General features: G+C 40.4%; 1 protein-coding gene and 1 long non-coding RNA gene across 2 annotated transcripts; both read right to left on the reverse strand.

Moving 5' to 3' along the window:
- Positions 1–28,315: 28,315 nt before the first annotated feature.
- On the reverse strand, positions 28,316–28,661 carry LOC124182855. The gene is made up of 2 exons (XR_006870874.1): positions 28,475–28,661; positions 28,316–28,402 (listed from the first exon to the last, which is right to left on the reverse strand). It is a non-coding gene; the product is annotated as an uncharacterized LOC124182855 (long non-coding RNA).
- Positions 28,662–38,329: 9,668 nt separating this feature from the next.
- Positions 38,330–39,700, reverse strand: LOC124183570. The gene has a single exon (XM_046572210.1). The coding sequence runs from the start codon at positions 39,698–39,700 to the stop codon at positions 38,330–38,332; it is 1,371 nt and encodes a 456-aa protein (XP_046428166.1).
- Between the last annotated feature and the right edge of the window lie 32,389 nt (positions 39,701–72,089).

Here is a 72,089-nt window from a genome sequence, read left to right on the forward strand (position 1 = left end):
TTTCCCTTTCCATCTCCAATCTATGTTTTTCCTTCTACCGCCTCCTTTCCTAAATCTCATAGTCTTTGATTTCCCTACATTTACCGTCAGCCTTTTCCTATCCATATACCTTTCTAACTTCCTAATCATTACCTCCATTTCCTCTTCACTTTCCGCTAGTAACACTATATCATCCGCATAGGCTAAAGTGCATACCCTGCCGCCGGCTAACTCCACCCCCCCAACCCTTCTCCCTCTCCCCATTTCCTCTTCTAAGTCCGCCAGCAGCAGGTTGAACACAAGCGGACTGAGCGGACATCCCTGCCTTACCCCCCTCGCTGTCCAAAACGCCTCTCCTAGCTTTCCCCCGCTCCTTACTCGACTCTTTGTTTCCTTGTAAATTTCCTCTATCCTTACTCTTAGCCCTTCCCTCACCCCTCTCCTTTCCATAGTCTCCCACAGCACCTTCCTGTTCACTGAATCAAAAGCAGCTTTCAGGTCCACAAAAAACGCCACCATCTTTCCCTTATCCTTTCCCACCTGCCTATTGATTAAATAATTAAGTACGTATATATTGTCAATGGTGCCCATGCCTTTTCTAAAACCCGTTTGATTTTGTGGTATCAAGCCTTTTTCTTCTACCTCTCTTTCTAACCTATCCGCTAATGCCATCGCATACACCTTATATAGAGTTGGCATCAAAGTCACCCCCCTATACTCTTCTACCCTTTTCCCCTCCCCCTTCTTAACTATCGGCGCTATCAATCCCTCCCTCCAATCCTCTGGCCAGCCCTCCCCCACCCAAACTCTGTTACATGTTTTCCATATTCACTGCTCCATTTCTTCCCCCCCATACCTCCATACCTCGCTAACTATTCCATCCCCCCCTGGTGCCTTTCCATCCCTCAGCTTTCCTATCACCTTTCTAATCTCTTCCCTCTGCAGCTCCCCTTCCCCGTCCCCCTTCCTATTTACCGACTCCCCGCCTTCTATTACCTTGCTTTCTACCCCGCCTAATAATCCCATGAAATACTCCCTCCACTCCTGATCTCCTATTTCTTCATTCACCCTCTTCCACTTCTTTCTTTCCCTATTAACTATTTTCCATACCTTGCTTTCTGTCTTTGCTTCCGCTGCTTCTTTTATGAATCCCTAATTTTCTTTCTTTTTTCTCTCCTCGCATAGCCTATTATATTCCCTTCTTCCCTTTCTATACGCGTCCCCTTCTCCCTCCCCCTTTCTCCATTTCCTTAGACTCTGCATAACTTCCGCTTTTTTTCGCCTACATTCCTCATCCCACCATCCCTTTTTCGCTTCCCTGCCCCTCCCTCCTACATCTAAGGCTCGTCTAAACTCCCTTATTCTTTTCTCTATCTCTTTCCCTACATCCACTTCTCCTATCCCCTCCCATTTGACTTCTGTTCTAAACCTCATTCTACCCTCCTCCGTCCAGTCTCCTCTACTAGTTCCCCCTACTCTTTTTCCCTTCCTTGTCCTAGCCACTGCCCCCCTCAACCACACTATTACCGGGTGATGATCCGAGTCAACCCTATCCCCAATCTCTATCCTTTTGACCCTGTCCCTCACCTCGATGTTTCCTATAGCGTAGTCTATCACTGTCACCCCTGCCCCTCCTACATACGTAAATTCCCCCTCCTCATCCCCCTCTATGTTCCCGTTCATTATTGCCCATCCTCTCTCCTCTAAAAATTGCACCAGCTGCCTACCTTCCGAGTTTATTTTCCTGTCCTTTGATTTCCTACTCCTACTCTCCTCCTCTCCTTCTCCCCAGCATCCTCCCCCCTCCTGCCCTGTCCTGGCATTAAAATCACCCCCCACTAACACTTTTACCCCTCCCTCTATCTCTTCTGCCAGCTCCTTCAATTCCCCTATCTTCTCTTTTAAGTCCCCATTTATGTATATTCCTACTACTACCCATTTTTCCCCCCCTACACTTATTTTCCTTGTTATCATGCCCTCTTTTACCTCTTCCCTCCCTCCCTCCCCACTTACTATCTCCCTTCTTACCCCTGACAGCATTCCGCCTATTGCTCTTCCCTTCCTATTTTTTCGCACCGCATACTGCACTTCCCATTTATACCCTACTGGCAACTTATTTCTAATCCTTTCCCACCCCTTCTTTTCTATCCATGTCTCCATTAGAAATATTACATCCCACTCCCCTAGCCCCCTCCAGAAATCTTCATCCTTTCTCGCGAGCCCCGCCACATTCCAAAAAGCTACTTTCCACCCCTCCCTTACTGTCTCTCCTACTCCCCTCTCTCTCCTCCTTATCTCCCTCCCCACCTGCCTCTGTCCCCCCCCCCCCACTACCCATTCCCCCGACTGCCTTTCACTACGTACCCTTCCCTGTGCTTCTATACTTCCCTCTTGTCTTTCCTCGCTTGCTGACCTTTCCCTATCGCTTTCCCCTACTTTTCCCCTCCCCTCCCTTTGCCCCCCTTCCCTCGCTCTCCCTGTACCATCTCTAAGCACCTCTCCTATCTCATCCCACTTTCACATTTTTCCTTCTATCCAGATCTTTGCATACCCTATTCTTACTCTGTTTCCCCTTCTCTCCTCAATAGCTGCTATCTCCCTCAACTTCCATTTCATTTTTCTCTCTGCCCAGGTGAGATCCTCGTCTATTCTCTCCTCCCTCCCTTTGAGTAGGCTTTTTCTTCCCATTACCTGCTTCTTTTGCTCCCTATTTCCTAGTCTTGCTATCCATATCCCCTTTTCTCCCCCCTTTTTCGCGCCTACCTCCCACATATCCTTTACCTCGACCTCTACCCCTATCAGCTACAAAATCTTTTTCAACTCTTCCTTTTCTCTTCCCTTCTCAAGTCTCGCTCCTCTCACTACTATATTTCCCCTTCTTTCTTCCCTTTCTTTCCTCTCTATGGCCCACTCCATCTCTTTTAATCTATCTATTGCTACCTGCGCCACTTCCGCATTCCCCTGTACCTGCCTTTCTCCCCCTCCTTCTGCACTCTTCTTTTCTAATTCTAACAGCCTCTCCTTTACCCTTTCCATCCCCCCCCCCCCCCTCTCCGCTCTTCTACCTCTTCTAGTCTTTTACCTAGATCCCTTATCATTTCCTTCATCTCCCCCCTCTCTACTTCCCACTGCTCTTCCCTTCTAGTCATTTCGCCTTTAATCTTTTCCATTTCTTCCCTGATCCCCCTTCCCTGCCCTTTGACCTCCTCTAGACCTATCTTTAGCTCTTCCCTAATCAACCTTAGCATATCTTGTATACCCCCTCCCTCTGCCTTCCCTTCCTCCCCTGTCTTACCCTCCGGCGACCGGTGCACTTTCCTGCTTTTCCCAAATACTCTTTCTCTTTCCTGCAACCCGTCTACCTCCTCCTCCCCTTTTTCCCCTTCGTCCTCCCGCTTTCTCTTCCATAAGTCTAGCACCGTCGCCGATCCCCGGCTATGCCTCCTATCCCTCCCTAACGCTGCTACTACCCCCGGCCTACCTTTCTTTTTCCCCTCCTCTTCGCTGTTCGCCCCTTCTTTTTGGCCACCCGCGTTACTCATACTCTTTCTCTCCTTCACCGCTCCCTACCTTATCTATCCGCCGCCTACCTGTCTACTCTATCCCCCTTCTTACTCCCTAGGTGTCACTGCCTCTTCCTATCTTATCCGAATCGTTGCCGTCCGCCAGCTCTTTCTGCCTAACCTCAAAACTCTCCCCCTTCTTTCTTTTTCACCCGCCCTTCCCTTCTATCCCTGCCTCCCTATTCCCTTCCCCCGACCTCCCGTCTATGTCTTTCCCGCTCCTTCTCTGCCCTATTTCCTTTTCTTCTCACCTTTGCTATCCTGCTAAATTCTCGCCTTTTCTCTCGCACTCTTTCGCACACCTGTCACTCACATTCAAACGGAAACGGAAGTCCGCGTTTAACAATATATTTATGCCCATTACCACTGAACGTAAAATGAGTTATACTGCACTGTTCCAAATCTTCAAGATTAAATCGCTTCCAATCAGAAGTATCGAGGAAAGCATTTTCATAAATCCGATATGCATGGAAGTGCTCGTCATAAAATGCATACATAGTTATATCTTTCGTAATGACAGACAAATTATTCTGATAATCTTCAAATAAAGTATGCACCAAGAAACATTGAGGACCTGTTTCTGATGCTAACATTAATATACTATTTTTTTCTATTGTACGGGACTTATATTTAATAAAAGTTAATTCAATAACCTGGTTTTCAATATGTTTTGGCAAGCAACTTGCGAAAGATTGAAATTCAGGTAAATCATTAATTAATAGTTTGGTAAACGCACTACGTTCATAACTGAATTGACTTGTGTGTGCATTTAGCAGAAATCTATAGCTGAGATGTAGTTGGTGTTTGATTGCTATAGTTTTTATAATATTTTTTCGATTAACAGCTGCACGTGCGGCAATTTTTGATTCCTTATTTTTACTCTCACTTTTCATTGTATTTAAATTCCAGAGGGGAACCATAAGCAACATTATTCTGGCATAATGTATGAGAAAGTGATGTTTAGGTTTTAGAGATCCAGGAAACAATAAAACTAACAGCTTCAGGTATTCGCATATTAAATTATCTAAATAATCACACAAGTCGGAATGAATTACTGGTGATGTTACTATGTCGATTATACCTTTTAACATTATGCATAATTTCCAGTGTGGGTCATTTTCCGGTATCAAATGTCCAATTAATACTCCGATGTTTCTGATAAAGCAGAGTGATTCCGCAGCAGACATTTTGGCATATTTATCTGTTATTTGAGACTTCTTTAAAGTTCCTGGTTTGTTTCGGACTTCGTCTCCATAAAATAAACTCTCAATCCTATCATTAATCGTTTCAAGAGTAAAAAAGTTAGCAGTAACTATAAAATAATTTAACATTAAACCCAAGTCATATTCACAGACACCCTCCAGAATATCATGCATAACGTCAACTGTTAAAAGATCAATGGTTTTTGATGATTCAATACTATTGAGCACTGATTGTCTAGCGATTCCGGTTACAGAAGGTGTATTTTTGATCAGATCTGCTTCGTAGCTTTCTTGTGTACGCAAATTACACCTTGACTCACTGAATGTGCTATTAATTTCTTCACGGTCAATTGTACAAAATCTACACGGGTGATGTGATGAAAAACTGCCAATGAATCCCAGTAGCAAATGAATGGCAAGATTATCTCCGATGACTCCGGCTAATGACAAATATAATTGTTTTGGACCTGATGAAGTATTAATAGTAACCCCAGTAGACTCAAGACATTTTATTTCTTCTATTGCATGATGCAGTGCAGTCTCTAAAGGAACATATTTTAAATCTTCAGCTTTATACTAAGCTAATAAAAAAATATTTTCAACTTTGGACTGCAAATGCGGTGGCAGACATGGAATGATGATGTAGACTGTTCTGAGTTTTCCCAAACCTTTGTGACTACCTAACGCTTTGTTTGTTTCATAGTCATCTTGATACAAAAAAACCGGAAGAACTAATTTATTAGCAAAAGTAGATAATTTTTTTTTCCATATAGTACATTGTGTAACATTCGTTATTAATTTAGTTTGTTTTTGTAATTTACTTAAGTAAGCGAGCGTATCTTCAAAGATATTGGGCAAATGGAAAAATTTGGTAAAAACATCTCTTAACGGCACAACTTGTACATATAAATTTTGGGTGCCTATCACAGTACTGTCATTTTCAAATTTAAATATAAATTTTTCTCCAATTATTATTTCAGAAGGTGGTATGTAGGTATGACGATTTTTAAAATATTCAAAACATTGATTTTCAGTGCTTATTGATTGAAATGGATTTCGTAACGTGTTTAGCATTGTGGTATAGGCAGAAATATTACTTGATGATTCGCCTAAATGTTGTAATCTATTGAGAAGCTGATTGAATAATAATTTTGTAGGTGGTTGTTGGAGAATATGAGTTATATCTTTCGTTATTTCACTGACCTGATTTCTAGGTAAATCCGATAGATCGTATAGTTTAGCTACAAAAAGTGCCGCAGACTCTTGCATTTGTTCGGCAAATTTTTTCGGATCCATTTTTTATAACTTAGTCGGTCAATTTAATATTTAATTTTTCTTCTATAAAACTCAATGCTTTTTGGAGAAGAACTGATGACTTATCCTGAGATACTATTCGGTAAACAACTTTATTAATAAACAACCACACAAACCAAGAAGTTATTGGGAATGAACACGTAGTAGTTGTGTAAACTTGGAAAGCTAGATGTAATGCAGCAACAGCCGAGTCACAAGAATATTCAACTTTGTTAACAACAACGTAAGAATTAGTTGGCGAAGAAAAAGGTCCAACAAAAACCATGAACGGATAAACGGGTTCTTTGCTGGCAATTATAAAATCTCTTCTCCTATCAATTTCCGTATCCAAATCATCAGCGCTCTGTGAAAAAAAAATTTTATTAAACATTTTTATAGCGATGAACAGCGTACTTTTTTCTAAGTTTATGTCTCAAAATTATAAAATTTACCTCTACATTTAAAACAAATGATTCTGTGATGCCCTTTTTTTTTCATCAATGGGTTGATCGTCGTCTACTTTACGACGCTTCGTAGAACTTGGTGTCGTAGACTTTATTGCGTCGAGTAACAATGCAAGAATAATTGCATCTCTGTCGGCTGCAATTAAAAAATGTAATATTACTTTTATTGTTATATGATGAGTTTTTTTTTAAGTATCAAGCCGAAACAAACCATTAGTTAATTCAAAAAGTTGTTCTATGGTACTGCTATGCTTAAAGTTGTCTATTCTCTTAGACAAGATAAAGTCTTCTAATGTAGTTTGAACTACTTTCCATGAATCACTGAAAGGCTTTAAATTTTTGTAGACTCTATTGAAGTCGTCATTAATCTGGAGAACAAAATTATATTTTAATACCTATAACAGCAATTATTACTAGGTATTTTTATGTATTAATTATTTTATCTTACCAAGCTTAAAGCATTATTACAATTTAAACAAGGGAAAAGACTAAATTCGATGAGTTTGTCTTTTTTATCCGATCGTAATTGCTGTCTACAGGTATATGCTTCTGTCCAAGCTACTTTGATTGCGTCCCAATCGCTGAAATCTTTTCTACTAAGCACTTTAAGATGAGCCTCGGAACTTCGAGTGGCTGTTTAAAAAATATTGTTCATATAAATCAAGAAAATTAATAATAATAATAATAATATATATTGTGACGTGGATTTTTCCCGCTCCTCGGTCACTCGGAGCAAATAACCGAGAACTTACCGCGTGCACAATAATTTGGCGTCCGTGAGGTATCCTGGACCTGAAACAATATCGCGAAATTTGTTGGGCGCCTGGCGTGGTCAACACGCCTCGAAATCGGTAATACGATATACCGTGACCATATGCTCGGTAGCTCAGTACCGCGGAGAGGGGAGGGGTAATTTTTGGGTAGAGAGAATTGCATCGCAAATAAGCCAACGCGTAATGTGGCCAAATCACTATAAAATTCCAATGATATATTTCTCGTCAGCGATATTACAAAAAGAAAATAAAAATAAAAAATAATAATAATACGACTACGCAAGTCGTCCTTAGCGATTCCAAATACAACTTTAAATCTAATCTAGAAGAAATAAGAAAAAAAGAAACAAACCAAATAAGAAAAAAAAAGAAAGGTGAATAAATCTAGGAGACCTCTACGGCCTACGTGCGCTAGTCGCCGTCTTAATAATACCCTAATTCGTAAAAACCAAAAACAAAATCGGACTCGATGCGCTGTTCGCGAACGGCCTTTACAAAATGGCGCTGATCGCCAACTTAATATTAACTGATAATGCAAAAAAAAAAAACTAAACTGAGGCGAGGCTCGTCGCGACACCCGCGATCCTCCTCTAAGAACGCATATTTTTATCAGCGCGCACCCGAACTTCACTTTCTCTGCGACGGCGGGACGCAGTCGCGAATTCGAATGATCCCCGTGAGACGGTCGCGACCTACACGAGAATGGAGGGTTTACCGGACGAAGTAAAATGACCCCGTGTAACGGACTTCGGTTACACTCAAACTCGAGGCAATGATGTCTCGGCTCAACCCGTGACTCGACTCGATTTCGTGGATTCCCCGAAATTAACGCTACTCCCTCGCGCGCAACTCAGGCTACGGTCACCAAGCGAAAGAATCGGCAAACGAATTTCGAGTATTTTTCGACACGCAAATTCCAAAACGGCTATCCTTTATCTGATAAGCCTTTACTCAATTACTCTCGAAATTCGATCGCGAGAATATCAGCAGCGCTTACCGCTCCACATCCAATGTACGAATGCACCCACACCCTCGTGACGGGTCCCTGACATCGTCCTCGCAACGAAACAGTTCCTTTCACTAACGCCCAATAAACTCTAACTCGACCTCGAAATCACTCAACTACTTTACGCAATTGCCAGAACTAGAGTGATCTCGCATGGTCGCAACGCCGATCTCGTCGCGCTAATTTTTCGTGACGTCATTCGATTTTGGATATTGCGCAACTTGCCGCGCACCTGTCGTCCCTACGCGGCGCAGAACTCAAGGCTAGATCGCGATGTCGTCTCCCGCGCAGCTCTACGTAGTCCTGGGGTTGGGCGGGGTGGTGCTCTCTCGTCGCTAGCTGGTACCTCGCGGTTGACTTGGTTGGTCGTAAGCGGGGTGAGCGGGGAGGCTGCGGCGCGCCGGCCGCCAGCGGGAATCGCGTCCGCCTTGGATTCCCGCGCTGCAGGGATCTGCGTTGCCTCCCCCTCCGCAGCCTCGGTGTCCTTCCTGCGAGATCTCCGTGGTTTCGCCTTGCCTCGAAAGATGTTCAGCGTCGGAGTCGGTCGCTGTAGGGTAGCCGGTGCACTAAAAAAAAAATAAGAAAAAAACAAAAGCCTGTAATATCTTGGTCGCAATGCGCTATTTCGTCCCTGTCGAAGCTCGGGTGCGTGACTCCAGTTCTGGTGCTTTCTAGGATCATTTCGCGACTCGATTTTCTAAACCCTGATTCCGGGATCTCGCCCAGGGTTCAGGGAGTTTCTTATAACGGGCAGGCCTAACCGAACTGCCACGTTACAATATATATATAATACGGATGAACTTACTTTTTAATCCTGCCACCGCTAGTGAATTCTTTCGATGTGAAGTAATTAATAATCCTGAATCAGCTAGTTATTTCCGTACATGACTGAGTTGATTCTGTAGTTTGCCCGCTGGATTTATTTTATCATTTTCGTCACTTAGTCCTGGTGAATAATAAATTCCGGCTCTACCACCGAAACGGCCGCTCAGTTCTTTTGCTAGATCTTTCAGTAAGGTTGTAGAAAATCTAAAAAATGTTATTTTAAGAACAATCAAAAAGTTTTACTTCGCTAAGTATGAAACGTGCATGGAAAAATAATAATAATTGGAACACATGAATACCGAAAGAATGTACAAAAAGAATGCAGTGTAGGTTTATGAAAAGTAGAGCTTTTTTATTATGATAACTATTATGAGTATGAGGAAAGATTGTATTAAAAAATTCAATTTTAAAATACTGATAATCATAGGGTAGAAGTATTCTGTTAGACGCACTCAAATTCAAGTTAATGTAGAGAAATTCATTGTATTCATTTCAATTAATCAAATTGTTTATACCGTAATTTGGGCAGAAAGTGGCTAAAACGGATATATTGACTACAAACAATACTTCTGCCCTATAAATTACGAATATTAAATGTTAATGATAAAAGCTTTACAATGGTATTAGTAATTTCTTACTCCAGTCTCGACAAAGGTGTTTCTGGGGTAACGTTCTTGTTTCTTATTAGTTTTTGAATTTCTCGATGAATTACTATTTCCGCTAGGTTATTAGCTAAACTATCTGATAAATTCTTGTGAATATAATGATAACTTAAAATTAATTGTCCTGTCAATGTGGCTCTTAACAATGTTACTAAATCAGTATTTTCAGAGACGAAGGTGACCGAATTTGAATCGACTAGACTACTACATTTTTTGCAAACAATATTGAAGGAACTTGGAGAAATTATGTTTTCAAAATTTTCTATTGATATCTCAGTTCCTTGTGGTTCCTTATGGGAGCTCTCCGACATGTTGGGATGAAATGTAGAACTACAGATATTTGTCATTCACACCTACAAAATATGAAATTTCAAGCAGTGAAAATAAAGTAATTATAAAATTAAAACTCGGTGAAAGAAAATTCATGAAAATTACATCGTGCCTGATAACTGCGTTTAAAACAATGGAATTTTTTTAAAACAGAGAAGCAGATAACAAGTAATCAAATTCATCAATAATTTTTTTAAGTAAAAAACAACCCTGAATAATTTTCATAATTTTTGAGGCTAAGATTCTGTACTTTTAATAACTTACCTTTTAGTTTTATACTTTTAAAATTATTATTGAAAATAATATTCTGTCAGAAATAAACATTCAAGTGACAAATATCTCTTTGTAGCAATATTAATTTGCTGACGGAGTCAAGGAAAATGATATGCACTTCACTTTATTTGTAACTATATGACGTGTTTCGCAAGATGAATGGTCTAAGCGCATAAAATAATGAGATGGGTCTCAGACCAATCTGAGATAGTTGTGTGTACAATCGCTTACGGTCTCCACGCAAATGTAAGATGGATACAGAGTAAATGGTAACGTAGGAATAGGTACTATCTACCGATAGGTTTTAGTACAATGCGAAGTGGGCGCTGCTGCCGTGTGACATGGTCCTAGAGACATGCGCATTAGGGTGCTTCATTTTTAGGAGATATTTTTTTTTTGTTTGTGCTACCTGAAAATCTGATACTTTATACAAAATAAAAAATTATGCCGCCGGGTAAAAGGCTTAAAGTGCAATAGCGGCTTAGCTCATTTAAAAATTCAATTTCCTATTTAAATAACACGGAAAAATTTTTTTTTTCGGTTTCAACTTGATTTTTCGACGTGAAAAAATTTTTTTTGGAAAAAACGCGTGTATAGCTTTTGTAGGGCATTAAATTTGCTACAAAAAGTTCCTCTGCGTAAATCCCCCCGACCAACAGCTTTTGAGTTATAGAGCTGCGAAGATAAATGCTTATTATATTTCACATCAAATCATTTCTAAATCTAGATTTATTATTTTCACATCAAATAATAATTTACTATAGACAATAAAACGATTTTCTCGAGTTATTATATGATTCAGGTTTCTAATTTAAAAAATTATTTTTGAATAAAATAGAAAAAAATAAATATCAATTAATAACTAAATATTTTTATTTTTATATTAAATAACAATAACAATTTATCATAGACATTAAAAAACTACTAATTTTTGTATTTCAGAAACCACTAAAATTGAGTGTCCAAATATAAATTTCAATTAATAAATAATGATAATATCTAGAAATGTAACTTTTCATGTTATTTATGAGTTTCTGTTAACATTAATGTTTTTTTATTAGCATTAGGAAATTGCTTCCTATGCGTTGCCACAACTTGTAATAAGTATTGTTTCTGTTCTTCATCGTTAGTTAAACTCCGATTAAAAGCTTCTATCAATTGTACTGCTCTTTCAGCAGCATCGTTCACGACGTGTAAACTTCGCAGAACTTTTAAACACTTATTATAATCTTTATTAGATTTCCACTCATTTGGATGTAATTTCAAAAATTCAGTCGGGAGTTTAAGTCTATCAAATAAAACTATTGACTGCTTTGATGCAAAATCGTCCAAATTTTTTGTCATGAAAGAACTAATTTTTACATTTTTAACATCGACGCGCTTGAAATTTTTATTTTTACAATTTTTTTGATCAATTGATTCTATAATTTTAATTTTCATTTCTGAGTTCACTTCATCATCGAAAAGTGATAAACAAATAAGTTCTTCAGACAAATACCAGAGATGAGTACCGAATTTTTTCGAAGCTGCTACAGAAATCTTCTTATTAATTGTGTCATATTGCAATAAATTTTTTAAAAATTCTAAATCTTGTCGTGGAGCTTGAATTGGAAGTGGTGCACCGTACCATGCTTTTATATACAATAATGCTATAAAAATACAAATGTGACGAAGTCCTTCACTTTCTTGACTGCTTAGTGAAAATTGTTCTCTGAAGAGATACATTTTTAACGAATAAATGGCTTTCGAAAGCCATCGCGCATGGTGTGTCGGTCCAGGAGCTTTGAAAGTGCTATTTCCCATAAAACGGTTTCCCAGAAACACTGATGCCAATTCGAGAAGCTCACGATAGTCATCACGTGGTTGAACTTCCTACAAGAAAATAAATTTTTTTTATAGTTTTGTATTTATATAATTATAAAAAAGTGATTTTTCAAGTACCTGCAATTGATGAGAAATAAAGTGTAGGATAGAATCTTTTTTGTCATTTATAACTGAGGCCACCAAAGGATCATCCAAGCCTGTTTTATAGTTATTCTTGTTTATCTCTGGCCATTTCTGTTGAAACTCATTGAATTTCGGTACTTTGGGACCTGAAGTTACTGGCCAGTATATTTCAAAAACACAACGTAGAACCAGTTCATATACATGATGCCTGCAGGCCAAATTCAACAAACTTTTCCCAATTTTCTTTTCAATAAGACTACAAACACCACTTTTGACACCTATCAGAATTAGAACGTTTTACATAAATGTGCCAAAGCAAAAAATTGTCTCAAAAATAGTATACCAGTATTGACACTAGTAGTGTCAAAACATAACGCTCCAACTTTGTCAGCTAAATTCCACTCCTGCACCAATTGAAATATCACCTCAGTCTGATTGAAACCAGTTGACTTATTCAATTTCGGCACTCCTAACAACTGATCACAATTTAGACCCGTAATAATAACTGGTAATCTTTCAACTTTTGAAGAGCCAGTCATTTCAGGCAGAAGCTTTCCGTCCCAATGAAGAGTTATCGCATCCGATGCTTTGAAATTCTCCTTTAAATTTTCTCCAAACTTTTTGCTATTTTTAATTCTCTGCCTACGAACTGTACTTGGACACATATTTACAGTTTCGAGAGGAACACCGCAACTTTTCACAGTAGCTGCCATGATAATCGTTGCATCTCTATTCGATACATTCGTTCGATCCAGCGCAAATGTTACTTCAGGTGTCAAAATATTTCGTTTTTGAGGTGCTGAGCTTGGAGGAAGTTCATCTTCAAAATTCGATGGCATTCGTTGTAAAGAATGTGAACTAAGAGTGCGGGATTCAAATGAGATTGTGCAGTTGGATAAAGATTTACTCAATTCTATAACAAAAGAGCACGAAATGTTAATAAAAATCAAGCAAAACAAAGTCACGTCAAATTACCTTCAACTGATTCTTCAGAGTCAGAATACGTTTCTTCTGAGTTAAATGGTATAATACCTCGGCGCCGATTTGTTCGTTCGTCATCCAAAAATTTTTTTTGTTCATCTGTTAAAACAATATTTTTATTTTGACAAGCAATGTCAAATAGTTTTTTAGACAAAAGCTTAAAATCATTTTCCTTAACTTTCTGAGCAGCCGATTTCGTACGTGATGAATTTTTTTTTATTTTATTCCATTTAAAATATAAATTTCTTAACTTTTCAACACTGTTGCGAACTTGCATCAGTGGGATTTTCGTTTTACTCCAAACACTATTCACTTCATTGATAACAGTTTTTAAACTTTGATTCAGTGGTTTACCAAGAGATTTATAATTGTACATCAATAAACTCAAAACTTCCTGATTAATCGGTAATTTACGTTGAGATAATAATTTACGTTCATAACCAAGTAGATAAATGTTTTTACGGGAGTCTTTACTAACCATTTCGGTTAAATATGAGTCAAATCACAATCACTAAGTCGAATTCACTTTTATTTGGTTAATCTGATTATTCCAACTGACATTTATGACAGAAATAGAAAAATAAACAATAATGAGCTTTTATTACAGTTGTCAGCGATCGATGCCAGTCAATACGATTGGAGAGTAAAAACATCTGTTTACAACAATGGAGGTATAGACGAAAAGCAGCGCCGCCGCGGTATAAAATAGAACTAAAAATAGAATAATAAAATGTGAACAAAAATTTGAATTTAACGTATTTGAAATTTGATTTTATTATAATTATTGATAGAAATTTATTTTTTTCTATTTTATTCAAAAATAATTTTTTAAATTAGAAACCTGAATTATATAATGACTCGAGAAAATCGTTTTATTGTCTATAGTAAATTATTATTTGATGTAAAAATAATAAATCTAGATTTAGAAATGATTTGATGTGAAATATAATAAACATTCATCTTCGCAGCTCTATAACTCAAAAGCTGTTGGTCGGGGGGGATTTACGCAGAGGAACTTTTTGTAGCAAATTTTATGCCCTACAAAAGCTGTACACGCGTTTTTTTCAAAAAAAATTTTTTCACGTCGAAAAATCAAGTTGAAACCGAAAAAAAAAATTTTTCCGTGTTATTTAAATAGGAAATTGAATTTTTAAATGAGCTAAGCCGCTATTGCACTTTAAGCCTTTTACCCGGCGGCATAATTTTTTATTTTGTATAAAGTATCAGATTTTCAGGTAGCACAAACAAAAAAAAAATATCGCCTAAAAATGAAGCACCCTAATGCGCATAGTATCCACGACTATCTCTAGCTAACAATGTGAGATGGGTCTGGGTACAATCTTGGGTAGTAGTGAGTTAAACGCAGACTGTACCCAGTACAATTCACATAGTCGTAGCTACCATCTGAATATTATTTTTTTACAGATGGGTCTGGGTACAAAGCGAATATAGAAAGTGTTCTTCCTCTTCGAGCACAACTTGTAAGAATGTTTGTAAGTGTGTTTACATTTTGGAATCTTACGCTTCTGATGCGAAGCCCTGGGTAGAATCTGAGATGGCGCTCATATCTATCTCATTCTTTCCGTGTAGCGACTTACGGGTTATCATTTCTCTGTATTTGTAATTGGAATCGCGGAGAACTACTTTCGCAGTATTATTATTTTTATTTTTGTATTATCGCTGGCTAGAAATATATGATTGGAATTTTCTATTACCTTGGCCAAACCCCGTGTTGGCGTACGTGTGCTGTATCTCTTTCTACCCAAATATTACCCCTCCCCTCTCTGCGGTACTGAGCTATCGAGTATATGGTCGCGGTATATTGCATTACCGATTTCGAGGTGTGTTGATCACGCCAGGCGCCCAACAAATTTCGCGATCTTGTTTTAGGTCCAGGATACCTCGCGGACGCCGATTTAGTGTGCACGCGGTAAGTTCTCAGTCATTTTCTCCGAGTGACTGAGGAGCGGGAAAGATCCTGGTCACAATATGTATATATATATATGTATATATATTGTGACGGGACGCCTGGCTGGCGTACCGACACCTGGGGTTCAGCGCGTGCCCCCTAATATTTTGCTTGGTAAACCCAAGCCAAATCTAACTGTCCACTCGATAACCCCGCCACACACCGGGAACCCAATCAAATCACACGATTCACCGTACCCCTTCTTCAGGTAACGCGACTAATCTCTATCCGCGAAAACGGCGTAACTAGACAATATGAGTGTATAAGACGAGCGCAAATGCGAATCTAGCAATCTATCACCCATTGAGCAACCGCCAGGATAGATCATCGAAGACTTCCACGAGAAGACCCATACTTAACACATTCACGAGGAGCCGGACACCAAGGACCCACGATCAGGAGACGTGGAGTACCCGTGCAAGGAATCCTCAACACCACTTCCCATCAAAGGAGGGCATTCAGCGTACTAATAAATCCCATTTGTTTTCAATAAAATAAACTCCTTAGGTACCAGGGAGCCGTGTCTGAGTGAAGAACAGGATTGCGTCTGACCTCATAGCTCAGATACGGTGATCGTCCCACAATCTCCCGACCCATAGGTAGGACACCTGAACCCGTAGAGAGTCACGGTCATAGCGACTGAAAGTCTTAATACAGGTGAAGGTACATTTGCGTAAAATCCGCTTGCCTTTAACTACCACGCTAGTAATATCCAATCTTGCCATACGCAAACTGAATCACTATCAAAGTCCTTCTGACTACTGTGCTATAACTCACGTAATATTCTGTTCCAGTACTATCTAAACGAATAATTACAATATCAAAATCAACTGTCAGCAACGATTCCTCATTATCAAATATCTTCCCTCTGACGACCAGGCTATCACATAAATAATATTGAGTCTACCCATAGGTAAACCGAACTACCATCCAAGTCCTTCCGACTACCGTACTAGCACACGAATAATATTCTGTCTTAGTTCCCACTAAACGAATCATTATCCATCACCAAAACCGAAAAGTCAACGATCCAGAATAATCAAATACCGTCCCGCTGACCAACACGCTATCACGCAATTAATAGTCAGTCTTGCCGCAGGCAAACTTCATTAATATCAGAGCAAATAAGGAAGAACTATCCCTTCCTAAATTATCGGGAATCTCTTAGAGATTACCAGAAGAATAAGTTCACAACCTTTCATCCTGTCTCTTATCCCGCCTCACGGGAACAAAACATTGACGTATAATTGCTATATTTCCTTTCCCGAAATAAATAATTTCGCATCACGAGTCAACCGCTCAGAGCGATCTATCTGTGCGTGCTTCACACTCACAGCTCAAGTTTGACCCTCAACCGTTTACACGGCCTATGAGGATGGGTCTATTCCACTCGTGCCTGTGCACATGAGGGTGAGAAAACAAATTCTGAGGCTATCTCGAAAAACCAAGTTGGAGTGGTCAAACTATTCGGGCTGTTCCCGGAGTTAATCATACAATTAACAAGTCATCCTTTTCCACCTTCCTTCCGTGTTCAGAGACCGAATCCTGCAGCTCTATTCCAGAGACAGGAAACTCTCAAAACAAATATATCATTCGAGTATGCGCTAAATATCACACATAGCGTGTGTAGTTTTGGCGAAACAAAGCCCGCGAATAAACTGTACGTCTCATTGGCGAAAGCGTGCAAACTCGAAGCGTTTCAATATATACTGTTACAAAGGGTGAAATCACCCCTTTTGCCCCCTCTTTAATGATCTAGTAGTCGGCATAGATAAAAGACGTTTATAAACCTCTTATGTCTTTAAAAAGAATAAGGTTGCTGCGCCAACCGATGTTATTGTAAAAACAGTCTTGTTTCGGACTTTAAACAAGAAACACGTATATTGCATTAAAAGCATTTATCACGATATTCTATTCACGCTCTTGATTTCTTTTGATTTGATAATAAGTAAACTCGTGGATCCATATTTTATTAACGTAACGTCAAAGTACGTTACATTTGGTGTCAGAAGTGGGATCTTGAGTTCTTAATAATCAAGTCGATTCAGTGCGTAAAATAAACTATGAGTAGCAGTCGTGTGACACGCTCTCGTCGTCGGGAAAGTGGCGGAGAAGAACATTCCATCGCCGAAAATCCGCAGGTTCCTGAGACAATTTGTGCACCTTCAGTGGACTCTTTACCTGTCCCTACGATGGTCTCAGTCTCACAAATCGACCTACTAAGGATTATGAGCCAACAACAAGAAGCCGCCGAACGTTATCAACGGCAGCTTCTGGATACGGCTAAACAACAAGAAGCGGCAAGACAACAACAACAACAACTTGTCCAGTTGCTGCAAGAGCAACGAGAGCAGCGAGAAAGGGAGCTTGCCTCTCAGTTGGAGCAGCGGAAGCTAGACAGAGAAGCTCAAGAGCGTTCCGAGACTAGTCTTCACGAACTGCTCCGGACGACTGTGGCGGCTCTTCAGTCCGTTCATCAGATGAGCGGCACTGGAGGACCAGCTGTAACACCGCAGGGTTCCAGAGTTGTTACTCCGCTTCCCTCTCCTGTGTTCTCTCTCCTGTTCCCGTTCCTACTGTTCAGGAGGTTCAACATCCAGGTCGATTCCAGGATGTTCCTGAATCAAGGTCTGTGCCTTTTATTAGGAGAGTAGATGAATCTCCAATCAGTAGAACGAGAGTAAATAATGAGGCTGGTTTTTCCGAGTCTTTGACTCAGGTTCGGCCTCAATGTTCTCATTTTAATCAATTAAATAATTCGAGACTTCCTGAGGTTGCCTCTCAGATTAACGAGAAACCTCTTTATCCTTCAAAACCGCCAATTTTTGACGGAAAGATTCCATGGGCGGATTATGAACGTCAGTTTAATACGATTGCTAAACATAATCAGTGGGACTCCGCCATGAGGGCCCACAGTCTTGCCTCTTGTCTTCGAACGCCGGCTTTGAATGTTTTAACGGCATTATCTGAGGAAGAAATTTCCGATTATGAAAAACTTAGTTCTGCACTCAAATTAAGATATGGAAATGACCACTCGACGAAACTGTATACGGCACAATTACAGACAAGAAGACAGGGACGAGACGAAGACCTCGCGTCTCTTAGTCAAGATATCGAACGGCTTTCTCGTATAGCTTTGCCAGATCACGAGCCGTCTCGTAATTTATTAGCAACGCAAGCTTTCTTGAATGCGATTAATGATCCAGAGATTAAAATGGCCTTTGGAACATCGGGCCTTACTTCTCTGAGGGAGGCAACGGCCAAAGCCCTCGAGGTGGAGGCAATGAGGAGACAATATTTTGGGCCGAACAAGCTTCGTCGGATTAAGGTATCCGAAAACACCTCAAAAAGACGAAGTTTTGAACACTCGGAGGAGTCAAAACCTCAAAATTTTTTTATTTTATTTTTTTTTTATTTATTTGTTTAACTGCTTATAAAGCTAAGCTTACAGCAGGTGATATACATGAATTTCGCTAATACATGGGATAGAACAGTCTTGTGCAAGTGAACGTATAAATTATATAATATAACTAGCTAAACTAAATAAACCTTAATCAGTTAACGGTATAAAAAATAATAATAATAATAATAATAATTTTCCTTAATATAATGTAATTTGTATAATGACTTTGGTTCGTTAGGCGGTAAGCTGAGGATAGTATTTTTGTTAAAACGAGTAGAATATTGCACAGGGAGCGCTGATGTTCCCTTTAGTCATTTAAGCAAAACGCTCTGAGCTTCATCGAGCGTGCTAGAAATAAGTAAACGGCTTTTACTGTAGCGGGTCTAAGGTCATTTAGGATGTTGAGGAGCAGGGAGACATCGTCAGTAGCGCGAGTAGGGTATAATGGAGCGATGAAGTGTTCTCTGTAGGGTCTGAAGACTGGACACCTCAGAAAAATGTGCACCAGGTTCTCGTTTTCTTGTAGGTTACAAATTGAACATAGAAGTTGCGGGTTTATACCGTAATACATGCGTTTAAAACTAAAGCTGAAGTAGTGATTGTTGGCAAGTCTTGCCTGTGCGAGTACTCTGGCCATATGGACAGGATTTTCTTTGAGATATGATGCGGTAGGCGAATTTAGATGACGGGGGATCGCCACTTGACAAGGAGTTTTTTCCGTGATGGCAGCTAGATCAAGGCGCCTGAGACTGGCAGAGAATGAGCTCAGGATTTTGGGGGTCAGTCTTTTCCAATGAGCACTGGATGAGCTGAACCAGATTGTCGGTGGAGCATTACCGAGTTCCAGCAAGGGTTTAATCTGCAAGATCCAGTTGTAACTGGGATCGATGGATAAGCTGTTTGCTAAAATTACAAGTCTGCTGAAGCAAATTTTAGGAATGCGATGTTCGTCCATCTCAAGAATCCTTGCGATCCATCCTAGTGCCAATCTCAGCACCCCGGTCTTTACATACGATAAATTGAGCTCATGTTTTAGTGGTGCACTGGGGGTACCGCTTGGGAGAAGGAGGAGTCTCTTGTAAAAACTTAGATGGGACTTTTCAAGTGTGTCTAGGTATCGCAAGCCCCAAATATGAGAGGCATATAGGAGCGTGCTAGCTACAATGGCTTCGTAAATCTTTGTGATACCGTGCCAAGACTCGGCTTTGATACCAGCAAGCGTCGAGAGCGCTGCCCCGGCGGCGGAATGTGCTTTTTGTGAAGCTGATTTGGCCGCCGAAAGTCCCAGCGTGGAGCTTGTAAAAGGCACTCCCAAGTATACGTACTCGTCTGCCCATTCAATTGGTTGACCGTTGTAAAAGAGGCTCCTTCTTTCCCTTGGGCCGCCTTTCCTAAAGTGTATGATCTTGGTTTTATCCATGTTTACAGTGAGTTTATTACACGTACAATATTCCTCAAGGAATCTGAGGGATTTTCTGAGAGTAGAGATTGTTCTAGCAAGTATGACCAGGTCGTCAGCGTACAGTAGCATTATTAAGTCATATACATTATTGATTTGGATGCCTTGTGCACCTTTAGACCTAAAGAAATCTACTATGTCGTGCAAATATAGAATAAATAAAATAGGACTGAGTATTTCTCCCTGTAGAACCCCCTCCGTGACCCCAAACGCCCCCGAGAGGCGGCCTTCCGATCTAACACGTAATTCTGCTTGGTCGTACAAGCACTTCAGGATTCTTATCATTTTTGGACTGACACCCAAGAGGAAGAGTTTCCTCCAGAGGGCGCTGTGTGGCACGGAGTCGAAGGCTCTCCTAAAATCAACGAAGAGGCCGTATAGGCGGCTCTTTTTGTTTCTCAGTCCTATTTGGAGGGCAGCCAATAGCGAGAAAATATTGTCAATGCAGCCTTTATTGGCAGTAAAACCTGCCTGTTCCTCGGGCAAGGCACCAGTCAGATCAATCCATTTTATTAGCCTGTTTTTCAAGATCGTAGTGAAAACTTTTGTTAAAACATTTATCATAGCCAAACCTCGGTAATTACCGGGGTCCACTGGTCTCCTTTTTTGAATAACATGAACATAGCAACTTGAGCCCAGTCGTTGGGAATGTGCTCAGTATCGAGGATTTTATTGAACATCGATTGTATGTAGAGAAGCCAGTTTGAAGGCAAATTTTTTATGAATTCACCCGTGATTGCGTCTGGACCTGGTGCCTTACCATTCTTCATGCCATTAATTGACCTGCAAATCTCATCATACGTGATTGATGTGTCTAGTATGGGGTCTGAGACTCCGAAATAGGTAGTGTTGTCTATAATTCTAGGCGGGAATACACTTTCATAAAATTCGCTCCAGGTGGCAAGAGGTAGAGAGGGCGAGTGGGAGTGCTTTTTGAAGCTGTTATATGTGCGCCAAAATTGTGTGGTATTACTAATGTCAGCAAATCTCTGGACAACTGTGAGCCTGTAGGAGTTGAGCTTGGTGGAGATTAGCTCCTTGTAACTCTTTTTTTGGTTTAGATATTCTTCAGTTTTTGATAAATTAAATTTGGCAGCTCTGGCCAGCTTTAGAGTTTGATGTAGCTTTTTCTTAGCGTCTCGACAGTCTTTGTCAAACCACGGTTTGTCAGTGGGTAATTGTACAGTTTTTTGCGTGTTTTGCGTTAACATTCCTGCCTCTTTGGAGGCCTCTATGATTGCCGAGACGAGGTTTGTGTGTAGAGAGTCAATCGTAGAGGTCTCAAATGAGATCCCCAAGTGTTGAGACAGTAGCATGGCGTTTGTATAGGATTCCTGTGCTGGTGAGTTCCATCTCAGCTTAACGGTGGAGGGGAGAGAGTCGGAGGAGTAAGGAGAGGTCGGCGTCTTTATGGGAAAGTTGAGTGTTGCTGCAACTGGGAAATGATCTGATGTGGTAGCTTCGGACATAGTCTGCAGGTCGTCTATAAGATTTGCACCCGCGAGATCAACCCAAACCAGATCTATGACTGACTTGCCAGAGGAGGAACAGAAGGTGTGCTGGGCGGGGTAATCGCTAGGGGTTCTCCCGTTTAGCAGGATGAGTCCATTGATGTCGCCGAAGTTTGTGAGTTGTGAGCCCCTGGCCGTGTGAGTGGTGTCTAATGATGAACGAATTGAGTGTAACGAAGAGCCTAGAAGGGCATCTTCATGAACTGAGCCCTGGGATCCCACACGGGCGTTGAAGTCGCCTCCCATCACTAATAGCTCATCGCGATAAGTCATTCGTATGTCATTTATGGTCAACTGAAGAATATCCAAAAGATGCTGAAGCGGCAGGGACGGGCTAAAGTAAATATTGCATAGGATAAAGCTCCAGTTCTCCAGAGACACCCTGACAATGATCCACCAGGGAGTTGTTTCTAGAGCTTCGTGTTTGAAAGCTTTGTTGATGCCCATTAAGAGTCCACCACTCGCCCTTCCCACGTCATGCAGCCTGGTAGCCTGTGAACAAATAATATTAAAGCCGTTGTATTCTTTGGAGAGTGTAATGGATTTGTCAGTGCACCATGTTTCATTTATGCAAAAAATATCTGCCTTGCTTAGAAGTGTGTAACTATTTATATTGCCCAACCCGTGACAGTTCCAAAATACTATCCTCAGTTTCCGTTTTTTGAAGAACAGCGAGCCTGTATCCGGGTGTCCAGTGGAAATTGTGAGTTGGTGGCCTGTGAGAGAGTCGTCGTTGGAGTCCTTGGGGGGGTACCAGTCGGTAAGTGGGAGGTGGTCGGTGGCTGTGGGGTGGAACTTGCGTTTGTAAAGCTGCCGCTTTTGTCGTTACGACGTTGTCTGGCTGCTAGCCTGAGTTTATAATCAGCATCTCGCTCTTCCTGTGTTCGATCATGCTCGATGTATATCTTGCGAGCTCCCAGTGACCTCTTCTTCCTCATTATCTCCATTTTGGTTTTCATTGAAGCGATTCTGGCTTTGATAACTGAGCCAGTCTTGTTATAACTGCCTATGATTCTTGCTTGCTCAACACAGCTGGGCACACTGAAGTTATCTTCCAGGAATTTGTCGACAGTCTCTGATAGGTTTTGCCTTGGTACGTCGCGTATGGCTAGGCCCTTAATTACGATGTTCAACTGTCGGTGGTGTTTGTAGAAAGAGTCAAGCTTCTTGTTGAGTTGTTCCATGTGGGCTTTGACTGCAGCTTGTATCTCATCAGTCCGGACGTTTTGTTCTGAAGCATTCTGTGCAGAAGTCGAAGATAGTTGTGTGCCCTGTTGAGACATTGACTCGAGCTTATTTATCCTCTCGCTGAGTTCGTCAAATTTGCGGGAGTGTCGATCGTCGTTGGCCGCGACGGTGTCTGTTAGCTTAGCTATGGTCTCGGTGTTTGATTTTTTAATTTCTTCAACTTCCGTCTGGAGGTTGTAAATAAAGGACAGCTTGGAGTCGATTAGTTTTTGAACATTCTCCGATAGGGCTTCAACTATGCCCTCTCGGAGGCTGGCGATAGTAGCGACGTCCAGTGCTAGTCTTCTTTTTGCCGGGTGTTCTTCCTCCGTTTCTCGAGACCTCTTTCTGTTGTTGTTGTTTGTAGGGTCAATTGGGTTTCCTATGACGTCCAGGTTGAGTGAACTCCATGTGAGTGCCATTGGTTTGCGACCTCTAGTGCCGGGTGTTTTATCGGCAGTGCGGTTATCATTATCATGGGATGGCGGGGTCGTAACCTGCTGCCCTCTGTTGGTGTTCTGTGGAGTCTCCTGCTCAGCCGAGACTGAGTGAGAGATACCGTTGTTAGAAGGAGACGACATGATTGTGGACTGAGAGACAAACCAACCTCACTTTGTCGAAAACTGTGTGCAGAGATTTTGGATTTTTCCTCTTTGGTGTAGTTGCGAGCCACGGTGATTATCACGAAAGGAAGCCTGATTTTTTGCCACTAAAACTATCACTTAAAGCGCCTTGTAGCTGAGGACTGCGAATAGTAATACACCAGGGAGTCGTAGCGCGATTTTCACGTCTGTCCATTATACACCCACACATAACCTCCAAAAAACCTCAAAATTATAAAAATAGAAATAACAGTAACAATTTTAAACCTAGAAATCGAGGTTCTTTTCAAAACCAACAAAACCAGCGTATAAATAAAAACGTGGTCGTGACAAGTCAAACTAGCTTGACTTGTATATTTTGTAAAAAAACAGGTCACGACGCCAATCATTGTTTTCTAATTAAGAAAATTAGTGGAAAACCGATGCAAGGTTCGAATCCAAATTCTTATAATTGGCGTAAGAAAAATATAGAAATAGGGGAAGCAAATCCTCAATCGAGTTGTTCAACAGGAACTCACCCAGAAAACTAATTCCAGATGATTTGTCGGGGCGAAAATCATCGCAGATTGTTAGTAGTGAAAGCCCTCTTGGAGAACAGTTTTTAATTAGAAGTCTACGACAGTCTGGTCTTTACGCGCGCGGTACTGTAAATGGCGTCGATTGTCTGTGGGTAATAGACACGGGCGCGGAAGTAACCGTAGTTCGATCGGATCTCTTTAAATCCGATGACCAGATTGTTCCCTCTTTTTCTCTGCGAACAGCCACTGGAGAGACGACCCCGGTTTTGAGACAGGCTACTGTCCAAATTAACCTTTTTGGGTGTATTGACTCTCCACATAAGGTTTTTATAGCAGATATAGAGGATGAAGGTATTTTGGGAATAGACTTTCTTACAGCTCATAACTGTGTTATCTCGACTAAGAAAAATTCACTAGCTTCAAACAATCGCGAAATAGCTCTTTGTTCGAATAGAAATGGAATTTATTGGACTCCTCCTAGAATTCGAGAAATAGAACTTTCAGAGGATGATTTGCAACGACATTTTCCTTCACATTTACAGAGCCTTGTTGAGAAATCTTCGATTTCGTTAAATTCAGCTCAGGTAGAATCGTTTAAATCTCTTTTGCTAGAATTTATAGATTTTTTCGCCAAAGATTGTGGTGATAAGGGCCGATGTACTTCTGTCAAGCACAAGATCGACGTCGGAGAGAGTTCGCCAATAAAACAAGCTCCACGAAGACTTGCTCTCAACGCCCGAGAAGAGGTGAAGAAGCTTGTGGAAGACATGCTAAAGAACGATGTGATTGAACCATCGTCTAGTCCCTGGGCCTCACCAATCGTCCTTGTTAACAAAAAGGACGGATCCAAACGATTTTGTATCGATTACAGGAAGCTGAACGATATAACGAAGAAAGATTCTTACCCTCTACCCAGAATTGACGAGACACTCGTCCTGATAGCTGGTGCAACTTGGTTCAGCACCATAGATCTTCAGAGCGGATACTGGCAGGTCGAAATGGATCCTCTAGACAAAGAAAAAACAGCTTTTGTTACGGGTTTAGGAGGATTATGGCAGTTCAAGGTTATGCCGTTTGGTTTGAGTAATGCCCCGGCTACCTTTGAACGAATGATGGAGGCTGTTCTCCATGGGCTCACTGGCAAAATATGCCTCGTTCATTTAGACGATATAATCGTTTTTGGCAAGAACTTCGAAGAAGAAGTTCAAAATCTCAGACAAGTTTTCGCTAGGTTGAAGCAAGCAGGTCTGAAAATGAGCCCGAAAAAATGCCATCTGTTCCAGAAAGAAGTAGGCTTCCTCGGACATATCGTTTGCGCACAAGGTGTGAAGACCGACCCATCCAAAATAGAGAAGGTTTCTTCTTGGCCGACACCTAAGAATAAAGAACAAATTCAGAGCTTTTTAGGCCTTTGTACGTATTACAGAAGATTTGTAAAAGGTTTCGCTAGTATAGCTAAACCTCTCTATCATTTGACCGGAATCAAGATTCCTTTTGACTGGACCCCGGAATGCGAAGAGGCTTTCAAGAAATTAAAAGAAAATCTTGTTTCTTCGCCGATTTTAGCTTATCCAGAGGTCGAACTTCCTTTTATTTTAGATACGGATGCATCTCTTTCAGGAATAGGCGGGGTTCTGTCACAAATTCAGGGAGGTCAGGAGAGAGTGATAAGCTATTTCAGTAGAGTTTTGAGTAAAACTGAGAGGAATTATTGTGTCACTCGTAGAGAGCTTTTAGCTGTTGTTAAGACCGTAGTACATTTTCACCATTATCTGTACGGTAGGAAATTTTTGATACGTACAGATCATGCTTCTCTCAGGTGGCTACTTTCGTTTAAATCTCCCGAAGGTCAGGTAGCCAGATGGTTAGAAAGGCTCGGTCAGTACGATTTTGATATTCGTCATCGAGCAGGAATTCATCATGGAAACGCCGATGCTCTCTCTCGAAGACCCTGCGAGGAAATGCCAGAGTGTAAACAGTGTGCGGGATTAGAGAAAAATCGTGACCCCTCTCTTACAATACGGAAAATTTCTTTCGAAAATAACCAGGAGGAATGGAGAAAATCGCAACAAGAGAACGACACTTTGAATCAAGTGAAGTCTTGGAAAGAAGCAGAAACTCGCACAGACTGGCAGGATATATCTTTAGCCGAGCCAGATTTGAAAATTTATTGGGCTCAATGGGACTCTATTCTTTTAATTGATGGAATTTTATACCGAAAATGGGAATCTGCAGACTTGAAAGAAATCAGGTGGCAACTTTTGGTTCCGAGGTCACGAGTTCCAGAGATTCTTGCTCTTTATCATGTTTCTCCTGCAGGCGGACATTTCGCTTCAAATAAAACTCTGGGCAGAATTCGCATCTTCTACTTTTGGCCCCGTTGCCGGATGGACGTTGAAGATTGGTGTCGAAGATGTCGAATCTGCACGGCAAAGAAAGGACCTCGAGCGAAGGGACAAAGCTCTCTTCAAATTTACAACGTGGGAGCTCCATTTGAAAGGATAGCAATGGATATTCTTGGACCTCTCCCGATAACCCATTCTGGAAATAAATATGCTTTGGTTATTGCTGATTATTTTACTAAGTGGCCAGAAGTGGTTCCTCTCGCTGATCAAGAAGCCTCTACTGTAGCACAGGCATTCGTTAAAGAATTTATTTGTAGACACGGAGTTCCTCTAGAACTTCATACTGATCAAGGCCGAAATTTTGAGTCAACCTTAATGAAAGAGGTCACTCAGATTTTAGGGGTTAGAAGAACTCGTACAACTCCTTTGCATCCGCAATCTGACGGCATGATAGAGTGTCTGAATCGGACTTTGCTACAATATTTGTCGTCCTTCGTAGAACAGAATCAGAGAGACTGGGACTCCTGGATTCCTTTCTCCCTCTTATCTTACAGATCTGCGATTCACGAGACGACGAAGCAGACGCCAGCCCTCATGCTCACTGGAAGAAATCTTCAACTTCCGTCAGATTTAGAGAAAGGCCCTGTTCCTGTGCAAAGACAGCATCAAACAGATTATGCCTTTTCATTACAACAACGTTTAGAAGAAATTCATCACTTTGCTAGGAATAGAATTTCTATGGCTTCAGATAAATTGAAAACTCGTTATGATATTCGAGCCAGAGATTTAAAATTTAATCCTGGAGATTCTGTTTTGCTCTTTCAACCTCGAAGACAGAAAGGACGATGTCCAAAGCTACAAAGAAATTGGGAAGGCCCTTACTTAGTGGTTAACCGGATAAATGATGTTGTTTATAGAATCCGAAGATCTCCTCATTCGCGTCAGAAAGTGGTTCACTTGGATCGTCTTGCTCCTTTTGAAGAGGATCAACCTGGAACAGTCTCTCCAAGACCAGGGACATCCTTCGAGGTTAGATCTTCAAACGAACACCCTTGACGACTGTGATCGACTTGACCTTCTTTACAGTCGGTTATCGATTGGGAGAAGAATTTACCTTTCGGAATTCGTTTGAGTAAAACTCGACCGCTTACGATTATTATTGAAGGAAATATCGGATGCGGAAAAACAACTTTCACCAAGAGGTTTTTAGCAGATCGTCAGGTCTGTACACTTTTAGAACCTATTGAAGAATATCGAAATGTAGCTGGAATTAATCTTTTAGATTTGATGTATCAGAACCCAGATCGTTATTGCTATTATTTTCAGCATTTCGCTGAAATGGTTATGTTAGATAGACATCTGCAGACGACTTCATTGCCTGTAAAGGTGATGGAAAGATCGATATTCAGTAGCAATTGTTTTGTAGAAGCTCGTCGAAGGTTAGGTAATTTTCGCGACTTCGAATCTCATTTATTGACAAAAAAATTTTGATCTCCGCATTCGCTCGTCTGAGCTCAGAGTAGATTTGATTGTTTATTTGCGAGTTTCCCCAGAAACTTCTTTTGCTCGAGTCAGTTCCCGTTCTCGTGAGAAAGAATCGAGTATTTCTTTAGAGCTACTCAGAACTATTCATGAGATTCATGAAGAGTGGCTAGTAAAACAAAGCTTTTCTTCTTTGTCGGCTCCTGTTTCAGTTATCAATGCAGAATCCACAGCCGACCAAGTTTATTCTAATTTCTGTTTTGCAATGACACAGGGACAATGTTAAACCTTTGAATTTAATATTGAAAGAATTTTATTCTTATAAAAAAAAAAAAAAAAATTTGGTTAACAAAAAAAAAAACTATAATAACTAAAACTTAATTTTTGAAATTAAACTACATCAACGGGAAATGGCGAGTAATATTCAAAATTTTCTTCATTTCTTCCTTTACATTATCACATCCCTCGCATCCTTCCGTTTTTTTTACTATGTCATAAAGACTTTGTTTGCATAAGCGACATAGCGCTTTTTCTTTGAGAAAGGTCAGATGAAGGGAGACTTCGTGTAGAAGAAATTCGGGTTTAGAGCTAAAAAGAAATGATTGAAACAAAAATTATTTTCTTATAATTTATTTGTGTTACTCGATATGATGTACTCACTGTGACTCAAAGCAGCTTTGGCATAGGTAGCCGCTTCTTCCTTTTTCAGAAACTGCGTTTAGTTGGCCGCAGGACATCTCTCTCCATAGAGAGTTAAAATAATTTGAACTTTCTATTTCGCTAAGTTCTTCTAGATTTTCGAAAAGGAATACTTTTACCAACATAGCCGCATTTATGGAAGTATGCTCTTTTGTATCCATTTTTTGAAAAAGAACTGTCTTTAACGACTACTTTTCTTATAATGATTTGTTATTTCTGCGTTGCTAATCAATTTGAGATTTGTTTTCTTCGGTTGTTTCTTTCTAGAAACTTCTGCTCTGGAATCGAGTTTTGTGTCGGATAGGCTTTGGTTTAATAATGTGAAAAGAGCCACGATTATTTTTCGAGGTCGATGAGCGATTGCTTGATTTTCACATTTTATTAACCTTAAGTGTCAGTTTTTGTGAGTACTTTTTCAGGTTATTTGACACAGCCTTTTCCTTCCAATCTTCCCCGATTTCTGAGGATGACTGGTGGACTTATTTTGAAGAAGGACGCAGAAATAATTCAGATAAGATCGTTTCTTTTCTTTTGAATGCATATTCAATTTATTTTATTCAAGTATTCTCCCAAATTCACTTAGTGAATTTGAATTGTTATACCATCACTCACATTTGTCCTTCCAAAACTCTAGGGTGAACTATTTCTAAAGAAGATTAGGATCAGTCACCCCACTATTTCCTTATTTCCTACGAAGAGAAGTCTGTTTTTATCTTATTTGGTCCTGGAATTGTCGGTTCCCGCTTCGATGTTTTCATCCGAACCTGTTTCGGAGGGATCCTTCATGAAGAAGATTGAATTTCTTCCCGACATCAATCTGGGCCGTTGCTGATAACTTTGAATTCATGAAGCCACATAACACTCAATAACACTAACCTTTATAAAACATGGCACATAAATTTTTGAGATTATTTAACGCTCAACTATCTGCTTAAGGTTTTCTGTGGTTTACCTTGAGACTGTGGGCAAATGCCAGATAGTAAAAAAGGGAGTTCTTAAATTTTTAGAGCCACAGCTCCAACTCACCTTTGAGCACTGACTACTAGACTATTTTTAAAATTGTTTTATCTTTTCCCGAGTCGGGACGACTCTTTTCCTCGGGGGGGAGTAGTGTTACAAAGGGTGAAATCACCCCTTTTGCCCCCTCTTTAATGATCTAGTAGTCGGCATAGATAAAAGACGTTTATAAACCTCTTATGTCTTTAAAAAGAATAAGGTTGCTGCACCAACCGATATTATTGTGAAAACAGTCTTGTTTCAGACTTTAAACAAGAAACACGTATATTGCATTAAAAGCATTCATCACGATATTCTATTTACGCTCTTGATTTCTTTTAATTCGATAATAAGTAAACTCGCGGATCCATATTTTATTAACGAAACGCCCAAAACGTTACAATATATATATAGGACGTCTTCTTGAGATTGTTTCTCTTTCTCGTAGTCGGCGTCACTTCCGGGATGTGGGTCTGGCCGGGAAAGACCTACAGAGCTTGGAGCAGGCTGCTCGCCGCGCCCAGCAAACCGCTTAGGCCACCCGAAGTCATGCAACCCCTTAGTTACAACATGTTTCAAGGATACAAACCTGACAGTGGCAACACGGCGTAGATACGCAAGTGCATTCGATGTTGGTCATATTGCGGTTGTTTTATCATTCGCGTCACGCGATGGTAAACCGTTCATGAACATTCTGTGACATTCGATCAATTGATATAGTTCTGTGTATATTTATTTATATCTACTATGTGTTATGGGTATTAAAGTGGACACATTCCTGTACCTTATTTATGACAAGCAAGATTGAGCCTTGCAACTAAACATTACGAATGGAAACAGAGAGCACGAATATGTCAAAATACCGTATTGCACCGAATGTATGCCAAGGCTTTCTGTCATTGACAGCAACTGTCAACATCGCATCCGTCTTATACGCGGACCCGTATTATGTTCGGGCAACTTAGAAACACACCTTAAAATACTTTCTAAAAATTAGAAGGTGACTTACACTCGGAATGAGGCGGTAGTTTTGTCTAATTCTGTCGCGTACATTTAATATTATTATTATTCTACGGCCAACGATATTTTTTGTATATACCTTGTATATAGTGTAAATAAAAAATCTCATATATATATTAGGGTGATTCAAAAAAAAACAAAATTTTTTTTTTCACTCGCAAACAGGCTTAAAAGTTTCCTTTTGGCGTAAAAAAGTGCCAGTTAAAATTTGAGCCCTTAATATTAATATTAAAGTTGTCCGCATCGCGCTTTTCTATTTCCCATAAGAATAACATGGGAAAAATTTTTTTTGCACCTTCTGATTTTTGTTGCTAGCCTATCGTGTGTCATAAAAAAAAAACCATCACTTAATCTTGTAGAAAATTGAACGCTCTACAAAAAAGGTCTCTTATGATTTGTTTCGGAAACTAATAGTTCAAAAGTTATTCGAGGTCAAAATCCAAGTTATCGCAAATTTTACCGTTTTTAATGCATTACAGCGAATTTCATGGTTTGATTAAAAAAATTTATCAGAAAATTTGTGTTTATCTTGAACTTAGTCTTAAGGAAAAATAAGTTTGTCAATAGTTTTTTGGTATAGTGAGGCCAGTGATACTCGTTAAGAAAATTGTTAGCGTCAGTGAGCCTTAAAATCATAGTTTGTTTCCTTTTTGTTTAATCTAAGGGCAATAAATTTTCTTTCAGTCATTTAAAATACTTACATGAGGTATAAATTTAGTGGCGATTGGTTTTGTTAAGAAAAGAAATTTATTTATTTTACTTGTACTTATAAATTACTGCGAAAAAATTTATTCATAAATCTGATCTAAATTATTATTATTGAAGATTTTTTTTTAAACAGTCTGGATAACGTTGCCGATGCTCTCGAACTACTTGTAATAAATACTGTAGTTGCTCTTCATCTTTAGTGAGGTAATTATTATATTCCTCAATCAACGCGATCCCTCTTTCAGCTACGTCATTTGTTACTTTCAATGTTTTAAAAAATTCAGCACATTCAATGTAACTATCATCATTAGACCAAGTTGAAATGTCTTTTTTTTAAAAATCGCTCGGCAAATCAAATTTTTGGAACAATTCCAATGATTTTTTTGATACAAAATCACTTAAATCTTTTTGCAATAACAATTCTAACTCATTTCCGAGTACTTCGTACCGCTGATTTGTCGTTTTAGAAGCTGGTCGAGAATTAATTGCTTCAATCATCTTCCTTTTCACATCGACGGAGACATTGGTATCAAATAAAGAGATTACAGCTAATTCTTCGTTTAAGTACCACAAGTGGTTACTTATCTTGTCACAAGCTTTTTGTGAAACTGCCTGATTAACTCTATCATAGGAAATCAATTTTTCTAACAATTCTAAATCATTATTTGGTGCCAGAATAGCAGATGTCGACGTATACCACGCTTTGATGTAGAATAGGATAACAAAAATACAAACTTGCCGTAAACTGTTTGTTTCACGGGGCGAAAGATAGAATTGATCTCGAAACATGAATATTTTTAAGCTGTAGATAGCTTTCGACATCCATCGTGCATGATGCATGACACCAGGACGCTTAAAAATAAATTTCTCTGCTGACCAGCTGTCAAGAAAAGCTAGTGATAGTAGTAACAATTCTCGATAATCATCTCGAGGTTGAGAAATCTAAAAAAACATTAATAAATTGTGTTATAATGAATTGTTTTGAGTAGACTAACAAAGTATAGTAATAGTAAACAATTTTTACCTGTAAACAATTGTTAATATATATGATGATTTCAGCACGTTCATTTGTTAAGATGCTTGCAACAGTTTCATCATCCATTCCACTTCTATACATTGACTGATCAATTTCCTCCCAAGAATTTTTGAAACGACCAAATGTCGGTACATTAGGACCAGACGTCGTATTCCAATATACTTCAAAAACTCCCCGCAAAATAATTTCCATTATGTGATGGCGGCATGGGAGCCATACTAATTTCCGGTTTAATTCTTTTTCAATCAAGACACATGTACCTTTGTGAATACCTACAAATGAAAAAATATTTTAAATTATTAAAGAAGATTGAATATGAAAATTTTAGAGTAATTTATTTATTGCATAAACTTTACGGGTATTGACGAGCGGCGTGTCAAAACACATCGCTTTTACGTACAGAGCTACGTTCCATTGGTTTAAAGCTGAAATAACAACTGAAGCTTGTTGATGTGCTGTCCCATCGTCAGCTTTTGGAACTGCAAGAAGCTGGTCAACCCCAGAAACGGATAGAAGAATCGCAATACGATCGACGGATTTCTTTTCAGAAATATCGCATAGAATCTTACTGTCCCAATGCACAACATAACGGTCTTCTGTGCGAAATTCCTTTTTCAAATCTTCGACTATGTTCATTTTAAACTTAATACGGCCACGATAAAGTGTACTATAACTAGGATTGAGAGTTGAAATATCAATTCCTATACTCTTGAATGCAGCAGCCAATATGAAAAGAGCATTTCTATTACTAATTTTTGCTCGATCAAGTGCTCCAGCAAGTTCAGGTGTCATTATGTCAATTTTTTCTGGTTGACTCATCAGAATTTCAAAGTCAGACGATGGGTTTGATGTTTGACTAGACATCGTCGCTGATAAGTCAGATTGAAGTAATCCAGATTTTTGAGCGGCTAATAACATATGACTTGCAACCTCACCTACGACTAAAAATAGAAATATTAATTTATCTCAAACTAATAATCATTTCAAATCAAAATGACTATCAAAAATGTAATAAACCTACCAGCACAGTCAACAATCATATGTTCATCGATCTCTTCTGATTTTGGAGTATTATCAATTAATCCAAATCGACTTTTTGATCTTTGACCGGCAAGGAATAATTTCTGATCATGATTGATAAATTTTTCGACATTAAATTGAGCGATGTCGAATAAACTTTTCAATTTGTGACCAAAATTTGACTCCTTCTGTTTTTGTGTCTGACCGTCTACGCTTAGAACTTTTTTGTAAATTTTTTACTTGAACTAGCAGGCCAGAAAGTTTTTTGACTGCATAATCTTTTCCACACGTTGGAATTCCTGCTTGTGACCACTTTTCTCGTACTTTATCGATGGTAATCAAAAGACTTTCTTTTCGTTGCAATTTTAAGTTTTTTTTATGATAAAGGTATACTGACATAGCCTCTTGTACGGAAGGAAGTTTACGTCCAACAAAGTCTTCAGTTGGATTGTCACCAACAACGCGACTTAAATAATCCATGGTTAATGAATTACTTATAACAAACAAAATGATCTTACGAAACAAAATTATTAAATAACCATCAGTATTTGAGAAAACTAGGATTTCAGAAAAACAATAAACTGAAGAGCACGCAAATATCAATTTTCACAAGTGTCAACAAACTAAACTATTTTATCTACAACTCCGCCTAGTAGAAAAATAGTTACATTATCGATTGAGTCCAAAAGTTTTCCTTTCTATCGATCAACCCATGATGATGAGACAAATGCTGAAATATAATTTTTAGTAATGAAATTTAACAGTCATAACTTTTAAAACATGTACCGAGACTACTGGAAAAACAGAAGAACAATTTAATGCAGTACTTGACTTGACACAATTTTTTTTTATTTTATAAAATAATTTTAAAAATTTACTTCGATAAATTGTTTCAAACAGTCCGCTTTTTTTAGATTATTGCAAAAAATTATTGACAAACTTATGTCTTCTAAAGACTAAAGACTGTGACGTGGATTTTTCTGCACCTCGGTTACTCGGAGCAAATAACCGGGAACTTACCGCGTGCACAATAATTTGGCGTCCACGATGTACCCTGGATCTAAAACAATATCGCGAAATTTGTTGGGCGCCTGGCGTGGTCAACACGCCTCGAAATCGGTCATACGATATACCGCGACCATATGCTCGGTAGCTCAGTACCGCGGAGAGGGGAGGGGTGATTTTCGGGTAGAGAGAATTGCAACCAGTAAGCCAACACGTGCTGTGGCCAAATTATTATAAAATTCCGATGGTATATTTTTCATCAGCGATAGTACAAAATAAAAAGAAAGAAAAATAATAAAGAAAAAAAAAAGAATGATAATACGACCACGCAAGTCGTCTTTCGCGATTCCAAACACAATGTTACTATTATCTAAACTAACTAAGAAAGGTAGAAATACTCCAAATAAAATAAAAATAGAAAAATAATAACAACAAAAAAAAAGTGAATAAATCTAGGAGACCTCTACGGCCTACGTGCGCTAGTCGCCGTCTTAACAATATCCTACTTCCTAAAAACCAAAAACAAAATCGGACGCGACGCGCTGCCCGCGAACGTCCTCTACACAACGGCGCTGGTCGCCAACTTAATACTAACTGATAATGCAAACACAAAAAAAAAAGAGAAGAAAAAAAAAAAGAATATTAAATAACTAAAAAGAATATCAAATAACTAAAGTGATGCGAGGCTCGTCGCGACACCCGCGATCCTCCTCTAAAAACGCATACGCTTATCAGCACGCACCCGAGCTTCACTTCCTCGGCGACGGCGGGCCGCAGTCGCGAATTCGAATGCTCCCCGTGATTGCTCGCGACCTGTACGATAATCGAAGATGTGCCGGATGACGTGAATTGACCCCGTGTAACGGACTTCGGTCACACTCAAGCTCGAGACAATAACGTCTCGGCTCAACCCGTGGCTCGACTCGATTTTCTGGATTCCCCGAAGTTAACGTTACTCTCTTACGCGCAACTCAGGCTACGGTCACCAAGCAAAAGAATCGGCAAACGAATTTCGAGTACTTTTCGACACGCAAACTAACAAAAGAAAACGGCTACCCTTTTTTGGATCAGCCTTGACTCAATTACCCTCGAAATTCGATCGCGAGAATGTTAACAACGCTTACCGCTCCACATCCACGCGACGAAGGGTCCAACTCCCTCGTGACGATGGCTGTTCATCATTCCTCGCGATCACCACTTCTGTACTATAACGCAAACCCAAAGAAAAGCCTGACCTAACGCAACTTCGCCACGTGACTACTGTCTTAGTTAGTCGCCAGAACTCGAGTGATCTAGGATGGTCGCAACGCCGATCTCATCGCGCGAATTTTTCGTGACGTCATCACCCTAAGAATGCGCAACAATCGATCGGTCATCGATTTTGGGGATTGCGCAACTTGCCGCGCACCTGTCGTCTCTACGCGGCGCAGAACTTAAGGCTAGATCGCGATGTCGTCTCCCGCGCAGCTCTACGTAGTCCTGGGGTTGGGCGGGGTGGTGCTCCCTCGTCGCTAGCTGGTGCCTCGCGGTTGCCTTGGTTGGGCGTAAGCGGAGTGAGCGGGGAGGCTGCGGCGCGCCGGCCGCCAGCGGGAATCGCGTCCGCCTTGGATTCCCTCGCTGCAGGGATCTGCGTTGCCTCCCCCTCCGCAGCCTCGGTGTCCTTCCCGCGAGATCGTCGTGATTTCGCCTGGCCTCGAAAGATGTTCGGTGTTGGAATTGGTCACTGGAGGGTAGCCGGTGCACTCGAAAAAAAATTAAAAACAAAAACCTGAAATATCTGGGTCGCAATGCTCTATTTTGTCCCTGTCGAAGCTCGGGTGCGTGACTCCAGTTCTGGCGCTCTCTGAAATTATTCCGCGACTCGATTTTCTAGACCCTGATTCCGAGATCTCGCCTAGGGTTCAGGGAGTCTCTTGTAACGGGCAGGCCTAACCGAACTGCCACGTTACAGTACCGAGACTACTGGAAAAACAGAAGAACAATTTAATGCAGTACTTGACTTGACACAATTTTTTTTTATTTTATAAAATAATTTTAAAAATTTACTTCGATAAATTGTTTTAAACAGTCCGCTTTTTTTAGATTATTGAAAAAAATTATTGACAAACTTATGTCTTCTAAAGACTAAGTTCAAGATAAACACAAATTTTCTGATAAATTTTTTTAATCAAACCATGAAATTCGCTGTAATGCATTAAAAACGGTAAAATTTGCGATAACTTGAACTTTGACCTCGAATAACTTTTGAACTATTAGTTTCCGCAACAAATCATAAGAGACCTTTTTTGTAGAGCGTTCAATTCTCTATAAGATTAAGCAACAGTTTTTTTTTATGACACACGATAGGCAAGCAATAAAAATCAGAAGGTGCAAAAAAAATTTATCCCATGTTATTCTTACGGGAAATAGAAAAGTGCGATGCGGACAACCTGAATATTAATATTAAGGGCTCAAATTTTAACTGGCACTTTTTTACGCCAAAAAGAAACTTTTAAGCCTGTTTGCGAAAAAAAAAAAATTTTGTTTTTTTTTGAATCACCCCAATTATATATATATACATAACCACAATAAATTCTATTAATATCTCTTTTTTCCGCGCGTAACATTAACATTTTGTCGTATAGCAGCATTGCAGACAATCTTCAACAATGGAAGTTGAACTATTGAACGCATGACTACCGGAATCAGTTAACTTATAATGTAGAGAAAATGTGCGGTGGCTGGCGATGTTGGCGTCCATTTGCATATTCTCTGGCAGCTTATCCCACACCGCGTCGATTGAATTTGATGCGAACGTAAGGATCAATTCCCTTGGCAAATTGGCGATGTTTTCAGTCCTTATTTTCTTCAAACCGCCCAATTCGTTGAATATACAGAACGATTTCGCGAGAGACCCCGTGCACTCCTTTACAAACCACTTCTTCAACCGCTGAACATTTTCGAAGGCACAGTTGTATCCCGTTGAAACATTTTCATGATAATCATCGCACCAACCCGCCTCTTCCATATGTTTCAGTTTTTCCAGTGATGGTGGTGAAATGTGTGGATCTTCCATGTTTATTACTTGTTTTGCACCGTCAACGATCTTCGTCAGCCACCGTTTCTTCTCCTCACCTTTGACATATACGTAGCATGCATATTTAACAGCCTTTATTACAACTTTCTGCACCTCAGCATAAGGTTCGAGTCCCGCATTCCCAGGTATCCCATGGAAATTGTGTGTTAGCCAAGCCTCCGTAGCTTTGTGTCCAGCCGGCAGATCTGTCCAAGCGTGCGTTGGTTCGAAGAGGATGCGACTCAAACCCACTGCGTTTATGTTTATGATGCAAAGTTCCTTCAGTATAAATTTATCGTCGGGGTGAACGAAACTTTGAATGTCCATGATGATCTCCATATTGCAAGTTGGAACAGTGTTAATTTTTCGTGTATGAATATTGATGCGAGACTGACGACTCGGTTTCTGCCACGTTCGCTTTTATTTGCAATGCTTCGAGAATTTCGATGGAACGTGTGGGGGGAAACAAATTTCCAAGCCATCAGCGACACCGACTAACAGCTGATATTTCCCCGAGAGAGCATACTAGTCTTGGGATATCTTTTTCTATGCTTTTGCTGACTGCTCATCCGTCACACAAAAATTCAAATTTGCTGTATTCGCCCCCATGATATTTCATTCGTAGAATGCTCTCGATTATCGTCTTTTGCATTTCGTTGAACTGCACCACATCATGTTTCATGAGACTTACGATTCGAGGAGACAGAGGTACAGTACCCGTCAAACTTCTTAGCCATCGCGCGAGGTGGTGGGGGAAAGTTTGCGCATCGTACACTTACGTCCAAAAATAATATGTCAATGAAAAACACAATTTTTCATGATTGCGTTAGCTAATATAATAACGTTTACAGTAATTGGTATTAGTAAAGTGAGGAGAGTATTGTAATGATAAAAAAATGGGTAAGAACAGAACATAATATTTATTAAAAACTTATAGTACTGTAAGGACTCCAACCCCCTCCTAATCAAATTACTGCTAATCATCGTCATCAACTGGGAGGATAGATATGCCTTCCATTATGTCGAAACCAGCCGAAGCCGAGCTGGTGCCAGGGGTTGGTTCAGTTGTTTCATCATCATCATCAATTTCATCATCATCATCGTCGCTGTCACTTTCACTGTCGTCATCAGCGAAAATAATAAACTGTTCAGTGACCACGTCCACCACATGATCACTTTTAATATACTCATCTTCAATTTCTTTCACTTTTTTACAGAGTTTTGCCCATTCGCTAGGACCCATTGCAGCAACTTTTTCGTTCACCAGCTCTTTCACCTTTTCAAAATTCCACGTCACATTTTTACTGCTGACATATCCTTTTATATTTGCCCATGCCGTCTCAATAGGATTCAGATCAGGATGATATGGCGGCAACCGGAGAACGGAATGGTTATTTTCAGCCAGAATGTTGTCCACGCTGAATTTTTTGTGCAGGTCTCTATTTAATTTTATTAAATGATATAACTCCGGTTTTAACATATTTTCGCGATATTGAATGTCTCTATCTCGGAGCCACTTCTGCATATCTGCTTTTTTCGTATTGGATGTGGGGGCCAACTCACTCTGTTTATTGTGATACGAGGCGTTGTCGACGATCACAACCGAATTCGGTGGCAGATTTGGCATAAGTCGGGAACGCAGCCATTTTTCATAATTTTCATAATTCATGTTATCATGATAATCTCCAGACCTCGTGCCGGCTTTAAATAAAAGCAGTGCATTAGGCACGAAGCCGTTTTCGGATCCTGCGTGGACAATAACAAGGCGCTGCCCTTTTGATATTGGTTTTTTCAAACCTTGGGTTGATCCATCTGTCCAAGCCTTGGTGCTAGCATGAGATGAGTCCACATAAGACTCATCGGTGTATATGATGGGCCTACCTTCTTCCCTAAACTTTTTAATTTTTTGTAGGAATTCAATCCTAAGGAACCGAATATTAGTTTTTTCAATTAGCAGCTTTCGATTATTTTCTGTTTTCTTCCATCGAAAGCCCAACTGTTTTAAAACTCGTCGTAAGCTGCTTTCAGATCCGGTAAAATGAATGTCTTGTTTTAATTTTTCTCGTAGCATTTCTACGGTCGGAAGCTCCTTATTTGTAAGATGGTAATTGTGGACGCATCTCCTTATTACCGTTTGGTCAAAACTGTCAATGTCAGTCACCTTTTTTTCCCCCGAACTTTTTTTACCGGGAGTCCGGAATACGGCTAGCAAGCCAGACTTCTTTACTTCGTCCACAATTCGTCGCACTGTGCGAACAGAAGTTTTCGTGGCTTCTGAAGTCCGCTCCAACGCTTCTTTATCACTCTTTGCATCTTTTTTAAAAAAACAATAAACTTCGTAGACCATTTTTCTACTTTGTCTTTTCAAAACAATGTTCGTTTTTCGTGGCATCATGAAGTAACAAAAATCACAAAAGTCAACTAATGAAATAACAAAAACAAATTAACAACAACAAAGCCAACGAATTATAACAAAAAACTCAACTAAATTAGAACAAAAAAGTCAACAAAAATAACCATAATCACTGAACGCGAGTGTACACAAGAGACAAGCGGGACGTTACAAACTAATCAGAGCGCGCCCCGCCTCCGCGTCCCGCACCGCACCGCCAAAGAGACCTATTTTTCGTTTCTGCGCATTCAAGGTCGTTTGTCCAAGAAGTTTGACGGATACTGTGTTTCGAATTGCTCATTCAGCGCGAGCAGAATACTCGAGCCGTACGCGTCTTACCCCCGTCACGTTGTACTCCTACCAAACCTCCAGATCCGACATTCTGTTAGTGGGCAGCGTTTGCAGGCAACAGACGAGGTTAATTTTACTTAGATCCACCTCGTTTGATGTAGATTTTATAAGTTTGACGTACTATGGATACTGAAGTTCGCGGTAGAAAAACTATAAGAACAATTCAACGTGTTGAATAGGCTCGCGATCCATATGTATACCAACCACACCTTCCCCCACAATAAATTCTTGCGCATTAAAGTTTACGGATCATCATCATCATCGACATTCCCAGCCCATCTTATTGCGGTGTCGTCATCTGGTCAGTTAGTAGAAAAGAATGTATATGAAGTATGCCGAAAATATTATTTTTGAAACGGTGTATCCCACTAGTTATTTTGCGATACCGCCCGGTCATCCTGCATCGTCATCGTGCTTTGCAATCATGTCCGCCATGTTGTTGTTCACATGCATTGGGCTAGGCTGTGTTAGGTGAGGTTGAGTCAGGTTAGCTCAGGCCAGTAACGCACCAACTACATGCTCCATCAGCTCCTCCGCCATTGAGCAGACAAGTCCGCCATTTGCAGATTCGTCGGACATCTTGTTGTTTACATTGGTTGGGTGAGGTTGGGTCGGGCTAGCTTAGGTCGGTAACAGACCGACGCTTGGTCGGTAACAAACCAAATACAGTCGAGGCGCGTCCTGCAGCTCCCGCTGAGGTTAGTGAGTCAGTTTGAGCCGGAACTCTCCCTATATAACTCCTGTTTGTAGTGAAATACTTGATTGGCGAAATGCGTGCTTATTGTTTAAAGTCGATGATGAGACTGTTTTTACAACGATGTTTCTTGACGCAGCAGTCCAATTCATTCCATCACAAACGAGAGCTGTTACCGACCACCTTACGCGAGATCGAAACGTCGATATTATTGTCACGAGCGCCGCATATTTACACTGTATATGTCATAAATCATGTCAGTTATTAATATCTTTAGAGACAAGGGAGCATAGCTTTCAATTCATTAGTTGATCCATATAAAATATTCATCATAGAACAGTTCGTGAAACAAGCAAAGCGCAACGGCGCAGTTGACGGCCTGCTACGTCAGCGTCTTCGCGCCCGCTAGATCCCGGGTGTAATCAACACCTGGATAAGGCGATCGCGAGATCACTCTCGTCGAGGATGACGGTTGCGAGGCGAGCCTTTGTCTCAAAATTGCAAACTCAGCAAAAACCCCGCTCGCCGCCCGACTTTCCAAGGGGTGTCGGACGAGCAAGCGAAGTCAGTCCCCGTTCGAGACAGCTAAGAACGACATCTACGGAACCCGGGCTTCTTCAGAGCTGCTGTGTGAAGAGTATCAGAAGTAGTATAGCAAGGCCGGTTCTACACGCAGATTCCGGTAATCTACACTTACCGATCGAGCCGCTCCACGCAGCCCACCGAGCCGCTCCGCGCAGCCCGCCGAGCCGCTCCGCGCAGCTCAGACTCAAACCCTTTTCCGCTCTGCGCAGCCCAGACGCAAACCCTTTTCCGCGATGACGTTACAGTCCGCCGTACCGGCTTGAGGTCAAAACTGTGCAACCTTACCGACAGTTGTATCGATCAAGGGTCCAAATCGTGCTGTCTTACCGACAATCTTACCGACCGAAGGTCAAAGTTTGTAGTGCTCGCCTGCCAACGGTAGAGGGCGCAGCGGGGGGGCGAGAACTTTTCTACCGTCCCGCATTCTTTTCCGACGATAGGACCGCTGATGTGTAACATTAATCACTCCGAATTCCTTTTTCACGGCAGGACTGCTGATGTGTAACATTAACCACCCCCCACATTCCTTTCCCACGTTAGCAGGGTGGCCACCCGTCTGGAAAACCGGGAAAACCGGGAAATGTCAGGGAATTTTGTATGTCAGGGAAAAATCAGGGAAATGTCAGGGAAATTTTTGGTTGGTCAGGGATTTTTTTTTATAGAACTCACGGATTTCAAAAGCCTTGTCCATAAAATTGAGATGATATCACCGCATCGTCACAATTTTTATTCTCTTCTTATTGACGATTATAAGCTTAGTTGCTGATTGTCATATGAATTCAGTAGTACGAGCAGACATCGGTCTGATTTATCTATGACCGTCACTGCGTGTGGAGACGCACGTTCACCGACGCCTAATAGTCTAGAAAAAACGAAGCCTCAGTTTTTTAGCAATAACTCAAAGAGTAAAAGCGCTAGCGAAAATTTCAAAAAGATTCTTAAAGACGAGGAAATTTCAAATAAAAAAGTACAAGCACCCGGAATTCTATCTTCAGTATTAGTAATTTTAATTTAACGCTGAACATAGGGTTCTGCGCAACTGTTACGGCATGGACGCGCCGCGTCTAGACAGTACACCGCTCAAAATAATTGTTTTACTGTATTGAATGTCAATTTAAAAATTTTGATAAATTGTGGTGTATTCTTAACACTTGAAAGAAAAATGTCCCGTTGAAAAAATATTTTTAAGTATATTTTTCAAAAAGTTACACATTCGTTAATTGCCATAATTCTTCGAACCTCGATTTTTATTGCAAACAGCATAAATGTTCAAATAATAGCTCTAAAAATATTTCGCTTCTTGGAGCCCCTTCTTAAATATATACTTAACAAGATCACGGAAATGGAAATTTTCATTTCTTGTCAACTTTCAAAAATCATAATGAAAGAAATAAACAACTTTTAAAAACTTTTATAACGTGGTCTTGTTGAGTTTATATTTAAGAAGGGACTCCAAGAAGCGAAATATTTTAAGAGCTATTATTTAAACATTTATGCCGTTTGCAATGAAAATCAAGGTTTGAAAAATTATGACTAATTAACGAATATGTAACTTTTTGAAAAATAAACCTAAAAATTTTTTTCCAACGGGACATTTTTTTTTCAAGTGTTAAGAATACACCATAATTTATCCGAATTTTTGAATTGATATTTACTACACTAAAGAAATTATTTTGAGCGGTGTACTGTCTTTAGACGCGGCGCGCCTATGCCGTAACGGTCGCGCGGTGGCCTATTTTGAACGTTAAATTAAAATTATCACTACTGAAGATAGAGTACCGGCAATCCGCACTTTTTTATTGGAAATTTCCTCTTTGAGAATCGTTTTTCAAATTTTCGATAGCGCTTATACTATTTGAATTATTGCAAAAAAACTGAGGCGTCGTTTTTATTTCTGTTTGTTTTTTATTAATAACAATTGCAATTTTCATTGGTGGGAAAAATGCAAAAAACGTCCTCCTCAGAATCGCATTTCGAATCGAATGAGCTGTCGCTCACATTTTTAGGAGACTTGGAACGATTTTTCGGAGGAATCACACTTTTTGACTAGACTATAAATGTCTCGATAAATGTTATATAGAATATGTTCTACAGAACTGCATTACTCGGTATACGGCTGGCTCGGAGGTGAAGTATACTGTCTCTCGGATCGGTACAGTCTTTCCCTTCGTACGCGTTTTATTTGACTTAAAATGTCCTACGCATACGCAGTGGCTGGTAGAAAGAGACAGCATTCTCCTTCGAGCTATCTCTCTCTCGGGTGATTGAAACGCCACCACCGTGGTGATACTTTCAGTTGTTTTTGTAGTTCAGTGATCAAAACACCGGCATTCTCGACGCTCGATTCAACGGAGAATTACTCAAAACATGGTTTGTAAATATGTAATTACTACTTTTATCTAGGGTTTATTGCATTTGTTATCGAAGTTACTGTACAGCTCTAATATAAATGGCGGGATTACGGAAACCGAAAAACCATTCACAAATGCATGCATTCGTTTAATAATATAAACGAACGTTAAATAACGTTTACTGCTTAAAAATCAATACCCATTACCAATAATAATGACTACGAGAATTACCCTCATTATTAATTCTCGCTATGCATTTGATTAGTTTCCGTAAACTCGTGAATTCAAAAAGTGAGCGCTACGGTGTCACTATCGAAGTAAGTTGGGTAATCCCACGCTATTTTACCGATTATTCAAGTATATCTAATATTTATAAATGTTATTAAATAATATACATACATATTATTTAATAACATTCATTTAACATGTGGTTTGAAATTTTTTTCATGTATCAAATGTCTAAATAACAAATAATGAAACATGCGAATGTATATGTCATGTAATATCTGAACGTTTGACGAAACCCTTGCTTGCAACATTGTAATTGCGCGTGGTCATCCGTCGCACCGTACTTCAAACATACTATGCCCGAATGAAATACGAAAAACGCGTACATAACAATATAAAAAAGTTGAGGTTCGAATAACAGAGTTAACAAAATTTTCAATATTTCCGAAATTATTCACATTCTTGGTTGTGGCGCATTCGTTTTTTCAAAAATTCATAACTCCGGCTACTATTTTCGTACGGGAACTGGCTCGGGTTCATTTTCTTCGCAAAGAAGGAAATCGCAAGAAAAAATAGTCTACTCAATGTTTTTGGCCTAAATATAAAATATTCTCAACTTTCTAAAACAATTCGAGGTTTTAGCAAAGCTTTTTCTTTAATCTGAAATAATTCACAGGCATATAGGTATTTGTATTCTCTCAGTGCTGTGTAAATTTGGTCCTGGGACACGAAGCGAGTTTTTCTGATTTTTAATTTTTTCATTATTTATTCTGAAATGCTTTTCACCATAATTTCTTCGAACTAACCAAAGTGTAAAGAGAGCAGCTCACAACCATTCTACGTATACCGTATTGTTACATATTAGCACACTTTTTGGTCCAGAATATCCACTTACAATTTTTTTTGATTTTAACATGTTTTTATCTCAGAATAACTAATTTGTATATTGTATTATGAAAGAAATGTAGAATAAGTGCATATCCAACGCGAGAATACGAATTGATTTTCTGGAACAAAATTCTCTACTGAGTACAATGCTGTAGTACGTTTCACAGCGTGTACTCGTATACCATGCAATGCATAGACTTCTTTTCAGATACAATGTCTTCCAAAGCGAGAAAAACTTCTTTCAATGAAATGTGGCTTTTGGATCCTGCACTTTCTTCCTGGTTGCGACGAGTCGAAAAAGACCCTTATTCCGCCTATTGTTCAACATGCCGTACATCATTTTCTCTCAGCAATATGGGAAAACAGTCAGTAACGAGTCACATGCGTGGGCGGAAACATACGTCTGCTGTTTCGATCACAACAAAATCTGCGAGTTTAAAGTTGTTTTTTCGAAGTAATGACGCAACAGGACATAATAGTGGATCGAACAGTTCGAAATATCCACTTGATGCGGCTGGACCGTCATCACGAAATTCTTCAGAACCAGCTCCAGTCATTACACCAATCGAAGACAGTGGACATCGATCGGCGTCACAAACAAATTGTAGACAACAAAAACCGCAAGGACTTCAGCCATTTGTTATGAATGAAAAAGTCACGACAGCTGAAATTATTTGGTGTTTACACGTGATCATGCACCATCACTCTGTTCGCAGCAGCGCATCTACGGTATCTGTGTTCAAATCTATGTTTCCTGACTCAGAAATTGCGAATAAAGTACAACTTGGACGAACCAAAATCGGGTATACGCTCTTGTATGGAATCGCGCCATTCTTCCAAAAACAACTATTCGACATGATCACTACTTGCTCTCATATAGTCGTCGGGTTTGATGAATCTTACAACAAAATTGCACAACAAGGACAAATGGACATCTCTGTACGATTTTGGAACTCCAAGTCTAGTGAAGTATGCGTGCGATATTTTGGCTCATCGTTTCTCGGATATGCAACGGCTGCAGATTTGCTGCAAGGATTCACTGAGACTTTGAGTGGAATCAACCTAAAGAAACTGTTGCAGGTGTCCATGGATGGCCCCAACGTGAACCTGAAGTTCCACAAGGATCTGCAGACTTATCTGCAAGGTGACCCTGATGACCCTACGTTATTGCAGATTGGAAGTTGTGGGCTCCATGCATTACGCAACGCATTCAAGCAAGGGATGAATGCGACTGATTGGAAGGTGGTTGATTTTCTTAGAGCGCTATATAATTTATTTAATCGTGTGCCAGCGCGACGCGCGGATTACACTCATCACTCGGGGTCCAAAACCTTCCCTTTAAAATTCTGCGCGATTAGATGGCTCGAAAACGCCAAGGTAGCTGAGAGAGCCATATCAATTCTTCCAAATATTATAAAATACGTTGATGCCGTTACAAAGAACAAACGGACGCCCACCTGCAACAGTTTCAAAATCGTCGCGACAGCTATAGAAAATAAGATGCTGGGTCCAAAACTAAGCTTTTTTCAGTCATTGGCATCAGACGTAGAACCATTTCTGCGAAAATTTCAATGTGATGCACCGCTAGTACCGTTACTCTATGGGTCTTTGATCGCAACGATGCGGACTGTAATGACGAGATTTGTGAAAGCAGAAATTATTGACACTGTGAAAGACTTATCGAAAGTGGACCTTTCTGACAAAGAAAACCTTATTGGATATAAAGAAATTGATCTGGGTTTCGCAACACGAGACACTCTCCGCCGTACTCATAGCTTAAAAGATCGTGACATTAGCGATTTTCGCCGGGATTGCCGCAACGCAATGGTTACACTATGTCAGAAATTAATGCAACGTTCACCCCTCAAATTTAAACTTACGAAAGTTATTTCTTTTCTCGATCCTCAAATTGCTGGGCAGTCTACTATTCGTGATAAATATCTGGCAACCACATTAGAGATATTTGTAGAATATAAATGGCTGTCTGGTATTGTCGCAGACAGAATACAGGGACAGTTCAAAGACTTATGCGCTACAAGTCACTTTGTCGAAGCTTTGAAGACATTTTCTGGTAATGAAAGATTGGACCATTTTTGGTTCCGTACAGTGTTCAGCGAATCTGAGATTCCGGAAGAACTATCATCCTTTTTGAAAATGATTTTCATTCTTTCGCATGGGAATGCATCACTAGAGAGAGGATTTTCAGTAAACAAGGAATGTCTCGTGGAAAATCTTGCCGAAGAATCACTGGTCGCACAAAGGCAAATATACGATGCTATTATCGCCAATGGAGGATTGGAATCGGTTCCGATTACAAAGCCACTCATTCTTAGTGCTAGAAACGCTCACCGCAGATACATTGATGAATTGGAGAAACGCCGCACTGAGGCAGATGCCGAAAAGATTGCATTACAGGAGAGAAAAAGAGCTGCGATTAGGGTAAAAGAGTTATCTGCGAAGAAACAAAAGGTGTTGGAAAACGCTGCGAAAGAAGCAACATTGATAGAAGAGGAGATACAAACGCTTCGTAAATAAGCGCTTGGTGATACTACGAAGTCTTACTTACTATATGAGACAAATTTAGTAATAAAAATCCGTACTGTGATATACTGTTTGTGATATACTGCTAACTTTGTGCAATTCCTATTTCTGCTAACAATGTTTATTCTATGTTGATAGTAATATGTATAGGTGTAGAGGGAGATACAAACCCTTCGCGAATAAGCATCAAGACTTACTAAATATAAAAAAACGATGTACTAACCAAAATCCTTACTGTGGTATACTAACTTTATGCAATTCTCGTGTTTGTTGCTAATTTTTATTTGATGTGTTTGGTTCTATAAGTTTATTAGTAAGCGATTCAGTGATGTCTGATCATTCAATAAATGTGTGTCATGTTTTTAAGGCGTCAATTTTATTCCTTATCAACGAATAAATCTGTACCACAACCCGTAAAGATGAATGTATCGTCGTTTTTGGCAATACTTTACCTAGGTTGCTATAGTTTTTAGTGATTTCTGCAGAAATTGTGCATCAAAATGTCAGGGAAAAATAATGATTTTAGTCAGGGAAAACCGGGAAATGTCAGGGAATTCCGTGAGCGGAATTAAGTGGCCACCCTGGTTATGAACTACGTGACATTCCAAAATTAATGGTTCCGAGAATTGTTTTTCACTTACTCGGATGTCGGTTTGATATCCAAGGTCGACCGATAGCCGCGGTACATTTAAAGCCATGGATCTGCGGTGTTGGGTTACTATCGCTCTGGGAATGCTAAAAGATGCGCGCACATACACAAACATACGTATTTGATATCAACCACGTGACATTCCTCACCCTCCACCAAATTTCAAATTATGTGGTGGGGGGAACGTTATATAAGTCAAAAGTGAAAACTTCATCGCCAGTCTGAAGCTGGTCTTCTTGCAAATGAGAAGTGCTCTGGAACAACAACGTGAATTGAAGAAACGACTAGAACTGCTCATCAAGAATATTGGAGAAGTAAAACATCTGTTGAAAATCAGATCTGACCTCAATCAACTTACAAGAGATTTTGAGCACATACAACTCGACAGTAACGATCATGGACTTTTCAAAATTGAACGAAGTCGCTCGCCTGGAGACACTTCTGCCCTTGAAAAAGCTTTCGGACCTCGAAGTATACTTCGAATACCGAGTCAGTGGCGTTCGTCGGGTTAAAACGAAATTTGGTGATAAAATCGTTCTGGACTTGGAGGACTCTTCCACGATTTTTCTACCGAACCGACTGACCAAGGCTCTCCAAGAAGATGAAGATTTGTTCCGGAAGGTGACGACAACAAGTAACGAGAGACGGTTGCATCTACGCTATCTTGGCGGACCGTACGGTCAACTTGAATTCGTATACGTATAATCTGAGTATCACATTCAAATATTCAGTGTCCTGTGTGAGTCTTATGTTCAATAAACAAAAAAAAAAAGATTTAAATTATGAACATTTTTTCATTTATCGCCCAACCATCTTGTATACCTTCGATCCTACGTACGTTTTGTACCTTATAATTGTATGTAGAATTAAGTCTTGAAATCTAAGAAAATGCTACTTCGAACACCACTAAGCAACGATAGAGGGTTTCGAGCTGTGTTTGCGTCTTGTAACTGTAATGTGAACTCTACGATGAATTTTGGACGGGTTCAGACAAGACCAGAGTGCAAGGTCGGCCGATAGCTGCGGTAGTATATGGGGTATTCCATGCCAAATCGCCTAGGTTTCGCCCCGACCCCCTTCGATTTCGCTGAAAATTTTTCATCTTTTTCTACCCTACCAAAGACATTTTTCTGAATTTTTTCAGATTTTTTTACCCAACCCAAAAAAAAATTACGAATTTTTGGAAAAAACCGCTCTTTGTTTTTTGAAATGCTAGAACTTTTTCAAAAATTGACCGTTTGGAACGTTTTTTTCAAAAAAATTTTGTTTTTAAATGCAGTTTTCAGAAAAAAATATAAAAAATTTTGCAGATGTCAGGTTCTATGAAATATTCCAATATTTAAAAAAAAACGGGAGGGGTTGTTTTGATCGCAGTGAGTACCTGACTTCGAGTCAGTGTGCTGCTGTCTTCTGCTTTCAGTTGTGAACAACTATACATGGAAATCAAATTTGGTAAACGTAGAGTCTTAGTGGGGGATGTATACTTCATCCCCTCGTCAGACTCTTAAGTATACTCCGATTACACAGCTATATGCGAAATGCTTGTTCCAAAATACATGTTCAGCGATTTTATATTTGCTGGAGATTATAACCTATCTATTTGCAAGTGGACTCATACAAATGACCATCTCTCACACGAATGTAATCATCCTAGTGTCTCTCACAGAAACTCCTGTAATATTGTATGCAATGCATGTGACTGCCTAAATTTGAGACAACTCAATGACTTTGTAAATTCGTCAGGAAATGCACTTGATCTAATTTTTACCTGGTTTACAAAGGCCACAATTTAAACTAGCATCGATCCACTGAGCAAAATCTTCAAACTACACGAAGCTTTTGACATATTACTATACGGCCCAATGTTTGTACCATTGGTGAAGGAAATATGGGGTTTGAACTTCAGAAAAGGTAACTACGATAACATCAATAAAGTTCTTAGTGAAATTAACTGGGAACCTCTTTCCGAGAACCGCCTTATAGATCATATGTGCAATACTTTCAACCAGAAACTGCAAGAATCAGCTATTGACCATGTGCCACATAAGAAAAAAAAATGATAACAGGTTTCCTAATTGGTGTAGCAAAAAGCTGATTAGTCTAATCATTTAAAAGGAAACCTCACATCGCAGATTGAGGCAACAAAATTTCAAATGTGACTGCTTAGAATTCAAGCACCTCAGAGCACAAGTGAAACCGCAATTCAAACGCGATAATGCACAATTCCTGTCAAACTTAAAAAAAAAACATGAAAAGGGATCCGAAGAATTTCTTCAAATTTTGTTATTTGGTTATCCAGAATCCACGCATCTAAACCATGTTTCATCTGACCAGTGTGTGAAAATTGCAAACCTTTGTGCAGATTTTTTCGGCAGTGTCTATAGAAAATACTCTCTTGCTGGCTGTAAATTGCCGATTATTTCGCCAAAAAACACCTGGGACCACTCTTATTCTTGATTTTGATCAACAATATTGAAAACTGCATCAAATTCACCAAGTTTCTACTATTTGCAGATGACCTGAAAATCTACTGCGAAATTAACAGTCCTTCAGAGTTATTCCTACTTCAATACGACCTCAATAGCGTCTGATAATGGTGCGAAGAGAATGGACTTGCGCCTAATACAAAAAAATGCTACTCGATGTTTTTCTTTAGAAATAATACCGATTCTAGATAAACAAATGTGGAATACATGCTGGAAAAACAAATCTTAGAAAGGAAAACCGTAGCCAGCGATCTTGGAGTTATTTTCGACTATCATCTGACGTTCGATCTCCACATAGACCCCGTCAAAGCAAACTCAATGAGGATGTTGTTTTACATACTGAGAACATCGAAACCTGTATCTGATGTTCGATCAATGATCATACTCTATGACACTTTTGTTAGACCAATATTGAACTACGCGTCCGTTATTTGGTCCCCAAAAACGGACGTCAGTAGCAGTAAATTAGAATACGTACAACACCTCTTTCTAAGAGTTGCATCCTACAAAACAGAGTCACCCATGTCATTTCTTAATCACAATTATGAAAGAAATAGCCAGCAATTAGGATTCAAGTCTCTCGAAAAAACACTTAAATTCACAGATGCAATGTTACTATTCAAAATGTTCAACAATTCAATAGACTGCCCTTCAATATTGAACATGTATAACTTAAGAGTGCGAAACAGAAGATCGGGACACAATGTACACACATTTGCAATACCGAACCGATATCTAGCCAGATACACCCACAAATCCATCATTATGCGACTGAGTATGTTAGCGAATAGTAACAGCGGTTGGATGGATATCTTCAACCAACCGATCAGTCACTTCAAAGCGTTAGCCAGAGAGGCACTCTAATTATCTAAATCTTAGTTGAAAACACTCTAGTTTTATACTTTGTTAAATTTTCATACAATATATTGTTTTTTTTTTTTTTTTTACATATTCTGTATTAATGTTATGTATTTTGGGAATATTAAGTTATTTCTGTTGATAGTTGTAAATGAATAAATAAATAAATATCCCCCCTCCCCCTACCTTCCCTGCCCATTGCCCTCCTGCCGCTGCAAAAAATTGGAAAGTTCACTCGGTCCGTTTTGAAATTCAGGAAAAATTAAGATAAGCTTCCAATTTGTTTTGCCAATTTTTCACGAAATTTTGAGTTGGGCTGTCGATATTTACTAAAGGGCATAGCCGGATAAGCAGGTCGAATCGGCCCCCGCTGAATTTTTTGTCGGTACTTCAGGGATCAATTTGGACCCAAATGAAAATAATTCAGTGAAAATTTCAGCTATTAATCTCAAACGGTTTCCGAGTAATTGAAAAAAAACCTATTTTTTAGTATTTATTTTTTTTTTTAATAGTAAAATTGAAAATTTTTTTTTGCTGATTTTTTTTTTAAATACTTACGAGTAAAAGCTGTGAAAAAAATTTTTTTTATGATTTCTAGACTAATAGCCGATTTTTAAACTAAAAAACAAAATTACAATTATTTTTATTTATGCCTATTTTAAAACATGCAATCACCAAATTTGGACAGAATACGTCTTTCATACCCCTCTGTACTCAGGAATTTTTTCAATTTTTTGGTTTGGTGCAACGTCATGAAAAAAATTAAAAACCAATTTTTTGTTAATTATTTTATATTTCAACTGCTTAGAACACTACTTACAACTAATTATAAAATGTATTTATTCATAAAAATATTCATCAAAAACGTAAGTGGTCATCAAAATATTTGTTAATATTTTGGTCAATCTTCATCACTGTCTTCATTAATAACTACACAGCGCCCGGTATTATTGAAAATGCGACTTAAAATTTCTGCTGGTCTTACAATTCTCGATAAATATCTAGCATGTGATAGGTAATAAATAATATCTGCTACATGCGAACAACAACCAACTGTACGCCGACCGTTGGCACAATCACAGCAATATCGAGAAATTCCGTTAACTCCATTTTTGCCACGATGATACTCAATGAAGCAGCGATATCTTTTTGCATTAATATGCCGAGATCTTACTTGAAATCTAAGAATGTTTTCAGCCGATCTTACGTACTGAAGGCTTATATTATTATCTTCATCCATCATCTCAGCTAAGTATGACACTGCTTGAGAAAGCTGGTATGATCCTGTCAGTAAAATATGCAATTAAGTCGCATTTTCAATAATACCGGGCGCTGTGTAGTTATTAATGAAGACAGTGATGAAGATTGACGAAAATATTAACAACTATTTTGATGACCACTTACGTTTTTGATAAATATTTTTATGAATAAATACATTTTATAATTAGTTGTAAGTAGTGTTCTAAGCAGTTGAAATATAAAATAATTAACAAAAAATTGGTTTTTAATTTTTTTCATGACGTTGCACCAAACCAAAAAAATTGAAAAAATTCCTGAGTACAGAGGGGTATAAAAGACGTATTCTATCCAAATTTGGTGATTGCATGTTTTAAAATAGGCATAAAAAAAAATAATTGTAATTTTGTTTTTCAGTTTGAAAATCGGCTATTAGTCTAGAAATCATAAAAAAAAAAAAATTTTTCACAGCTTTTACTCGTAAGTATTTAAAAAAAAATCAGCAAAAAAAAATTTTCAATTTTACTATTAAAAAAAAAATAAATACTAAAAAATAGGTTTTTTTTCAATTACTCGGAAACCGTTTAAGATTAATAGCTGACATTTTCACTGAATTATTTTCATTTGGGTCCAAATTGATCCCTGAAGTACCGACAAAAAATTCAGCGGGGGCCGATTCGACCTGCTTATCCGGCTATGCCCTTTTCTTTTTTTATTTTTTGAAATTACGATTCTGGGACGATGATTCGGCAGCTCAGAAGTTAGAAGAGTTATATTTATGATCGTGCGAGTACATTTCCACCTAATTGAATTTGACGTGAAATCATATTTTGGAAAGTTTGATATTGAGGTAAAGATCTCGGTTTGGGATGTAATTGGAGTTAGACGAGTTATAAACAATGACGCAGTGCGTGAAATTGGGTTATTCGAAAGTGTACTTGCGTCAGAGGAACCCCCGGTATGTAAAACCGAGCATTTGAGTCGCGCGCTGCGCCAACGTCGTTTTACCGCATTGTTCAGAAATGGGGCACCTTACGCACGCTCCACAGGTTTCAGAATAAAATAAATCTCGCCATCATCACTTTCAGAGAAAGCTCATAATTTCAGTGGAGGCCCATTAATTGGTTACATACGCCTGATTCAAAGTATGATGGAATATCAACTGAAAAACGAACGATCCCACAACCATCAGAGGATTGATGGCTTCATGAGTTTGGTAAAAACTTGTAGGCGAAACAAGCACCGTGCTTCCGGATGTAGAAAGAATCATTGAGCCATGGCAGGGATTAATTTCGCGGTAAAGGTTTTACTCGAACGCACCCCGTCACCGATTGGCCGACGCATCGATCCGCGTCGGTGATCACGGGTATATAATGAGGAGTGCCGACCCCGGAGAGTCATTCGACGACTTCCAGTCACAGCAGTAAGTGCAGCAGTAACATGGAATCGTTCGGCTTTTTGTTGCTCGCCATGGGCGCCAGCGCTCCAGACCTGGACTTTGTCGCCGACCTTCCCCCGGAGGTTTCGCAAAGCATATTCGGATACCTGGACGCCGGTTCCCTGGTCAAGGCCTCGCGCGTCTCTCGGAGATGGGTGGAAGTCTGCCGGGGTGATCCGAACCTACGGAGACGCGCTCGCCGCTACTTTCGCAGGGCGCTACAGGGGGAAATTCGCCCCGCACCTCGACGACTCCCCAAACAACCGGGAAGAATCGGCGATACTCGTCACCCTAGCTTCAAGCTTGTCCAAGCTCCCATCATGGCTAACAGTCAGCGTACTATTGTATGTAGGGTTAACCGGACTCCAAAAGCGGGCTTGACTACTAGGAATAGATTAAGAATTTAGGTTATAATTGTAAAATTAAATATCACAAAATTTGATAACGTGTAACTTGATTGGAATAATTACATTAATTTTGATAATACTCTTATGTATGACTTACGAATATTTTCGAATGACATTAGCAAATAAACCTCATATTTATTGGATAAACTTTAACCTTCACTGAATTATTCTAAAACCCTGATCTTCTTTCATTTATACGAACTTTTTCCAGCTCATATTTAATATCCTCTGCTTGAAAAACGAGAAATCTGTTCTACCAGTCCTTGCTGTTTCTTCTTGTCCGAAACTTTTTTATTGTACGGTGACCATTGAATACTCATCCAGCTAGTTTACCCGAAGCTTAGTGTACCTAGTGAGGTGCCTCGTTTTAGAATTGTGACGCGGATGTTTACCCACTCCAATTCCGATCTTCGTTATTTCAATTTGTTTCAAATACTGTCACTATCAGAGAGGATAGATTATTGCAAACGTTTGAAATTTGAAGGGAGGACTTCGGCGAAGTTTTTTAGAAATTTCGGTTCTACATATTTTGATTTTTTATTCAGAAACGAAGCAGTAAAAAAAATCTCTCCAGTAATTTTTACCACCACAAATACACTAATACGTATAAATATACGATAATAAGAGTTTCTTCTGGCAAATCCTTACCAGAGATGACAAGAAAAATGCTTTCGATTCATACGTGAATAAACCGAGCGATGTAAAGTACTGTAGAAATAAAAATTTCGTGTGATTTTCCATTCTCATAATGATACGTTTACTAAGCGTAATACGGATGAAATAAACGTTGCGAAATCGTTTGAAAGCTGTTTGTTTTTTGCATCTACCTGGTGCCTGTACGCAGTTCATTCATGCAACTGTGCATATGTTTGTGTTTATATATTGGCAATAGCGGGTGTATCAGCAGGCCGTCGTCAACGGCTTACGAAATGTCAGAAAAAGATAATGCACAAGTGGAATTATATGAAGATATAATGAGGTAAATTGTGCGACTTTTTTTTCAACAGAATAAATACATTTCATAGTAGTATACCAAGGGGGGTTCTGAGTACAACCACCTTCTTTACCGACCGAGCCGCTCCGCGCACCCCGGACTTAAACCCTTTTCCGCGATGACGTTACAGTCCGCCGTACCGGCTTGAGGTCAAAACTGTGCAACCTTACCGACAGTTGTATCGATCAAGGGTCCAAATCGTGCTGTCTTACCGACAATCTTACCGACCGAAGGTCAAAGTTTGTAGTGCTCGCCTGCCAACGGTAGAGGGCGCAGCGGGGGGGCGAGAACTTTTCTACCGTCCCGCATTCTTTTCCGACGATAGGACCGCTGATGTGTAACATTAATCACTCCGAATTCCTTTTTCACGGTAGGACTGCTGATGTGTAACATTAACCACCCCCCACATTCCTTTCCCACGTTATGAACTACGTGACATTCCAAAATTAATGGTTCCGAGAATTGTTTTTCACTTACTCGGATGTCGGTTTGATATCCAAGGTCGACCGATAGCCGCGGTACATTTAAAGCCATGGATCTGCGGTGTTGGGTTACTATCGCTCTGGGAATGCTAAAAGATGCGCGCACATACACAAACATACGTATTTGATATCAACCACGTGACATTCCTCACCCTCCACCAAATTTCAAATTATGTGGTGGGGGGAACGTTATATAAGTCAAAAGTGAAAACTTCATCGCCAGTCTGAAGCTGGTCTTCTTGCAAATGAGAAGTGCTCTGGAACAACAACGTGAATTGAAGAAACGACTAGAACTGCTCATCAAGAATATTGGAGAAGTAAAACATCTGTTGAAAATCAGATCTGACCTCAATCAACTTACAAGAGATTTTGAGCACATACAACTCGACAGTAACGATCATGGACTTTTCAAAATTGAACGAAGTCGCTCGCCTGGAGACACTTCTGCCCTTGAAAAAGCTTTCGGACCTCGAAGTATACTTCGAATACCGAGTCAGTGGCGTTCGTCGGGTTAAAACGAAATTTGGTGATAAAATCGTTCTGGACTTGGAGGACTCTTCCACGATTTTTCTACCGAACCGACTGACCAAGGCTCTCCAAGAAGATGAAGATTTGTTCCGGAAGGTGACGACAACCAGTAACGAGAGACGGTTGCATCTACGCTATCTTGGCGGACCGTACGGTCAACTTGAATTCGTATACGTATAATCTGAGTATCACATTCAAATATTCAGCGTCCTGTGTGAGTCTTATGTTCAATGAACAAAAAAAAGATTTAAATTATGAATAATTTTTCATTTATCGCCTAACCATCTTGTATACCTTTGATCCTACGTACGTTTTGTACCTTGTAATTGTATCTAGAATTAAGTCTTAAATTCTAAGAAAATGCTACTCCGAACACCACTAAGCAACGATGGAGGGTTTCGAGCTGCGTCATGTAATGTGAACTCTACGATGAGTATTTGGACGGGTTCAGACAAGACCAGAGTGCAATGTCGGCCGATAGCTGCGATACATTCAGAGCCAAGGATCTGCGGTGTTGGGTTACTATCGCTCTAGGAATGCAAAACATAACTCGGTTTGAGTACAGCTCGGTCAAGGATAGAGAGCAAGGTCGAATCTTACATAAGCTTCGTATTGAAAAAAATTCTCTCTTAAAAGCTAAGGTAAAGGTGAAGGTATAAAATTGTTTCATGAATATTCTTTAAAAAACAGTTTTATTGAGTACAATTTTCAGAGTACGACTGACAATTACTTCACAACGATAGTACAATAATTCTATTCAACAGTATCATAACCAGGGTGATATATTCGCCAGGAATGCGGGGCCGTTCTTGTAGACGCTTTTGCGCAGTAACACAAATCGTACACCCTCGCCACCCGAACAGTACGATGATTTTGTAGCCGATTCTGAAGTATGCAAACGTTTTGTGCTGCACAGATTGCGTTGGGTGTTGTATAAAGGTCGCATCTTAGAGACACAGCTGAAGTTTTTTGCAAGGTTTGAAGCGACGGACAGTCAAAGTCCAGCATATCGATGATTTGAACTTTCGGAACGATTTTGAGCAACCGATCTCGTTTTTCTTCTCCTTCTACGTACACGAATTTAGCTTTGCTCAGCCTGTCTTCAATGGTCCACTCAACTTCCTCAAAAGGTATGGTTTCACAGCTCCAAGGTAAACCGTGAAAATCGCGTTCTAACCAAGAATTTTGGCTTTTGTATTCAACGTTCAGTAAATCCTATTCGTAAGGTGGCTTGAAGAAAAACACTGATGGAGTCGCTTCCGAGTAGATTGAAATTATAGCCAATTCTTTTAATGTGAAGGTATTGTTGAAAGGTCTACGAAAGCTTTGTATGTCAACGATAAGCTCCATCTTTGAACTGTGCGAGATGGTGGGAACGGGTTAGCTTTTATACCAACTTTTTCACCCCACCACTGAGCGGGTCGTATTCGACAATACGATCGTAAACAATCAACACTCAGTACGCCGATGTTTCAGCGTGAAAGTTGGCTTTAGCTTCAAATTCAAGACGGATGTCGACAGGTCCGTACTTCAAAGATTCGTTTTGTTTTGAACAGTCGATAACGAATGAGGGGACGTCTCGAAGGAATTCACTCTTTGTCAGCAACGGCTCGGGGTTCTTGTCGTAGTAGGTAGCTTGGAAGTTTGCGCACATCTCGTACAGGAGCGCGTACAGATTACGACTCATGTTGAGGTTCAGGTTACCGTACGGATAAGATTGAGAGTTTAAAAATAGCTTGACGTCCGTGATATTGCAATGATCAAAATGACTTGCGTTCTTGCCGGTCTTGTTCTTTCTACTTGTTTGGAAACCCAAAATGACAGACCCAGGTTTTTCAAGCTGAGTGGAAGTTTTCACAGTCCAAACGTGTTTTGATGTTGTGGGAAGTAGGGGATATTCGTACAATTCCCAACTGCGGAAGCTCATCGAAATGGGCGGCTCTCTCTAAATGAAATTTAGTAGGTCTTAATAACTTTTTTCTGATCCGCGAGTTTCAAATACGGTATTAGCCATTCCACTGCATTGATCGTGATTTTGAATTCCTCCTCTTGAGTCTGCATGATTGCGTTGACGTCAGTTTTTGATCTCGTCAAAATTAACTCATGTTTAGCGTTGACAACGATCTTGCGGTAGTCTTCAGCGAAACCCAATATCATGCTGAGCGGTATCATTACGTCAAAGTTGCCATCGGCATCGGTTAATTTTTTCTTCTTTTCTACATCAAGCCATCGAGTGTTCTCCATCAGCCAAGTCTGACCAGGGTGCAGGGAAGCGTAACCCTTCATGAGACTTGTCAAGCGAACGTTCTTGCTTCTATCAACCTCAACTGCGTTAATTTTGTAGCGAACTTCTTCAAACAGATGACAGATGGCGTTATTTACGAGCTGTGTGTTCACAGTAGCTGTACCATCAGGTTTGAGGAGTCGTCCGTGTATATGTACCGAACTTTTGCTGGGTAATATGCATAAATCCGGATGCTGAAGGGTGATTCGAATTTCATCGCTGTTGTTGAAAGTTGACGAGGCGTAAGGTTTGTGAGCGTGAATTTCGTAATGCGCAATGGATTCGTCAAAGACGACTGGTGATTGAATGCTCAAGATTTCCTCCTCCATGATACGTAGCAGATGATAAAAAAGAAAAGTCGGATTTTTATTTGTTGGAAATTTCTCTTCCAAAAGGTGTCAGTTTCAGACCCAGAGCTATCAGGAACTCTACGTTTCGAGGTGTTAGCGGTTCGGGAATCGATCGGCGACTGACTTGATCGGGGCATGTCGACTTACTGATATACCTACTCTTTGACAGTCTGTTATATACAATTCCCATCGTTTATTGCGATTTGATGTGTAGTCTCACAGTAATAACTTCTCCACGAAAATTAACCAGGTCTCCGTCTTGATCCACTAATCGGAGCTGAACGTGATCTATGGTCTTAACGGTCATCGAAAGGTAAATGACGTGCGACGGTACTTCCACGATCTTATATCCTGGTGGGACGGTCGGGAAAAACTCGTGAATAGTGTGTACTTTGTGTCCATTAGCGTAGGCGCCCGTTGCAATGCTACACTCGACTCGCAACGCGTTGACCTTGAGTATAGTTACAGGCACGTCTGATTCGTGAGTTTTATCAACCTCCAATACACGTGGTGTAAATCCCAAAAGTTGAGCAATGGAATCATTCGGCTCAAAGTTAATCGTGTGGTTGCACGTGATTTCGCTGCGTATTGTATTATTGTTGGGTTTGATGGCGAGCCTGATATCTGTATTTCTTAGCTCGTTTTGAAGATACTTTTCTATGTCCTCGATCTCGTAGCTGCCGGTAGGTATGGTAATCACTTTGTCAGCTACGTGAATTTTATTGTGACCGACATCAACGTTGGGAATCAAATTAAAGGTAACAATTCTACCAAGCCAAGAGCATAACTTTTATCACGAGCAAGTTTGATCGGTGGGAAATATTGTGCCTCGAGTATCGAAGAGGTTCCCGAAATCGTTAACGTTAACGAATCATCCATGACTGCGAGTGGTGGACTGACTTTGACGAATCACGCACCATGTTTATATAGCTCACCACTTAGAAATTTCAGACCCAAGTGTCCGCAGTCAAAGGTATCATAATCCTGATACCTTTCATAATTGTATTTGACGCTACCAACGCCGAGGTGTTTTATGAGGTCTGAGGGTGGTTGAAGGTTGCCGAAACTGTCAAAGTAATCGATATTATTGTCGCGTTTCTTGTATGCAACCCAGTGTGTTTCCGGACCGTCTTTGTCGTCAAGGTTGATTATAGCTGACTCGTTTTTTCGTGGGTCGTTTTCGGGCATTTCGTTTCGCATGAAAACACCGCGGAAATACGGAACCTTCAAGATTTTTGCATATTTCAACAAGTCCCAATCAGTCAACGCTCGACGTAGTAGCATCGCATCTAGTTTTTTGAAAGATGGAGACCAAGACCTGTTTTGTACGGTTTTATATGAAGCCCTTTGCCCAACGCGATAGCTTCCATAGTTTTGTTGTGTCGTTTGCTTTCCTCCAATTCTCGTTTAGCCGCGCTCGCATCGTTCACAGCTTTTGCTATACCTGCCGCACCACCGGCTAACGCACCCGTAGCGCTGAGACCGGCAATAATAGGAATCAGAAACGGTAAAAAACCACCGACTTTTGAAGGTACCGGTAGGACGCGAGGTGTTCGCACTTTACATTTACCACCCGCTTTTTAATGGCGTTCTCAGCTCCCTTCAGCGCAGATTCGATCGCTACTTTTGCATCGTTGCTTGGAACCATAGAACGTTTTGCAGCATTTATAATTTTTCTAAAGGTCACATTTTTTGACTTTCGAAGTCCCATTCCGAGTTTCGATTTTACTTTCATTGTATTAGCTATTGCCCAAGCGGCTGCCTTCTCACCCAAATTTGCGTCCTTTGCGAGAACCCGTTTCCAAGCTTTCTCAGCCAACACCCTATCAGCCTCGTTTCTAACCTCAAGGTTCTCACGATTTTTCGAATACGCTATATCGTGTTCCTTACACGCTGCATCGAGAGGATTGATACCGGAGTCGCCTCTCGCGAGTCTTTACCTCGACTTCGTACCAGGACCGCAGTACTGGTAACCGGGAACATGCAACTCGATCGGAAGTTTGTTGATGATTCTATTCACCAAACCCTTGCCACGATGTTGCCGCCTGCTGCTGCTTCGTTTACCTCTGTACGCGATCATGTTCGTGCGTTGACTGAAGAAAAGTGCTTTAAAACGGGGTATTTATAGCAAATCCGATCAGTCATGTCCGAGATGCGGTTTGAGAAACAACCTACCAAACTTCCCGTGATGAATTTTGACAAACTTTCGGAGCAAAATGTCAAAAGGCACAAACGGCACGGTGAATTACTCCCTAATAGTGTACGAGCAATATTCTTTAGACCGTCGAATTGTGGTAAAACTAATGCGTTGCTCACACTTATAACCCATCTCAACGGACTCAGATTTGAAAATATCTACATCTACTCGAAATCTCTCAACCAACCTAAATACCAATTGTTGAAGCAATTGCTGGACCCTGTTGAGAATACGGAGTATTTTGCGTTTACCGAGCGTGAGCAAGTGATTCCACCGGAAGAAGCACGGCCCGACTTAATAATGATATTTGACGATGTAGCGTGCGAGAAGCAGGACAATATTAGAGCCGACTTTTGCATGGGTAGACATCACGACGTTGACTGTTTCTATCTCTGTCAGACGTACGCGCGTATTCCCAAACATCTCGTGCGCGACAACGTAAACTTACTCGTTTTATTCAAACAAGACGATATAAACCTGAGACACGTATACAACGACCATGTAAACACCGATATGTCTTACACAGAGTTTGAAGACTTGTGTGCGGCATGCTGGAACGGTGACAAATATGGGTTTCTGGTGATCGACAAAGACAGTGAGCTCAACGAAGCACGATAAGGAGGAGATTCGATTCTCTTGTTAGCCTGGAAAAGAAATAAAATCTAGCGTTTTCGAGCGAGAGACGCAGTAGCGTTGCAGACTCAGTAGCGTCAACAAGCAGAGCTCTGAAATTTCCGAGCAAAGAGATGTCCTACATCAGATCGCTCAAGCAAGTGCTGCGATCCGTCGAAAACACAGATTGCTCAAGTCGGGCAGAGAATCTACGACTCAGAAATTGAGTGACGTTTTCAAACCAGTAGTGACTCCGTTGCAAGAACTGGTGAATGTTACAAAAGATACCAAACCTGTCAAACAAGAGGTGGAAGAAATTAAAGAAGAAATAAAGCAGATGAAAAATGAAACAAAAAATGAAACTGTCTCGGAAATGGACGATTAGTTTGCTTCGGCGGGGGATAAAACAATCGTAGAAACACCGGTCGAGAAAATCGAGGACGAGTATTTTGCACTGATGAGAGATGCGAAGACAAAAGGCGAATTGGACAACGTGTACGGTGTACGCAACCTCTCAAACGGACTAGTGATTGGTGATTCGTTGATATCTTTCGAGAGTGACTACGTTCGTATTGGCGACACGCGTTACCCGAAAACGAAGGGTTTGCCGGAACTTTTGTTCAAAAATAAGCCTGACGGTTCTTCTGTGAGCGCCGGAGATCGGGAAAATTTTAAAAACATAATCCTCGCAACGAACGCGCATAAGAAGTATTACTCATCCGATGGGGCTGTTCGAAACGATAACAGTTACAAATTTATAAATGTCATTGCCGAATTCATGGATTATTCCCCATCACCTCGCCGAAAGGGTAAAGGTCTACTTCCGCAAGCTATGATCACTTGACAAGGTGTTGAAACGGAATACGTCTTCTGGGATGATCCAAACGAGTTAGTGGAGCGTCTTCGTTTACTCCTGGCATCTCAGGCATCGGGAAATCCGAGTCACAATAACGAAACAATTTCCATTATCGAAGAGATACGCGAAGCAGGAATCATTTATTAAGCAGCTCCCGTCATTTTTGCATTCATTACCGAGATGAGCGTCGACGTGTTTGGACGTCAGCTGAATAAAAACACAGCCGCGAGCACTCGCGGTCCTCCGGGTGTCGGGTTTCAAATAACAGCGGACGGGCATTACGATATACGGAACAAGAGACTGTGCAACGTCGCAGATCCCGCAGAGCTGAACAATGCTGTAACTTTAAAAACCTTGAGACGAAAATTCAGCGTGCTGCAAAAACAAATCGACAACCTCGATCAAATGATCAATGCTTTGGAGATCACCACGGAGAAAGCCTTGGATACCTTCTACACAGACTTTAAAACAGACAGAGACTTGTCGATTCGAAATGCGGAAATCATTTCCAAATTGGACACCAGACTAATAGCGTTGGAATATGAACGAGAAAAAGCAAGCACTGGTGACGGAACTGCATAAGCCTGCACGCCGGAATTACCGGCGTCGACGTATATACGTACGCGCCATCGACGAGACCTGGCAGGCGGATCTTGTTGATATGACGTCGTAGGCTGGACAAAACAAAGGCTACAAGTACATTCTCACAGTCATTGATATGTTTTCAAAGTATGCGTGGGCTATACCGTGTGACGTGGTATTTCGTACCCCGTCACTTTGTTTAATTATCGCATTCCCCTAGGTGCAGATATCGCTAAAAATAACGAAAGCACGTCTGAGGCCAATACTCCAAAAATGAACGACTAATTATCTTTAAGTTAAATTCTCTTTACTAAGCTAATTGTATGCTATTTTCTAATTCTGTAATGCTCTACGAAAACCATCCGCGAGACCTTCGCGTCAAGATACCAGGACACTGCCTGACAGGGGTCACGTACCAGCTTAACATCGACCACAACCGACTACAGACGAACGAATACCGCTGAAACCACTCCCGATGGATGCCTATCTAGTTGTCGAACAGGGTCGTGCGTGATGCACAAACAGCACCTCCAACTATTTGAGACTTATCGGCCAGGAGCCGAACCACGAACGAATGCTTTTACCGCTCGGATGCATCGTTAGGCGGCGTACAGGGCTGTGCGTCAAAAACACAACAAAGCCTCCCGTCGACGATGCTTATCAGCCTGGAGCTAAACCGACCCTAACATCTTGTGACGGGTTTTGAGTCCGCACGAATAATGTGGGGGGGGGGGGAGAGACAATTAGAGACGGGGCGGATGTAAAAGGTAAAACTTGGTGTGTGTATTTGTGCAAAAGGGGTCGACTTAAACTAAGAAAGATACAAAAGGGTTGTAGACTTGAACGGGGGCTGATCACGCCTCAGCCCTTAGCGTTTCTTAATACTAACTTACACGTACGCGCGCGGGGGGGGGGGGGGGGGGGTGGGTGAGGTGCCGGGGAATGTGAAGTCGGGAGGGTTGGTATTGCGAGGGGATGGGGTGGAGTAGTGTGACGTGGAGTGTGAGGTAGAAAGGGTTGGTATTGCGAGGGGAGGAGCAGATCGGCTGTAGAATGTAGGCTCACCTGGTGTCGTCGGCGTGTGTGTGTGTGTGTCTCGAGGTGTGGTGGAGTGTGGCTGGGTCTCGCTGGTTCCTGGAGTCGTCGGCGTGCGTGTAGCGGGGTGTGTCGGTGTGAGTGTGGTGGTTCCTCTCGTTCTTTCTTTCTCTCTCTCTTTTGCTCGTAGCCTAGGTTGCTCTGGTCCGGTTGCTGTGACGGCCGTGATCGTACTGCTCTGGCGCTCAGCTCTGCCGAGCGTCGGGGGGCTTCGGTTATGTTCGGGCCTTTCCCGACGGGACAGGACTCACCCGTTCGGCTCTTCCCCACGGGTTTGAGGTTTGTTATGACTTGCACTCTAGGTGCAACGTCACAATCTACTAAGTCGTTGACTATCCAATAGAAGACGGTTTTCTCTTCACGAACCGTCTTATCGAAGGACTGCGGCGTGGAATAGGCTAATGATATGCTGACCACGTGGATCTGGTGGATCTAGTGTGGGGATCCGGGTTGAGGGCCATCACCACCAGATCGTTCCGGCATGAGGGCTTCGATGAGCGAGGGCCGGGATGCAGCGCCGACGAAATAGCTACAACGGGGAGTACCAGTAAAGCAAGGAGTGAGTTACAGTCGATCGCAAGTCCAAAGGACCGGTGACGTAATATTGCCGCACACCTCAATATCGCAACACATGAGCAGTACGACCCCCCCCCTCTCACCAACAATATCGCATAGCCGAAGGAAAACATCTCTAACCACCTTCCGACGTCCCGATACCTCGATACCTGTCGTCGAGGGAAAAGAAAAACAAGCGGCGAGGGATTATCGCCGCCTACCCGTGGACCAGGCCTACGCGACCTGCTGGTCCAATTAAAATACCGCAAATTTGAAGAAGAATCACGTGACAGCAGCCCGACGAAAATCAGGATCGTCGCTCATCTCGTCACTCTACGTTCAGTTTTCGCAGTAAACAGACGTGTTCTCGTTAGAAAGTTTCGAGTATCATTATCGCATCTATATCGTATTGTATACCAGTTTCTATCTTCTTTCACGTAAGTGAGGTTCCTTTTCTATTATGTGAAGCCACGAGATTACTTGCAATATATCGTACCTTTACCTTTATCTCTTTCTCTCTTTACCTTGCAGTTGGTCTGCTTGAGCCAATTGGGCTCGTATCTTTTCTCTTTATCTTGCAGTTGGTCTGCTTGAGCCACCTGAGCTCGTACATTATTCTCTCTTATCTCTTATCTTGTCCCTCTCTCTGTCTTATTGCAAGTAACTTCGCGACTAGTTGACTATTACTTACGCATTGTAGTGACTATTGTTTATTTTATTATCTTTCTCTTCTGGAATATTTGAATGTCTAATATCGCTGTCTAGCAGCGCGTTCCGTTAAAGGATCAATTTTTATCTTAGCTATTGAGCATTGCTATTTTGTTATATTTTCTCTGATTAGTTATATCTGTCTCTTTACCTATTACCGTTGATTATCGTATCTTAGTGAGTGTACCGCGGGAGCGATCTTACATCGCTACGCGGTCCCGCTCGTCGTTCATTTGACATTGGAGTATTGTGCCGTATCGCATAACATCTTTTTCACTATTTTCTTCGCTAATATCGCTGATCGTAGTTGGCCGTAGTCTATTTGGTTTGCCGTACGTTGCATAGTAATTATCTTGAATATTGTTTGTCTTATCTTGAATTGCCTTTTATCGTACCGAATATTATCTCTCTTTCTCGCGCTTACCGCAAACCAGAGCCCACGTATTATCTGTTATTCTCTATATTTTATGCTAATTTTCTACTTGACCTGTCGCTTGAATTTACCTTGTAATTCATAATTCCCTGTCTGCCTATTTCTGATCATTCTGGTAATGTAATAACTATCACAATTGTTGTATTTCGCATGTGTTGATAATCGCTTCTCATATTTTATGATTTATTTGCTTACCGCTTAATTTAAGTACAGTATATCTTTTTCTGTTCTGCCTATCTATCATAAAACCGTGTTAATCATTGCCGTTAGTATCGCGAGCTTGCGCATTTTTCCCGCTTATTCGGAAAACGTTCCGTTATTTGTTAACTCTCTCGCTTAACCTTTCTCTGGCTGTAAATATTGTTAATTATCGCATTTATCGTAATTGTATCTCAATCTCTTCAGCTGCTTACTTGTCATTAAACTTATCGCTTCTTGCTTAATATATTTGACATTATTCCTGCTTCACCTGTTTCTTATTTTATCTATCGGATTCGACTCCGCCCCTCTACCATTATCTTGTCTCTCTGAGCGAACTGTGCAAAACCGTCGTAGAACCTGACCTTACCTTTATCTATTACCTTTACCTTTACCTTTGTCGTTTTCTCTAATTATCTATTTTTGACGCATGTGCGTCTGGCGCCCAACAATCGTATCTTTCTCCCTTAGTATCTCTCTCTATATCTAATTATTCAGGTTAGTGACTGCGCCGTAGGGTAACCAATTATCGTTCTATCGTTTTACCCTTAACCTTATTATGAAAAATATTGGTTACAACCGATAAAGAGTAAGTCTGGAGATGATGTTACGAAGGCAATGGAATCTGTACTTTTCCAAGGACGGGTACCAAAAAATTTACACGTCGACAGAGGAACGGAATTTTACAACTCGAAATTCGAATCGCTTATGACACGCTACGGAATCAAACTTTACTCCACGTACAGTAATTTGAAGGCTTCGATCTGTGAACGTTTCAATCGCACGCTGAAAGGTAAAATGTGGACACGGTTCAGCATGCAAGGAAGTTACAAGTGGCTCGATATCTTTTCCGATTTGGTTTCGGCTTACAACAACACCAAACACCGAACCATAAGAATGAAACCGTCGGATGTCACCGTTGCAAACGAGAGGCTGTTATTACGTCAGGCGTACGGACGGCTTCGAGCGATACCTCCTACCGTATCGGCAAAGTTCAAATCCGGCGACAAAGTTCGAATCAGCAAATTCAAAAATGTCTTCGAGAAAGGTTACACTCCCAATTGGACGACTGAAATATTCACGATAAGTCGAGTGGAAAATACTCATCCTGTGACGTACAAGCTCAAAGACTACCGAGATCAACCCATCGCTGGTGGTTTCTACGAACAAGAGCTCCTCAAGGTTGAGCATCCGGATATCTATCTGGTGGGGAAGGTGCTCAAGAAGCGCGGAAGAAAAATATACGTTAAATGGTTTTGACAATACACACAACAGTTGGATAAACGAATCGGATATGTAACTTTTGAATAAATGAATTTTTTTGTAAAAACGTATGTCCCTCTATATTTTATATCCGACACACAACAAGTATGCGTCTTTATTTTTTAGACAATCGACAGACATGGTACAGTTATAAATTACAAAGCTAAGGTGTAGGCTTGTAGCCCCACGGAAGCGTGTCGGTTGTATTTTGAAACACGATCCGCTTGTCGTCATTCCAGCTCAGTGCTGCTTCCTGCTGTTCTACGGTGTATACCTCGTGCTTTCGACTCAACATCAAATGCTGATATGAGGATAGATTTTCACGGTTCAAAACACATTCCAAATAATCGTTGAAAGTTATTTTTCTCAACGCTGATCCTTTGACACCTTTGTCACGCTTATTGTCTTTCTCATCTCCCAAGACTCGGAATGCGTACAGTTTAGCTCCTAATCCTACAAATTCCAGCATTATTTTTCCATTATTCTCATCTTTCATCAAGCCGAGAACTTTTTTGTTTGCTCGAGGTATTCCGTAAACGTTGTCAAGCGGATAATCAGATGTATCGAATTTGTGCAAGTCCTCCTTCATGTGTTCGTATATCTCGGGGACGGTAAAATTGTAAATCAAACTGTCGGTATCCGTGTACATTAATTTTGCTCGGTTGCCGAATTTCTGCTTAATGTAATTGTAATGAAAATCGTAGATATATGTTTTAGCCAGATCCATGATGGAGAAGCCTGCATACAATGGTTTATTTAACTTGACTTTCGTCTTAGTCATTTCAACGATAATTATATCTTTGTCGAAAACGGTGCAGCTGTGAAAATTGGGTTTGGCTATTGTAGCTCTAGCACCGTATCTTCCATCCCATTTCGTGATCAGTCTGACATCTCTATACTTCCTAACAATTTCCATTGTTCTGCCAAAAACTGCGTTGTTCATCAGTTTCTAAAAATTTTTCTCGAATTCGTTGTGAGATTTTTTGCAAAAATCGGTATTCAAATCTATGTATTTTTCGAGCCACGAGGTCTGTCTGCATTTGAGAACTCTGTGTATTTTAAGTAATTTTAAGCCTAATTGTAAGCATTGTTTCAAAACCCTATAGTGAACAACGTAGTTTTTCTTGGAAAAAAGCGTGGGCGTCAATTTCGGTTGCTTACTATTCGAGATCGGAGGTATATAGTGCTCCGGACACAGTGGTAAATCCTTATGAATTTCATGCAGTTCCTCAGGATATTCCAAATCCACCTCCAGTATGTAACCAAACTCCGCATCGTCCGAGATGGTAAGAACGTCGCATTGTCTGAAGTCTCATACCCATTCGAAGGAACTGTATGGCAGAGCAAAGCTCATAGCAGCACCGTACAAATTATTAACGTCAAAGTACATGAGATAAGATTCTTCGACCTCAGGATCGAATTCCTCTCCCATATATCTATTGTTGGCCTTTGCGTATCTATTTGAACACTGTGACACACCACCTCGAATACCCTTTTCGATAAACATGACCATGTCTATGTCGGTGAGAAGCTCGAGTTCGATGCCTATACATTTTAACATTGCATCAAACGACAGACCGGGCGCTGTGTAGTAATGTAACGGGTCCAGTTTGTACGTCGTCCAACAGCTCTGTCGAAAGTTTTGAAAACGTCGGCCAGTAAAAACACGTCCGTCTGTGAATACAAGTCCGAATACTCTCCCAAATTTTGAACGTTAAAAGTTTGCCAAACTTTACATGCATGTGCATAGTCGTCGTCTGATATATCCTGATAATTCAATTGCGAGTAAAATTGTTGTTTGGATGGTAGCCGTGTGTCCTCGAGCTTCTCCCAACTGTCTATGTATTCGTACGGGAACACTCCTTTTCTGGTCAATAACTGGAATTTATCTGAGCTATGATAAAATTTTCGTGTGATTGATTTCTGATCATCACCGAGATACGTTGCTAATTTCTCAAGACTACTGGGCATGAAGCGGTACGAATCTACGAATCTAAACTTTATATCTGTCCCCTCGACGTATTTTGTAGATGAAATGTACTTTTCTTTGTTTACGGGTAGAAGCTCAGTTGTGCCCTCGAACGATGTGGCCAGTGCTTTGATCAGAAAATGTCAATCGTAACCCGACAGATTGTGGAATACCACTGGGATAATGTGCGAATTTTGGTAATTTAGATTGCAACCTCGGTGAGCAGCAACACGGTACTTTCCCGTGGAATGGCAGTAATCACGATCTTCCACGTCTGTGAGTGTGAACGGTTTTTCACAAATGTTACACACTGTTGTTGAGTGGAATTCGTTGATTTGATTCAAGTTTAGTGATTGAAGTTTTACAACAGTTTTGAAATAAACTTCTAACGAATGTGTCAATTCCGCTAACTCGTTCACAAACCATTGAACGCAAGTCTCTTCACAAATAATTTTGAATTTTCAAAGCGAATCGTCAAACGCACAATCTAGATAGTAAGCTATACTATACGGAAGATGCTTCTGATAAATTGTTCTTGTACCCATCTTTTTGAGCGTAGGTTCCAGTAAACATTCGAGATCCGCGTAATTGCAGAATGGAACGGTTTCTTTGTGCTTGAAATTTTTGAATTTGAGTATTTTTTCCTCATCTGTAGGTAGAATAACTTTGGTTTTGTTTAAATTCATGCAATCAACTCGGTGCTTCAACAAACATCTTACGAAATCAAAATGAGACAGACACCTATCGCACAATCACGTCTGATGTGAGCATTTGGAAATTTGAGAACTTGTTAATCGAAACAGATTTCGAACACAAGTAAAATGAAAGATTCTATTTTTTTCATAATTTTCCATATCTACATCATCATCATCGTCATCGTCAGTGATTTCAGTTTCTATCGCCAAAAGATGAATTACAGGTTTATCAGACTCATTCTGACTCAGGTGAATCGGTACTATTTCACTTTTTTCCGATCACCTTGGTCTATACCATAAACGTTAATTGAAAGGCCGTTAAGCTTCTCAAATTTTGAAATGGTGTTTCTGTCTAGAGACATAGGAAACTTTATACCATCATACCGTAGCAATGAGCTGAAATGCCGGTACGAGCTGGTCGCGTTAGGATGGTTGTTGTCGGCTGGGAACAGAGCTGCGGTGACCGACCAAAGAAAGCAGTAAGAGTCGTTGTTTCTGATGTTTACTACAGCCTTCTTATCACTGATATGCTTAGGTAACGGGGTGTATGTGAAGACACCACCTCGTAGTGGCACGTACTTGTTGATATTCACAGTCAAATTGATTATTTCAGTCAGCGACTAGTCTAAATCCTTTTCCTGGAAATCTTCCACCTTTTTCAACAAACGCTCCGTCGCGTTTTCGATGAACCATTTGTTGATATCCGGTGTCTGGAGGATGATTTCATTTCTCGTATTGAAAAATTTGATCTCTTCCACCGTGCGATCATCTTTTCTAACTTTAAATTCACAAGCCAGGATAGCGTTGGCTTTCAAGCTCCTGTCTTTCTTCAGAGCGTTTTTTAGTCTCGTCACAGCTAGTACCTTTGCGACTTCCAGAAATCTCTCCACATCTTTATGCTTCAAATTGACGATGGATCCAATTCGAATTCTCCTCTCGAAAGCTGATTCCAAATCTTCCCACCGTACTCGATCGCTTCTTCGTCGGCTTCGTAATCCGTCACCCACTTGTTGAAATTGTTCAAATTTGACTGTCAACGATTTCATAATTCCAATTGTAGTCGAAATTCTCATCTTTTCTCCAATCGATGAAGCCTTTCGCAATATTTTGTTCAGAAGCCTAATATTTTTAGTTCCCAATCAGATCCGTTTTGCAATTTCTGCCGGCGACGAGTTTTCAGATAATATCTTGAACGCCGATTCCATAACATCGATCAATCTGAAACACTTGACGGATTCCATCTTGAGCTTTTTCCTCACGTATACTTGACAAGTTGTGACTTGATGATCGTTTGCAGTGATGAGCGTCCTTTTTATAGGGCAGCTATACATATGTTTGTATATGCGCGCGCACCTTTTGGCATTCCCAGAGCGATAGTAACCCATTACCTCAGATCCATGGCTTTGAATGTACCGCGGCTATCGGTCGACCTTGCAACTCTGGTCTTGACTGAACCCGTTCAAATTTCATCGTCGAGTTCACACGGCAGTTACAAGCCAAAAAATGTCACGTGGTTCATATCAAACCGACATCCGAATAAGTGAAACACGATTCTCGGAACCATTAATTTTGGAATGTCACGTGGTTGATGACGTGGGAAGGAATGTGGGGGTGGTTGATGTTACACATCAGTGATATTGGGAAAGGAATTCGGAGTGGTTAATGTTACACATCAGCAGTCATATCGTGGGAAAAGAATGCGGGACGGTAAAAAAGTTCTCGCCCCCCACTGCGCCCTCTACCGTCGGCAGGTGAACACTACAGACCTTCGGTACGGCAGATTGTGACGTCATCGCGGGATTTTGACCTTCGACCGATACAACTGTCGGTA

The sequence above is a fragment of the Neodiprion fabricii genome, chromosome 5 (assembly GCF_021155785.1).
Source record: "Neodiprion fabricii isolate iyNeoFabr1 chromosome 5, iyNeoFabr1.1, whole genome shotgun sequence".
Taxonomy (NCBI): Eukaryota; Metazoa; Arthropoda; class Insecta; order Hymenoptera; family Diprionidae; genus Neodiprion; species Neodiprion fabricii.

What these genes read in the sequence shown, in the direction of transcription:
- LOC124183570 (XM_046572210.1), bottom strand. Translation starts at nt 39,700, where the DNA reads ATGGTCTACGAAGTTTATTGTTTTTTTAAAAAAGATGCAAAGAGTGAT.